Source organism: Aythya marila (genome assembly GCF_965140915.1).
Source record: "Aythya marila genome assembly, chromosome: 2".
In the NCBI taxonomy this organism is placed as follows: domain Eukaryota; kingdom Metazoa; phylum Chordata; class Aves; order Anseriformes; family Anatidae; genus Aythya; species Aythya marila.
In genome coordinates this window covers 6,960,446-7,018,262 of record NC_139043.1, presented here as the reverse complement: position 1 = coordinate 7,018,262, position 57,817 = coordinate 6,960,446, and the positions used below count along the sequence as shown (strand labels likewise).

General features: G+C 46.0%; 2 protein-coding genes across 3 annotated transcripts; both read left to right on the top strand.

Annotated features, from left to right (window-relative positions):
* The first annotated feature begins 5,825 nt into the window (after positions 1–5,825).
* Positions 5,826–45,263, top strand: RHEB (Ras homolog, mTORC1 binding). Of its 2 annotated transcripts, XM_082753232.1 has the most exons (8): positions 5,832–6,045; positions 24,145–24,216; positions 29,946–30,013; positions 32,833–32,915; positions 37,022–37,078; positions 37,179–37,226; positions 37,739–37,820; positions 44,736–45,263. In XM_082753232.1, exons 1-8 carry the CDS (start codon positions 5,994–5,996, stop codon positions 44,826–44,828), a joined length of 555 nt encoding a protein of 184 aa, XP_082609358.1. In that variant the 5' UTR covers positions 5,832–5,993; the 3' UTR covers positions 44,829–45,263. The 2 variants fall into 2 exon arrangements, with proteins under 2 accessions (XP_082609359.1, XP_082609358.1); XM_082753233.1 differs by lacking the exon at positions 37,022–37,078 and having other exon boundaries at positions 5,826–6,045.
* A 6,104-nt stretch (positions 45,264–51,367) lies between these two features.
* Positions 51,368–57,448, top strand: CRYGN (crystallin gamma N; the record flags this gene model as incomplete). Its single annotated transcript, XM_082754360.1, has 3 exons — positions 51,368–51,676; positions 52,974–53,119; positions 57,263–57,448. Coding segments are annotated over 3 exons (591 nt in total), but the record flags the coding sequence as incomplete, so codon positions are not given.
* Between the last annotated feature and the right edge of the window lie 369 nt (positions 57,449–57,817).

Genomic DNA, 57,817 nt, shown 5'->3' with positions numbered 1-57,817 from the left:
TTTCTTCAGAACTTCTCGCTTCCTACAAGAAATTAAATTTTGAAACTGGACGTGTGAAGATTTTTTTCCTACTGGCTTTTTTTACGTGTACAAAAATGTTCTTGTAGTACCCGATGGAAAACCATTCTTTTAAATTTTGTCTTCAGTGAGTCAGAAGTGGAGAACATTGTCTTCCACATCACCTTTTCCAGCTGGGTAAATACCAGCTGTGCTCCCCGTATTTGAGTTGAAATAACTCTTTTTGGCCTTTTGGGGTCTGGTGCTGGTTGCTGCCCCGCAGACGGCCCCAGCCCAGCTCTGATTACCTGTGCTGGGGACACGGAGTGACAGGAGGCAGGAACAGCAGCTCCTGCTCTTTGTGGGGTATGTGTAGGGGAAAACTTGTGGTAGATTGGAACTTCAGGCTGAGGATACGTGGTCAGTACTACCTGCAAATGCCACCTGAGCTGCACAGATGCTGTTCCACTGCCTGAATTGCAAATTGCAGCCTTCTCTACAAGATGCTTGTAAGGGAGTTGCCCAAATGCATCACTCCATCTCGCTCCACCTAGTGCCAGGCTGTGAGCATTTTCTTCAGTCCCACATTTAAGATACTTTTAAAAATGCAGGGTTGAGCCACTGATAAATGCTTTTTTTTTTTTTTTTCGTGTACTTATTTTTTTAGCACAAAGTCTTTTGGCCCTGTTCCATCCAGACAGCTCCGGGCTCGTCTGCATAAATCAGCACGCAGGAAGCCAGAATGAATTTGCAGTTTTCAAACAGCCACGCACAGGCTCCTTATTTTAACATTATTATAAGTGTTGTTCGCGTGTTGTGGATGCAGGGCTAGCAAAATCACAGAAAGCAGTCTCCTCGGTGATGCAGAACTGTATTTAGAGAATTTCCGCCCTCTCCTCAGTGATAAAAAAAAAAAACTGTACTTAGAGATTTTTTATTTTTCCTTTCTAAAATACAGTTCTGAATTAGAATTTTTTAGTAGAATTGCAGTGTAACTGTAAGTATGAAAGAGTACCAGCAAAAAGGGACTTTACCATAGCTTTCCTTGTCCTGGCACAAGTACCTCTGCTGGTGCATAAACAAAAGCAAACCATGTCTTTTTAACACAGATCAGTTTACTACAGAGCTCAAAAAAAAAAAATGCTTGTGGCAGCTTCAGGAAGGGAAAGGAGTAAGTAACTGAGGGTAGAAAAGGGAGGGATGACTCAGCAGCATGCACCACGCTCAAATGACCGAGCAGCTAAAGCTTTGATGTCAGGCTCGTCCCTTTCACGTGGCTCACAAGAGCTCTCAGCCAGGGAAAAGAATGAATAAAATGTCACGAAGCGCAAGTTCTTGCAGAATTTTCATTTTCTGGGCAGACGCAGTCGGTGCTATAGAGCTGAGACGCCAGCAGTGATTCCTTCTGCTCCTATTCTTTACAAGGTGGTGATGCTGCAGACGGAGGTTGCAGTGAGTTTCTCCCACAGCTCTGCTGAAAGACTGTTAGGGAGCGTCGATTTTCAGTCCCGGGGATGTGAGGTGCTGCAGAAACGGATCCTGTTTTAGCCAACAGGATGGTAAAACACAGATGATTGATTTCTGTGTTTTCCTGTGCATTTCCTTGCCAGCAAGAGATGTCTGCAAGAGATAATTATTCTCAAGTACTTCGCGGTCTTGGGAGGGAGCAAAGGGCAGACTGGTTTTGACCTATTCTGGATACATTTAGGTGTTAGAAATTGTCTTAGGAGAATGATTCAGTTGAGCGTGGGTAAGTTGGAGTCTCAGTTTTGGTCCAAGCAGAAGTGAAACCACACGTGCTTAATCCTCGCGTACAGCAGGCTGCTCGTACTGAGCTCTCCAGCCAGTGCGAGGAGTAGCTGGCTTGCTTCAGGAGTTTCTGTGAACTTTCATACCTTGTACTGCCACATTAAACATTTACCAGGGGTAATTTGCAGGGGAAAATGTCATTCTGGGTAATGTAATACTACCCTCGCATCCACATCACGTGCGTTACGCAAAAAGAGTGTTCTGCAGACACTGCGATCTGCTCCTAACTTCAGGTCTTAATTTCAGAGCAGCTTTGAAAGCCTCTTTCTTAGTCATAAATTGTTTTATGACAATTTTATTGATTCCCACTGAAGTGAACAGCACCAGGGGACACGCGCTCGCACCTCGTGCTGATTTCTGGAGCGTGTCCCTGCTCCCTGGGGACCAAGAGCTGAGGGCAGGAGCCCGTGATGTCAGGAGCCCCAGTGGCTGGAGTTGCAGGTATCACTTAATGGTGAATTAGTCCCTTAATTTATTTCTCTATCATTTTGCCTGTTTCTAACTGAATAATGGAAAATGTGATCGCTGTCAAAATTCAGGAGGGAGCAGGAACAAGGGTAAGACTGAACTAGATGTACTTTCTAACCTCTGTGGGCAGTAAAGTGTGTGCTGTGCATGTGGAAGCCTGCCCAGTGCTAACACTGGGCGCACTTCAAAAATTCCTCAGGAACGTCCTGATTTGCCAGGGGATTGAGCAGGTAATTAAACTGGTAATTGCTGCTACAGGAACTGAATGTACAAGTCGGAGCTGTTCTGCGTTTGGAATATGAGCAGCACCGTGTTCGTGGGCTTGGATGCTCTGTATTGTCAGAACCCAGCAGTTCAGTATTTTTCTGTTTCCTAAATGAAATTCATCACAGTTTTTCCTCCATCGCAGCAAAGCAGACACAGGCAACAAGAGACAGACGTTCCCTTTTCTCAGCCACATCTGGTCCTGATCTCACCACATATACATGTTCTACTTGTGCCTGCACTTCTCCCTTTTGATATACGCATTTTTAAAACACAAACCATACCTGGTGTGTTGTGTTCACTGAGCACGCCTGTTGATGACTCATTTACAATAAAATTAATGCAACCTGTCAACTAAACCAGTGCCGAGAGTACGTTTGATTTGGAGGAGTATCTGGCGAAGTGAGGTACGAAACTAGCTCAGAATACACCCAGAGCATGAGCGCGTGGCATACCTGGCACATCGCAGTGCTCTCTGAACTCCCTTGCCATTTGCAGGACAACTGGCACGTGCTCTAGGAATGACGAAGCTGGAACAGTGCGAGGGAGGGCACGGGGAAAGCCCTGCTGCTGCTGCTGCTGCTGCTGCTGCTGCTTCAGCACGTTGCGGCGATTGCACCTGGAGTTGTTCAGGGAAGAGAATTTCAGGGCAGGGCTGTTTAGTGAGCAAGTGAAGCTGCTCAGCCCAAAATGTACAAGCAGCACCAGCCCAAATACAGCACAGTGCTCTAATCAGACGTGGTGACATATGCTTCACAGCTAAAGCTGTGCTCTCCCGCTGCAACAGAGCATTCCAGGAAGTGTTTCCGTTTATCCCAACTAGAAATACAACAACAGCTGTCTCACGGAGCAGATCAGCTCCTTTCTGCTTCTGTGGCACCATCCCAGAGCACTCTCAAAGGCCACGCAGTGACAGCACCAAGTCCTCGCATATGGGGAAAGAACGGAGCTGGTCTCAGAGCTCCTCGTTTGCCTGTTTCAAGTGCCCCTGTCAAGACAAAATGAAACGCTTGAGATCCTCATGGCATGAGGATTAGTCACTTCCTGCCAAAGAACCAGTGGATGCTGGAGGTTTTTCCCAAATTTAAAAGATGCCACAAAGGGTGAGTTCTGGGTTCCTGCCCCACCTCAGCCTGAGCAAGCCTGGGTGCTCTCCTGAGGTGGAACAACTGCATTGCAGCTAGAGGCAGTAAAGGGGAAGGTGGAGGGGGAACCTGTGGTAGTCAGTTCTTCTAAATAAAAACCAGAGCGAGCCAGTGAAAGTTAACAGAATTGAGACAAAAAGATGACAGCCCAAAGGTGAGGGAGATAAGAAAAAAAGAATAAGGGAAAAGATCTAATCAACAAAAGAGAGGTGTCAAGAAGCAAGCTAAAAACCCTGAGAAATGGAAGAAAAAAAAAAAAAAAAGCTGGTGTTTACCACTCCTTGCTCTGGGCATGTGGAAGGATCTGGATATCGTGTCTGAAAATGCAGATGAGGTTCAGAGTGATAAGCACAGTGCCTACATCCTGCAGGCGAATCATATGAAGTGTAAGGGTAGGGAGGTTGAAAGCACAACTCCCACAGACTTCACACGTTTCCAAATCCATTAATATTGTTGCAAGGTAACTCCTCCCTCAGTTCTTCCAGTCCTTGGCTTGGGAAATGGCCCAAACTTTGGACAATGTCATGATTTTGGAAGGAAGAGGTGCAAAGATGACAGCACAGCGGCAGAGAGATTCAATGGCAGTGAGTGTCAGTGGTGCCCCCTCCAGAGAGCTTTCAACAATGTGACTGCTCACAGAGATGGAGTTTCTTTCTACATTTTATTCATCTTCCCCAGCCTGATTAAACTTATCTGTGTGACAGGATTGCACCAATCCTTACGGTGTAGTACTCCAGAGTGATGAAACGGGGGGGATCTGTGCAGTTATATCTGGCAAGGAGAGAGGTTGTACATGGAGGAGCTCACACAACATCCAGCACAGCTGTCAGCATCACCACCAAGAACACAAGCCCGTCTTTTGTCACGAGATCTTGAGGTCTCTTCCAACCTAGAAATTCTGTGATTCTGTGATATAAGTCTTTTCACCATGCACCTACTGACTGAAGGCCACGCTATCTGGTGATTCACAGGTTACCAGGACTTAGCCCTGAAGATCCTATAATCCAGAGGATGAGGGCTATAATCAGGCTGCCCTCCACAGTGCAGGTACCTCCGTAAAGCTCATCTCAGCTTCAGGAGCAAATCGCTTTTGCATACAAGTAGTTGTTGTTTTTTTTTTTTTGTTTGTTTGTTTGTTTTTTTCTGTACTTCCCTGCCCTCTTACCAGGTCAGAGGAACGCCAGCACATGAGAACGAGTGGCTGAGATCAGGGACAAGACCATTTTCCCCTAATATCATCTGACCGTTAGGTTAGTTTAGTACATAATGCATAATGTAGTATAATAATAATAGAGCAATAATTTAGTGCAGTTGTACATAGTGTGTGGAATTGCACAGCAGATATATGGATGCACCTCCCCAAAAGAAAATATGCACGTGGAAAACCAGTTTTTTTACTCGAGTGTTTATTTTTCAAGAAAATGTGAAATGTGTGTAAAAAAAAAGTAACAGCAGAGGGGCAAAGCTGCTTCACGAAACCCTTCTTTAGCTCTGTATTCAATGAGCGCTGGACCTGCTCTCTGAGGTACGAAACTTGCTGCTGCTTGGAGTTTCACCTGATTAAAAGGTTAATAAACGAAAAAAGGGGCATGCTTCTCCTCGCTGTGGAGTCACTGTGTGTGGGGGTGTTCAAGGAGAGGCTGGACGTGGTGCTTGGGGACATTGTTTAGTTGTGACATTGGTGGTAGGGGGATGGTTGGACCAGATGACGACCTCGGAGCGCTTTTCCATCCTTAATTACTGTATGACAAGCAGCAAAGAGCTATTGGAATAAAAGGAAGATGCCTTTAAACACTTTAAAAGGCGGCGGCGGGGGGGGGGTGCTCCTGAAGCCACCTCCCCTCAGGCAGCCGCCCAACGCCTCAGCGACCGTTGCGCGCCGCCGGCCGTTCCCGCCCCGCTCACGCGCACGCGCGCTCCCCCCTACCCTCCCCTCCCCTCCCCTCCCCACACGAGGGGGGCGTGGCCTGGCGGCACGATGACGCAGCAACCTTCCCCCCCCCTCCCCTCCCTATTCCCCTTTACGGGGCGGCGGGGCCGTGACGCGCGGTCACGTGGTGCGGCCGCCGCCGTTGCCGCCGTTGCCGGTGCCGTGCGCGCGCTCGCCTCACCCCCCCCTCTCCCCCCCCCTCCTCCCGCGCCCGTTGCGTTCTCCCCCTCCCCTCAGCGCCCCCCCCCTCAGCCCCTCACAGCCTCCCCTTCGCAGCCTCCCGCTTCTTCTTCTTCTTCTTCTTCCTCCCTCCTCCTCCTCCTCCTCCTCCGCCGCAGCCGCCGCCCTTAGATGTGGTGCGGGGCCGGCCGGGGGACAAGATGCCGCCGTCCAAGTCCCGCAAGATCGCGATCCTGGGCTACCGGAGCGTGGGTGAGAGCCGGGAGCCGCTGTGAGGGGATGGGGGGGGGGGGACACACACAACGGAGGCCGTGTGGGGATTTGTTGGGGGCCACGCCGCCCCCAAGCCCTCTGCGGTGGTGGGGCCGCCCTATAACGGCTCTACCGGCCCCGGGGGGGGGGGGGCTGCAGGCCCTGAGGAGGCCCCACGGAGGGAGGCCGGGGGCTGCTGAGGCCCCGCGGAGGGAGGCCGGAGGCCGGCAGGGCGCCATGGCGGCGCCGCAGAGCGCTGCGGGCCCCCGGGGCCGGCGGAGGAAGCCTGGCGCTGCCTGGCGGAGGATGGCTCTCGGGGTGGGTTTTGAGGTGATTTTGGGGTGGTTTAGGGATAAGGAGCGCTCTGGAGGGGTGGGAGGCTGCAGGGAGAGGGGTGGTCGTGGTCCTGCAGGCTGCCAGCACCGCTCCTCCAGGACCCCAGCCTCCTGCGCTCCCATCTCCTCCCCACAAGTCGCCTTCCCTTCGCTTTATTTCACTCCAATCCCTGTGTTTGTTTTTATTTTTTCTTTTTTTTTTTTTTATCATTATTTCCTCCCTCCGTAGAGACGCATCGCACCGGTGGAGACGGTGCCGCCGGTTGTGCTCGTACAGCCCCGTGGTGCCATGGCCCTGCTGAGCCCCTGGCTCCGAGGGGAAGAGCTGCCTGGAAGCGTCCAGCACGAGGCCGCAGCAGCCCAGAGCTTCTCTGGGGCTGCCCGCACCTGTAACGCCCTCTCCTGCACTCGTGGGCTGCGATGGAAAGCAGGCGTTTTGGCATTTGGGTCCTTTTTCCTCATCGATCAGACCTAAAAGCTCAGATCGATGGCGAGGATAATGCGTGTCTGGAAAATACAAAGATCCTGTAGAGAGATACTTTCCTGTAGAAACCCTCTTATGGCAGCAGCTGAATTAGTGTGATTTCTGTGGTCGTGCACAGCAGAAAGAAGCTGGAAAACAGAGCTTTTTTTCCAGATGAAAAAAAGCTTTGTAAGCAGGGGAGTTTTAGGTGTTCTGTGCGTAACTGCAGCCTGCCCTCGAGATGGGGTGAGAGCAAAAAGAGGCTGATTTTGTATCATCCTTGCAAGGACCAGCTAGCAGTAGGTTGATTGTTTTGCGTAGCGTATTTGACATGAGTTACACAGTCAGTTTTGTTGTCCTCTTTTTTTTTTTTTTCTTGGATAAAAACAAGCAATGGGCAGTGTAAGTGGGAAGGAAACATTCTTGAAATTCTGTTCTTTAGAAGCGTGTGTAGGGGCCTGGGCGCTCTGCTGAGCGTTGGTCCGTCGTCTGTTGATGCTGAAAAGCAGCAGTCAAAAAAAAAAAAAAATGGCACAAATAGCATGGGGTTGTTAATCCAGTGCTGTGGCCTACAACATTTTTGAGCAGTAGTGCTTATATAGAAGAAAGCATTCTCAAAAGGTATGGGCAGAAAGTTACCTAATGCCCATAAAGACTTACTGCTGAACTCCTTCAGCTCCAGTTTTCTGAGACTAGGGCATTTTTAGGCTTTATGGGACACGGTGAGTTTTATTAGGACAACTACAAGTCATAGGAACACAGGAGAAGAAGGAAAAAAGTAGTTTTCCCCTCATTACCCTTGACAGCTCTCTGTTGCCTTGTTGCTCCTAGGTAGAAATCTTGCCTGTTAAAACCACAGAGCTGCTCCTCTTAAATACGGGAGCATCGCGTTTCTAGGAAAATGCTTATGTAACAGCTCAGGCAGCAGAAACAGGTCATTGGGGTCTTGCTTCCATCTTGCAGGGCTGTTAGAAAAAAATGGGACTTAAACCACGAGATTTGGGTTGGATCCTTTTGTTTACCCAAAAAAGTTTTAAAGTCTAGGAGAATAAGCACGTAGTTTGGCTTCAGAGAAGCTTTAAAGTAAGTCTTGTTTTGTGTCACAATGGCGGGATTACTGATCCAGTTCTAGGAAAAGGATCTAAGCTCTTCCTAGGACAAGATTTTGGACAATAATTCCTTGGGAGAATGAAGAACGTTACTTTTGAGGAAAATGCAGCATTTGAACAGAGCTAATTTTCATTAGGATGGGGAATAATTCCAACATCCAAAGGACAGCTGAAGGTTTGCAGGTTTCCTTTATAAACAGGGAGCTGTCCTTACCCTGAATTCTGACCCTGGAGTGAGGGAGGCCATCTCCAACAAGGTGTAAGATGCTTCCAGTTGTATAGGTTTGGGTAAATGCTTGGGTTGTGTGAGCTTGTGGCGTTCACATATGCAGCGTGGTGCTTGAGATGAGCCTAATCAGCAAATAGCAACCTTTTTTTCCCATCTCTCTCTCAGCTCTGACCCCAAATAGCCAGGTTTTGGTGACACACATCAAGCAGCGAGCTGTTCCTGCAATTGATGACTGCAGCTCTCTCAGGCTGCGAGCGTGCAGGGTGATGGACAGGCACGGCCTCCAAAGGGTTTGTGAAACGGGAGTCTCAATCCCTCACTGGCTTCATGCTGCGCCCTTGTTTTTACTTGTACTGCATTTTACCCTTTTCCCGGTGTTGTCAAATGCAGCCGGGCTTGGGAGTGGTGTTTTGATGGAGTAGCTGTTGGTATAGAAAGTTCAGGAGCCTGCTTGTTTGAATCCACTCCCTCCGTCTTTCAACACCGCCAGCAACCCTTCGTAGGTGAAACTACCGCGCTTTGCTGATGGGAGAGATCAGCGGCAGCCTCGCCAATTCCCGTGCAGCCCTGCTGCTTGGGGAGGGAGATGCGGGCAGGGAATGTGCCAGGAACTTCAGGACTTGTTTTTTGGTGGAGAAGGCCAATTACACGTGGGTATAGCCTGCAGGTTGTGGCATGACGCTAGACAGAAAGCTCACAAGAACGTCGTCTTTGGGTTTTGCTTGGGCTGAAAGCGGTCTAAAAAGAAAGTTTAGTTCCATTACGTAAATGTGGTTGTCTCGGTGAGGTCCTGATGACAGAAGTCAGGTGCATTTCATCCTAAAATCTGATCGTTTTGCAATGGGAGGAACTTCTCTTTGGCTTCTGATGTCAGTTAAGTGACCGGAGTGGAACAGCTACTTGAGGTTTGATTCCAGAGCAAATCTGTCTGACGTGTGAGGAAGCGTGAGATTTCATGAAGTTAGAAGGCCTCTGCTGAAAAGACTCATCCTACATTACCCTTGTTGTGTTTTTGCCATAATTCATTATTTCCAGTTACAGTTGGGCTATATTAGATATGCGTGGAAGCAATTCAACCAAGACTAAGGTTTTGGTGTCTGGATCAACTTGGTGAATTTCTTAACAGTGACATTTACTCTGAAAAGCAGCGTGGAGTTGTCCAAAATGCATTCAGTTTGGTTATTTTCTGTCTGTACGAGAAAAATGTGAATTCAGACTGAATGCTGCTATCAGTGAGGTTTCTAAGATCATTTTGTAAAAACAGTTTATTGCCGGGATTCTCTGAACTGATGGATCTGAGATAAGCAGGAAGGAGCTGCTTGGAGCAGATGCTTCAGTGGTAGGTTGCTATCTCAGCCTCATCTGTCAGCTTTTTTTTGTTTCGCTGATGATTTTGCTGCTGGCATACTGGAAATAATTCCTGACTTTACACATTTGGACTGGTGATCTGAGAACATTCTCTCCTGGTCGGTAGCTTTGAGAGGGGTCAGTCGAGTTGCTGGTGACTCACCTACTTACCTTTTTTTTTTTTTCCTCCAGATAAGTAGCGCTCGGTGACTTTCAGGTTTATACATAACAAACTTTGGTGTGGGTGGAAAGCAGTTTTCAGACAGAAATAGCTGTGATCTGTGAATGTGCCATGCAGACACATAGTGAAAGAACTAGAGTTGAACAAAACTATCGGCCGAGTTCAAATTCATACAGAAGGGCTTCCAGGTGGTTGTGATGAGATAAAAAATGCTTCTTTGCCCTGCCTGAAAGGCAGAAAAAGCGGTGATAGAGACCTGTAAATAGTGAGGATAATCGTTTGGGTGAAACAATTCCTGGTTGTGAGAACACGAGTCACTGGAGCATCAGGAGGCTGGCATCGTAAAATGGAGCTGGAGCTCTGCTTCTCCCTTCTGAAAGATGGCATCTGTTAACGTCTGCAGCCCTTCGGGGCTGGACAGAGGGAAGAGGTGATGGCAGGAGGCAATAAATTACCCGTGTGACTGTCGGGAGAGAAGGAGTGAAGAAATGAGTGCTGGTGCATGATGCAGCCTGATTTCCAGATCCGGTTGCCGCTGCGGCGTTGGGAAGAGAGCGAGCAGGAAAATGGAGTTCCCTGGCTGCTGGGGAAGGTGAATGTTTTGCCAAGCCCCGCACAGCACCGGGATGAGCCCCGATGGCAGCTGCCAGGAGGCTGCGAGCGCCAGCTTCGGGTGCGTTTCAGCTGGGCCGCCGGCACGGCGTGGTGCGGGCTGCTGCAGTGCATCTGCTGGCAGGAGCTGGGAGCAGCGCAGGGGAGGCAGCGTGCTCAGCTGTAATATCAAGCCTGCGGGGTTATGTGAGGACAGGACGAGGCTCTTGCGTTAACTCCTCCGTTGCCTGCTCTGGCTTCCTCTCCTTGCAACGCTCACGGGGTTTGCTTGTTCTGCGGAGTGTTTTGGGGCTTGGGTATGCAACTGAGAGCTAATATTGACAGGGGGAACTAAGTGAAATACAGATCCTGTCATTGATAAGGTGCAAAACATTGAAAGTGTTCCTGTAGAGGCACAGCACGGCTGTGAGCATGGACCTGGGGCACACAGCACCTCTGTGGGCTGTGCTGCTGCGGTGTCACCATGCGCTTGGGATGGGGAGAGCGGCTCCAGCGCGATAAACTAACGCCTGGGTAACTTCCAGGAGCTCTCCTGAAGGTGATGTTCAAGGGCATGAGTTAAAAACTACTCTGCTTCAGTTGTATATTCAGGCCAAGACCTAAACGGCTCCTCTGGGATTTTCACGGTGTGCTCAAGCCCTGCAAGTACTGCGGGAGTCCAGGCTGACCTGTCGGGGTGTCAACCCACGGCGTCCTAAACCAGGAGCTGGAATTGGAGAAACATCAAGCTGCCCTTGGTGCTTCTGAACCTGGCTCCTTAAGGACTCGAGAGGTTTCCTTTTCTTTTCAAAGGCCTCTAATTGAAGCAACCAGCAAATTCGTTGTGAATTCGCTAGCGTGAGAAACGGAGATGTTGTTCCTGAGCTGGGGGTGGGGGAGGAGGAAGGGTGGTTGCTTCGAATTTCTCTCTCCCAGTCCTGCTCAGGAAATTCGCTTTCGTTTGCTGTGCTCGCGCACCAGGGGCAGCTGTCCTGCGTGGGGTGGGGAAGGGAAGACTGCGGAGGAAACCCACATAGGTCTCCGTGGGATTTCAGATTATTGAATTTACCAAAACCACACGAATGTGAACCATTTAAGATTGTGTTCTCCTTTTGAGATGTATGAAGTGCAGCAGATGCTGAATTGTTTGCAGAGCAGGGAGATGCTTCTATTGAACTCATAACAGGGAGGTAAACTGAGGCAGGTGTTGAACAGGGCTGAAATGCTTTCAAACGCGGCTTTTCTCTAGAGCTGTGCCTGCCACTTTCTTTTTCAGTTGCCTGCACCGAAGGCAGATGCAAACGTTCAGCGCAGGGTGGGGCTTTGCCTGGCACAAGCCTCACTCACCCTGCCCTGGTGCTGGAAGCGGCCGGTTCCTGCCCCGAGCTGTGCCAGGCCTGAAGCACGGCCCCCTGCCCAGGGAATTGGTTTCCTTCACAGCTCCAGCAGGCAGCAGAAGTTGTCGCAGGACCTGGAGCAGGAGCGAGCGCTGTTAGGGGAGGGTGGAGCGGCCTCTCTGTGGCAGCGCAGACTTTGATTCGATCTGACCTGTTACGAAACCACATCTGGGAGTATTTTCCTCCGCCGCTCCAGATAAGCGTGAACGCTTTTTTTTTTTTTTTTCAAACTTTCAGCTGCGGGCCTTTTGAACCCGAGTGGTTCCCTTGCCAGGAAAAGATAGCCTTGGAAAGGTGGTGAACCGTGCCTCGAGGAGCCACGAGGAAATCAAGTTTTTCAAGATTCTTGTTTAAATAACCTTCAGAGTCAAAGCTAGTCCTATCGGACAGAATCACGGAAAAATAAGGTGTTTGAAGGTGTTGACCAGTGGTAAATCTAAACCTTGGTGGTAAACCTAAACCTCATTTTCAAGCCTTCAAATTCAAATGATGTTTTAAGTGGTACAATCTTGGAATTTGTGGACGCGCTTGGTGATAAAGATGCTGCAGTGGATCTCAGGTAAAGGTCCAGACAGAATCACTGCCTCTCTACTTAGGGGAAAAAAAAAAAGTGAAAACAAGTCTAAAAGGCTCTGTTACGTTCCAGAGCAATCTTCAGTGCTTGCTCAGCTATCCCCCAGAGTATCTGTTGTATGCAAATACCAGTCGGCTCCTCATTTAGGTGGAGGTAGGTATCCATTCCTGCAGCATGGAGGTGAATCACAAGCACTGAATCTGTTCACATGCACTGGTTCTTTCTCGGCTTGCCATACACACTTTGATCGCTGTGCATGCAAATTTTGAGTGTTGTATGAAGGATGCAGGATGAGAATGATGAGATAACTGGTATAAATGGCTAGCACAAGTTGCTGAAGTGCAGATTTTGGATTATCAAGCATAACGCGCCCGTCGGGATGAGGACAGGATAGGCAAAGAATAGCTTGTGAGCCTTGGGAGTTCCTGCAGGAGGGAAAACTGCTTGGAATTTCTTGTGGGACTTCCTGCGTGAATTGGAACATGAGGAGGAAATTTATAGTTGTTGAATTTGGATGAAGTCCCTAGGAGCTTGTGGATAATGGCCAAAGATTAATCTTTTGGAGGCATAAGACTAAGTAAATGATTTCTGAAGGCCTTTTAAGGACCAAAAGACCCTAATATGGGACATTCAGAAGACCTGTTCAGAAAAACTGCGGTGCTTACATCTTAAGTAGATCAGAACTGAAGAAATCGTTACTCCCTGTCTTGGTTTGGATCATGCTTTAAGCAGCGAGGTTTCCTTTCCGCCGTCTTTTTAATGTAGCAGTAAAGTTTTAATGAACGAGGGGTCAATATTTCTGGAATGGTTATCAGAATCCTTAAATATTTTAAATTACAGCAGGCAGAACAGCGTGCCTGCGAGATCTGAGCTGGTTATTTGTATTCTGCGGAGTGCTGACTTAAATGAATTTTAATTTGGAAAAAGAAGGAATACATAAGTGGTCTTCAGTGTGTGGGTGCCAACATGTGCGAGTGGAAAGCAAAATTATGCTATTAAAGTGTCCCTTGACAGCGTTGTCTCCTGAGTTAGTGGGATACATCTGTCTGGCTTCAACAGCTTGTCAGATTGTATTGCCAAAACTTCCTTCAAGATGTACGACCTCCTTTAAAGGTACTCTTGCTCCACGCAGAAGCGCTGGGATGCATCATGTGTAGGAAAACTCCATTAAATCTGTCCCGCGAGCTGTCAAAACAATCAGGCTCTTGACATTAGTGCAGTAGAGTGTGTTTTGCGTTAGGGCTTGGTCTACCGTTAATAACAAATTGGTGGTGTTCTAAAATCTGTTTCAGAATCACCATTTGGAGTTAGAACTGGAAGTTTCTGCTCTGAAACTTGCACATAAGCAAGCACTCCGTAGTTTGCTGCAGGACTGTCTTCTTGTCGCCTTGCTGTCTTGGGAGGCGTCCGTTTCTAATAAATGTTCTGCTTCACCCACGTGGCTTGGTGCTGGTGAATAAATTCTAACAGGAGGTGTTAATGGGGCTATTTTAACTCCATTCGCATTTGTCAAAATTCTTGACAAATTTCTTGTTGGTTGCTAAACTTAAATCTAACAATTACTTAAATGCAAGATATGTTTGTGGTTGTTTTTTCTGAGTGGGAGCCTTATGATACCTCAACTATTTTTCTGCTTGTCCTCACTCATCTGCAGAAGTGTGGTGGCAGGACAGAGGAAGATTTAAGTGCAAGTGCCAGCGTTCCAGTGCGTAGCTTGTTGAGATGTCTGCTAGGTGAGCATCTGGGATGGTGTTTCATAGCGTTGCGCTGTGCTTTTGTCAATACAAACCACTCAGAACAAGTGCAAGGTAATGGTGCTGCAGATAAATAAGATGATGCCTTCTCTCTTAGGATTTCCAGGCAAGATTGTGATCTTAAAAAGCTGTTCTCATTCATAATTTACAGCTGACAATGGGGCTGTTGGGTATACTTTTATTTGTTCTGAAGGTCATTTGGGCATCCCGTTACTTTGGCATCCAGCTGCTGATGTGGGCACGGGCTGTGTGTGCCAAAGGGTGAAAGGATTTAAAGGTGGAGGCTGGGGAGGAGAAAAAAGCACAGAGTGAGCGGGGTGCCTGCAGCCAAGACTGAAGGGCAGCTCCTTGCGGGGGATGTTGGGCCGTGCCCCTGCACTTCTTACAGCCAGAAATGAAGATGGGGGTCATTTTCCCTAATAATAGAGCTAAGGATGTAAGCCCCTTCTGGAAGGCTTTGCTGTACCAACAGTAAATCTTGGCCCTTCGTCTACTGGTCTTTAGTAGTTTGTGTTTTACCCGTTTCTGCCAAGTAGATGTCATGTAGTTAGCTTCTTAGCTAGTGTTTAAAATAGACTTGAATTTACGATTAACTGGATTAACTTATGATTTAACAGGCTAACAGCTGACTAATAACCACTGCCACACTCGGAGATTTTGATGTCAGTGTGCAGGACTCACCCAGCAGACAAATGCAGCGTGCTGCTCTGATTTTGAAGGTCGGCCTGAAGTTTGGGAGCCTTGAGCTGTAGCCTGATACTCCTCCTCTGCTCCAAGCTGCACGGCTGTGCGAGCCGAGCGCTGGGAGCTGGAAAATCCAGCTCCTGTTGGCAAGAACTTCCTCATGTGCTGGAGCTGGACCGGCTGGGAGACATTTCACTTCTGAAAGGCAGTCTAAATGTAAAAATAGTTTACTGTCGGGGTACAGGTGTCATCATCAGTTACTTCCCTGACGCTTTATTTTTTTAGGTGGTTGCGGGGGATTCATTTTTTTGCTGTTTATTCTGTTGTGTTTTTTTCTCGTTCCTTGCAAAGATCAGAGTTCTGTGCTGTGACCTTTTTGTACTAGATGGTTTAAACACTGAGGATAGATTTAAAAAAAACTGCGTGAGCCAACAGATGGATACGCACTGGTTCAGAAGGTGAGAAAGCCAGCTGGCTGTCATGACAGGCAAAACATTTATAATATGCCATTGAAATCATGGGTTACCTATTCCATCTCCTCTGCCCTATGACAAAATCAACTATGTCATGCCATATTTGACAGGTCCTTGGCTTAACATTACCTTACTGTTTCCCAAGGTTGGTGACTCTTCCATGAGGTTATTCAGTACTCTGCGTGGTGTTATTCTTAATTCTGTGGGCTTTTTTCCTGATGTTTTACCAGGGCCTGTCATGCTGTGATTTCAGCATATCATCACTTTGAATGTTCCTTACCATTAACATTTTTTCTTCTGCTTTCAGAGGCTGCTCAGTTACTTTCTTCTTCCAGACAAAATCCTTTCTCAGTCATTTTTGTTGGTTTTACAGTGTAGAGTGTATAGTATAGGTGCGAAAGAGAACCTAGAAAAGGGGTAAGTGTGTAAGAAGAGAAGGCTTGCAATCAGAATCAGAGAGGAGGTGTCACTGACTAGCTCTGGCTGTATAAAGTGCTCTGAAGGTGGCGTTTAACTGATTGTAGCTGTTTGCAGCCCTGATTACTAAGGAGGGAAGGATCTTGGCACGTAAGCAGAGACAACATGCAAGGTGCACATAAAGTTAGTTCAAAGAGCTGGAATTGAGTTGGACTGGAGACAACAGTAACTTTTTGAAGTTGATATAAAGCCATGGGGGGAAGTTTTTGGAAAGGGAAATACTGTTTCAAGCATAATGGTTTTAGTGTTGCATGGCTTTGCATAGATCACAGCAAGGACTTGTGCAGGTTACTAGTGGTGACATTGTGTCCTTGTAGCAGCTGTTGCGGTGTGCTTGGGCCATGACCTGCTGATTCCCGGGCTAGTGCAGAAGAATTCAAGTGGTCAAGATTCAAATTTATGGTCTCTGAGCACTGTTTGCCTGTGCATCTGCTGACAGAGGTACAGGGGAGCTCACTGTGTCCTGCACTGCTGGTGGGAGAGAGGAGCAGCACTGCTCCTTGTCTGTAGCCCTAAACACCACCATTTCTGTTCTGTGCTAAGAGATCTTCATCTCGTCAGGGTGGGTACCTCAGTTCCTGCTCCGTGCAGCTTTGGGGAGCACCCAGCAGCGCAGGACACAGCAGGGAAACGGTGCTGTGTGCCCATTCTGACCGCAGGTAGCTGCAGCCTTTCCACGAAAGGTGGGTTTTGGCTGCCACGTGCAGCACTAGCAGTTGTTGACATCGGGTTCAGCGGACTTTGGACCATCAGCAACGACAGAAGAGCCAGTTACATCAACCAGCAATTTTAGGGCGATGCAGCCCGTCTGAGGCTGAAGCCGCCTGTTGTTGCAAAGATCCTCTAGTGATCATTGCGCAGTTACACCTCTGAGTACCTTTACGCACACTCAAGGGCCCATTCCCCACCATTTCAGTCGCATTTCCTGCAATTCACTTTGTGTTACGATGTGCTCGGGGTCAATCTCCTAGGCTTTCCTTTTGAAAATAATGCCAGGAAAAATTCGCTGACACTTCCAGAGGCTTTTAGCCTTCTGCTCGGGGGGTGGCTGTGAGCAACAACGAGACGTGGTGGGCACAGCTTTGGGCACAGTAAATGCAGTGGCTCTGGTCCTCGGATCCGTAGGGATCTCACGCACAGACTGAGGTCTTTCATACTGACAAGGGTTCTGTCCTCTCGAGGTTTTCTGTTGGTGGTGTAGATCAGCTGGCTGAAAACGGTGAGATGTACAGCACGAGGAAATGGGGAGGAGTTCATTCTGCTGTCTAACCAAAATGCAAAGTTTGGGTAGAAAGACACGCTCTGCGTTGTTCAATGGCACGCTGCTGCACCAGGCGGCCAGCTGCGTGTAACTCACTGTGCCTGGTGTTAGCTTCAGCCAGTTGTGTAGAAATGGAATAAGGAAAATGTCTGCAAACCTGCTGTGAACCCAGACAGTTGTTTTATCACCTGCAACGTGTGTGTAATGGAGCTCATAACCACTGTGGCTGAATTCAGCAGCATTGCAAGTGCAGTTCCTACCTGTACCATGGATGGAGGGCTAGAGCTGGTGGCTTCAGGAAGGTCTGCCTCTTGAAAAAGTGCTAAAACCTTCTTGTCCTGGTATTTCTAACTTTAAAAAAAAAAAAAAAAAAAAGTAATTTAAGTTGTACACCCCAGCAAGCCCTAGCTTCAGGAAGGAACTGACTGGAAGCTGGGAGTTGCTTTGTGTTGAAACTGAAACTTTGAAGCTGAAGAAGGGGAATGCGTGGAATGCGTTAAAGCAAGAGACGTTTTTATTTCCAGTGGCACAGATTTTTGAAGCTGATTCAATGATGAAACAATGGCAGTTACTGGAAGTATTTTTCAAAGGCATTTCATGTTACACACACCCAGTGATCCAAGGAAAGGTCAGGTTTATTCAGCTCCCTAATTATCTGCCTGAAGTGTGTGCGCAGGGACTTGACTTCTACCCAGCATGGAGTTAAATTTTGCCTCTTGGGGGGGAAAAATAGTGTAAAGTTGAGTCTTTCTCTCTAAGTGTGTTGTAAACTGAAACATTAGGGTCTGATTTTTAGGTTTAACAAGCTTCCTTTTCAGAGTACAGCGTATCAAATTGTACCACCAAGCATTTAGTTTGGCAAGAAACTCCCTAATCAGGGTAGCAGCACGTGCCTGGCAGGTTGAGTTACCTCTGAGTTTCTGCTGTCACCTTAAATCCTTCATCCACAGAGCTGCAGGGATGCGGGGTGTCTGCAGGCAGTCTGAAGAGAATACAGAGGATGGTGTTTATCTGCACAGGTGAATGTCTGAATTTCCTCGGTCGTGGGGAGAGTACAGGATGCAGTTCGCCTGAGCTGTTTAAAGCACCTTTAATGCAGCCAGCTGTGAATACTGTGGCTAGGTGAGATGTACACCAGGCAAGTTTCTGGATTTCTTTTTAAAGCCTTGTAGCAGCTTTTCCATCTTTAACAACTGGTAGTTAGCATGTGAAATTAAAATCCTTTATCAAAAGGGAAATATCAGACAAGCTCTCGCTCTTTATTCTGCTGGCAAGGGTAAGAAGCAGAGGTAACTGCACTGTGCACTGAAATACCTGAAACTTATTTTCTGACAATCACTTGGTGAAGTTGGTGACTTAAATGAGGCGAAATGGACATATGGAAGTGTCAGCTAAGCTGTTGCATCAAAACAACAGAATTTTTTCTCTAAATACTTCCCTCGACACCCAGTGCATTGCAACAACCTGTAAGTGAACATGGAGGGGCAAGCGCTGCTGCTGGATAGAGCAAGGTGGTTGTTCCACATCAGGGATTTTCTGCTTTCCTTACAGAAAATTTTATCTGGAGAGCATTATTAGGACTTCTTGGTTTGTTTTGAGGGCTTGTTGCTGGCAGCCTAGCCAGGGCCTGCACAAATACATGTGAGTTTGCCTGCTTTGAAATGTGAAGGAAATGAGGAAGCCGGCTGCCTTCTGTTCAGAGGGACTCTCAGATTGCTTCTGGCTTGCAGAGGAATACCTCTGATAAACCTCAGAAAGGTTGTGCAAGGCAGGAGGAAGGGAAACGTGTCCTTTTCCTCCTCCAGGCTTGTGCTCTTTATACTATAGACTGTCACATGAGTGTCATCTTCTGCTCTAGGAGTGGTTCTTGCTACAATACCTTGCCTGAGACCTCAAATACCTTGCCTTGTGTCATGATGGGAAAGTAGATCTGGAGAAGGCAGGGAGCAGTGCTAGCAACAGCACAGAGTGCCACAGAAGTTGAAAAAGAGCTTGTGTTGTCCTGAAATACTGTTCCAGTTGTCATTAAGGTCTCTTCTGTTCCTGAGGTCCTTTTATAAGTACAGATCTTGTAGTTTGTCCTCGAGAAAGCTCCGATAGCCCCTTGAGAGGAGTGCCACCAGTCCTGGAGTTGTGAATGGAGCATGAATATCACAAGTGCAGCAATTGAGCTTTAAGGCTGTGTCAGAGATTCTTCTCTAGAAGCGTGAGAGGAACTTTTTTTAAATCCTGTTACCATACTGATGATGTCACAAGGAAATCACTACGACATGGGTAAAACTGCATCTCAAAATATACGTATGTGCCATGATTATACATGATAATTCCTTATAATTCAAAGTAGTATTAATAGAACTAAGTTGTATCTGAATAAAACACAACTCATATTGTCTCTGGAAGTTTAGGAACAGAATTCTCTGTTGACCCAGATATTTCTCTAGCCATCAGAATGATTTATTGAACTGCATAGCAGTGGTCAGCAGAATAGCAACTGCATGTGGTTAGTACCTGAGAGGGAGAAAAATCTTAGTTAACCATAGAGAATTGCTAACGATGAAGCCTCGGATGAATGATGAGTTAATAATGAATTTGAGATCTCCTATCTTGTGAAAAGATTGTTGTCCAAGACCAGTTCTACAATTCCCTTTGCCACCTGGTTGAACCTTCCATCTGCTCCAGAAAACCATTTGGTCTTCTTCAGTGCTCTGAGGACAAGGAGATAATTTGCCCCAGGAAGGTGCTGGGGTCTCCATTTTGCACATCTTGGTTTTCCAAATTTAAAAAAAAGATAAAGGTCCCAACGTTCAAGTTACTTATAACTTTAAGCATTGAATTGTAATCTGTGTGAAACACAGCAAGTTGGGTATCAATGTGCGTGAGATGCTGAAGTTTGGGCATGCAGTAGGGTTATCTAATTTAATACCACTGCCAGCATTTTATTTTGAAATTCCTTGGACTTTGACAAAATTTGAACTGATTTGTTCTGTAGGTAGGAGCAGATCTACTCAGAGACTGACTTCTGTAAGATGCTGGGTTTGTGGTATGGATGGGTTAGATGCTGCCAGCCGTTCAGCGTTTAATAATTAAGCACAGCGCACAAGCAGGCATTTCTGTGAAAAAGATGGATTGAAGAAACCACGGGCACCTAAAATCCGAGTGGAACAGAGAAGGGCAACTCCTCAGGGGCTGTCGCTCCTGACCCCATCATATTTTTTACTGATGGCTCCTGCAGCTCATTTCTAGCACTGAGAAATCCTCCCTGGTCAGATCAAACTGCGCTGCCTGTGGCCGTCATCGTGGTGATGCCACGTTAGAGGGCAGCTGCGGGGCCGAGCTTGCACAATGCTGTGCTTGTGGGGCCGTTGTTCGCCTGCCTGCCTGGCCGCTTGCATCATTTCTGTCTCCTGGGGAGATCATTTGGGGGGGAAGTTGGCAGCAGATGAGACTTTCAGCTGGGTTTTCCCTCTGCCTGTGGATGTGGGGAGAGGTTGGCAGGCAGGTGGCACACCAAAGAGGTGATAGCCTCTTTTGGGAGGCCACCTGCTGAGGAGCACACACGAGCTGGGTTGCTCATGTTTGTAGCGAATTGCCTTGTGTTGTGTAGTCTGAAATGTAAGGGTGGACTAAATACCACAGCTCTTGTCTGAGAAGTAAAAGGACGAGTAAAAAAACTCAGCTGGGTTGCATTGACAGTAGCAATGGCATTTGTAGCTGATGTGGTGTGCTCTGCCTTATTTAGCAGGTGGTCTGTTGGGTGAATAGAAATGTGGCAGCTTATTTTTTGACATGGTTTTCTCTCTGGAAATTGTTCCTTTTCTCTTTCAACAGTAGAAAACTTTTTTTTTTTTTTTCTGTACCACTCCAGCATCAAATTGTAAATGTCCAATACTTCTGGACAACTTCAGCTGAGCTTCCAGCCACCTGGGACTTGGATTCTAGGTACCATCAAATCCATCCCTACAAACTCTTCCTCTCCCATCCCTCCAGGGAGAGGGAGGTGAGGAAATCTGGAGCATTTTGCTTACAACTCCTTCGCTGTAAAATATCCACTGCTTGGAGCTACAGCAGCCAAGTATAGATGGAGGAGTTATCCCGTTGCCCTGCCCCAGTGTTGCCCTTACTTGTTTCATTCGTTTCTTCGTAGGATTTTAAGTTCTCTGATGCTGAACGGAGAATCAGAAGGTTAAACCATCGTCTCCCAGTAAGGTTTTTGTGCTTCTGATCTGGAACTCACAGGTCTGCATCAGTTCGTGGAGCTGCTCCCAGCGGCCATCGCCTTGCTCTTGCTCATGACACTTCTCCTTTTGGTTTCCACGGATGTTTATTTCCCTAAAACCCGAAGGCAGGAAAAGTCCCATTGTGGAGGATAATGCGAGGAAAAGCTTAGCAAACCGAAAAGCACTCGGTGTCTGTTCCCAACGAGGGCACGTGAGAGCTGGGCCTCTCTTGAGGCGTGCACCCTCGAGTAACAGAGCATGGCGTAAGCCCCCTGGCTCTTCGGTCCTCTTGGTTGCTATGTGCAGGCAGTGTGGGTACGGCTGGTTTGTGTCGTTCCCCCTTGCCCTGCTCCCTGCAGTGAGCACAGCTGGGTGCCTTTCCTTGGCCTGTGCCTGGCAGGCTGTGCATTTGTGTTGTAATTCTCCGAAAACCCCGAGCGGAGCTGCCTGATCTTTCTGGGGAAAGAGGAGACAGGAGCTCAGCGGTGACCTGAATTCTCCTCTCTGTCCATGAGCCTGGTTCAAAGGCCTGGAATAAAAACCTGTGGGACAAAGTTCAGGCCGAGCTGTTGTTGACACAGTCCTGCATGCTTCCCGGGCATGGGATGTGGCACGGGGGCTGGTAATGACGTAGGCTCTGAATTTTTGGGAGCCTTGCTTCAGCAGGATGCTGCTGTGTGTGTTTACCCATGGGGTACGTGGCTGACCCTAAGGCTGGGGGGCTGCCCTGTGGCTCGGGGAGAAAAAGCAGGATCATTTGGGATCCCAGCTGTGGCATTGCAGCAGGTTTGTTAGGGAGCTTGAAGGAAATGAGGAGGAGAGTGGTGGAATAGTGCTGCAGTCTTTTATTTTGGTTTGTTTCTTTCCCTTTCACTGCTGGGAGGAAAGCAGTAATTAATGCAGCTGGATGTTACATGCAGCATTTGCTCTTGGCTCAGACTCCTTCCTAGTACTCGGTTTCCAAACTTAGCACAGCCGGTAGCAGCCGTGTCTTGCAGTTTAGGATCCTTCTTAGGGGGAAAGCTGTTCAGCAGCGAGCTGTGCTCAGCTTTTCTGTTCTAGGTAGACAACCTGAAGATATAACAGCTCTGTTTTAGAATAAAGCGTTTAACCTGCTGCTGGTGCTGCCCAGAGAAGCTGTGGATGCCCCGTTCCTGGAGGTTGGATGAGGCCCTGGGCAACCTGACCTCGTGGGTGGCATCCCAGCCCGTGGCATCTTTGGAGCTGGGTTGTCCTTAAGGTCCCTTCCACTGCACTGGGTATCATATCTTTACTTGCACTGTTGTATCAGAAAAAGATACCTAAGAATTTGAATTTTATTTTAAAAAGAGCTTTCAAAAGGTTGCATGCTGGTCTTTGAATAAACCACCAAGATTGATAGGGTAACAGCAAAGGGATAAAAGCATGGCAGAGCTGGGAAGCGATGTTAAATAAGCTAAGCAGTGAGTTGATGAAGGTTATGGCTTTCTTTAATCGCAAGATCCTGAGGTGATGATACTCTGCAACACTTTCTTCCTCAGTGTCTGCAGAAGTCAATCCAGAAAGTGTTGCAGTTAATGAAGGAGCTGACTTCATGTGTAGATACTGAATGGAACTGCCCTTGCACCGCTCTCATCCTTTACCTTATTTGTCTGACTTGTCATTTTTAGCATGCTGTTAGCAAAGCGATTTCCTAAGTATGTTGACATAAAAAGTAAAAAATTTGAATGTGAACGGGTCAAGAGCCTTGTATGAGGAAGCAAGAACCAGGGAAAAAAATGGAAAACTGTTTTTTCATACCTCCTGGAGGAATGCTTAGGAAAGAACTTTTTTCTCCAGCAAAGTGTAAACATAACGTGGTTTAAGCACTGCCAGTGGACAATCTTTATACAAAGCAATTAAGTCAGGAAAATAGTTTTGCTGCAGCCTGGCTCACCCGAAATATCAGTTATTGTTGATGTCATTGAAATGCTTCTACTGAGTAGGATGGTCTTGATGCTAACTTTTAACTCGGGGTCATATTTTGTTTATACTTTCATCAGCAAGAAGCATAAAGGAACACAGTGTGTACTCATCCAGAGGCAGCTAGCACACTTGGCAATCTTTATAAGAGTATATTTGTCCAGTAAACATGATGTAATAGGATCTAGTGGATTCCCAAATGTAGATGATGTGCTGTAATGGAAATTCTGTTAAGACTTTGGTAATGCTTTAAAATATCTTTTTTTTTCAGAGCTTTAAAGTTACTTATGGTCAATGTATGCGACTCATTTTTCATTTATCATCTTGTAAAATCTTTCAAGACAGCTTAGTTTCCTTTTTTTAAATTTGCTACTAAGTACAACATGCAAACTGGGAATGTTGAGTCATCTGCAAAAGTTGCTGCTAAATTGCTTTAAAAAATAAAAATCCAATGATGCTGCCTCAATCATTATGCTTAAAACACTGCATCCACTGCTCTGTTGTTGTGGGACATTAATAGGATGAGTAGAAGAAGAGAGTATGTTGATCTCAAGAGTTTTGAGGTCATCCTTTTGTCAAGGGAAAGGTATCCAGCCTTCTAGTCAACCCAAATTTAGTTAATGCTATCCAAGTGACTAGTTGTCCATGAGATGACTAAAAATTATTTCTGGTTTTCTTGCTTCTGGATGGAAAAACCTTCCAGATATAACAGTTTGTTAAATTTAGTTTTCTGAGGGTTAGACTTTGCAACTTTCAACTGGAAGAGACATTGAAATAATGCTATAGGATCTGTGTTAAAACAAAAGCACAACGCGTGCTGAGTAGCTTCTGCAGTGTTTTTGGTGTAAGCTCAGGAGACTCGGTGCCTAGGAATAGGCACTTAATTTAAAAATAGGTCAGTTGTTGTGTATGGATAGTTTACGTGTACCATACAAAGCTCATATCAGCTCTTGTTAAAAAAAAAAAAAAAAAAAGAATAAAAATTACTCTGTCTACTACCAAATGTGAAGTGGTAACAGCCTGCAGACTTGTTCCAATACCAACGATCTTTTTCCTTGCTTTACAGGAAAATCTTCACTGACGATTCAGTTTGTGGAAGGGCAGTTCGTTGATTCATACGATCCAACCATAGAGAACAGTAAGTAAACTGATAAGCTGCTCTTCTGTAGCTAGTTTTGTTAAAAGTCATAGTTATATAAGTGCCTATGTAAATAATCTGTATTTTAACATTGCAGCTTGTTACTTTAATGTTTAAGTTCAAGTTGAATTAACACAGTAGGATGTTGAGTCTGTGTGTTAGTCTGGAATTTGGAATGAAGTAGTCAGCACAAGATTACTTCTTGACTAACACAATAATTAGGAGTCAGTGGCCATCAGCACATTTTATTCAGGATTATTTTACTGTTTGGAACTAAAAAATCAAACACTGGGAGCTAAAATTCAAACACTGCTTTCTGAAGAACCTCTTGTTTTGCTTTAGCAAATCAAGCTGGATAATTTGCCTTTTGACGTGAGTGATCTGTCAGTCCTTCTAGGGCTCTCTTAAGCAGTTTCCATCATCCTGTTTTACTTTGTTAGAGTTAAAACATGGTTTGCTTTGAATTAAAACCATTAACAAATGAGATTGTGCCTTAGATTTCAGTACTTTAGATCTTGGCAGTAATTGGGACAGGTAGTTTTTCACTGTCTGCACTATAAAAATGTGAAATATTTAAAGTAATCTTGTAGTTTTCTGCATGTATGTGGAAGTGATATGAGATGCAAAGAGTCAAAGTCTGTCTCCAAAGTGTGGGGGAGTGTCTGTATATCTTGTTTTAGCATTTTGACACCTTGACACAAGATGGGCTTGTTTTACCCTTTCCGAACTCCTGTACACAGGAATCTATTGTCCGTAACTCCTGTGCTCTCTAGTTGCATGTCTATCACTGGTAGCATTTAACTATATGAAAAAACTCATTTAAAACATCACACTCAGAGTTACTCTATGCCTGGATTTGGTTAGAATCTCTGTTGGCTACTAAGCTTGATTACATACGTGTGGATAATTGAGCTGTGCATCAATTCTGCAATTATTTGGTACTTCTGGTTGGCAGCACTCACTCTCTCGGGGTGCAGAACATTAAGTATGTCATGGCCATGAAAACTTTGGGCATGGGGACATCTTGAAAAAGCTCAACAGTTCGCATGATTTCGTGCTTGTTCAGAAAACAAACAGCATTATTCTTTTGGCGCAAGTCTTGTGATCTGCAGGATCGCTGGAGGAATTTGCTCTCTGAAAGGTAGAGAATTGAAGGTCCCTTCTGGCTTCAGAATGTGTCGCTGGGAAGTAGGGGTTGAAAACCTACAAGATGTGCACCGAGGTTCAAAACAGTAGGAAGTCTGTCCTAGTATAAAATGCTTCTTTTGAATTAAGTTCTTAATCTTTCACACGCTTTTTCTAATTATAATTTCTTAATCAGTCAAGTCTTTTGACACCTCTAGCTGTATGCTTCTGATTCTGTCTGAGGTCATAAGGCATGATACGTGTAATCAACTCTCTATGCTTTCCCTGCATTTAATTTTGAATCCAATTAACAATACTGGGAAAGGGGGGTTCAGAAATCCAAGTTCACGTAGAAGGGATGATGATGAAGGCTGTTGCATTTCTTCAGTGCTTTAAAGCAGGCTGTAAAACCTTTTAACTTTCATATAGTGATTGGGGGGAAAAAATACAGGCTGAAGAGTGGTCTGGCCTATGTGATTTCTGTTTTGTCTCCAAAAATTGTTATTGATAATGATCAAAATATTTTAACAGCACTGATGAGAGGGTAGGAAACTGCAGTACTGCTGGTAGCTTGGTCTTTACAATTTTTGTCCTCAAATAATATACCTTGCATGAGAAATCGAGTCTAAAATTAAACTGCACTGAAAGCAAGCTATAGTTAAGCTCTCCCAGGAACAAGATGCATAGAGTGTAAGCCTTGAACTATAAGAACATGACCTAATATTCCAGCAGTTTCCTTTTCCAATGTAAAAATCTTTACCTTCTTTGGAAGTGGTGCAGGGAAAATAAGCTGCATCGGGTTTCACTTAATGTTCATTAAAGTCAGCACTTCTCTGCTGCATTTTGCTTTGTTTATATCACATTAGAACCAGAAAAGTTAGTTTATCTAAGTTAATAAGCGTGTTGAATTCAGTTGCTTCTCGTAAACTTGTGCATCGGGAAGAGTAACTTGTGCCATTTTGTGGCAGCAGTGGAGGTGAGTTAATTGCTTAGCAAAATAGGATTTCCTCTTCCTAATGTCCCAACGAGAGTGACGCTGTGATGGGTGGCTGTCCTGGAGACAACCAGGTTGAGAAACCAGTGGAACAATTACGTGAGGAAATCGTGGAAAGAGAAGCAAAACCACTGCAGAGCAGGAGTGCGTGGAAGGAGTCCGTGTGGACGCGGAGCTGGCTGGAGGCAGATGAGCTCAGGCGTTCTATAGTGTGCTTCCCCAAAGACCAGAAGAATTTTAAACTCTTAAATTTTTATTGGACTAACACCAAAAATCTTAATTTGGAGCTCAAAGCAAATAGGTCAGAAGGAATTGAAAATGAAGACGACGTGCCCACAGCTCCCCCTGCCCCCGTCTTTGCAGGGATCTCTTCGGTTATCATTAATTCAGTGACTTTGTGTTGCAGGAAAACTGCATCTTGCCTGCATCTCAGCAATATTTTCTCCAGCAAACCAGGCTTAGTAACTCCCTGGGGGAAGCAGTCTTCCCCTAGGGTCTTTCTACCTCCCCTCCCTCTATTTTTTTTTTTTTTTTTTTAAATACAATGGTGATTAAAAGTGTATTAGAAAGGGGAGGGGGTGGAAGCACCTGGTAGCTGTGGAGGTTTGGATGGGCTGCTGGAAGCACCCTTAAGGCTCAGCTTCTCCCAGGTGTGTCAAGCCAGCTGTGCTGGAAGGTGACAGTCTGCTGCTTCCCAGAAGCTGCTGCTGAGTGGCCTTCTTGGGTGTAAATGAGGCTTCTGAGAAAAACCCAAAATAGCTCTGTTGTATTACACATCTCGGTATTATAAAAGATGTCCTGAGGGATTCGTGATAGGCACTGACCTTGGATTAAAGATAATTAGGAAGGTTTGCAAAAGGTAGGAAGTGATGAACCCTAATAAGCTGGATGCATTTACCAGCCAAGAGCTCTGGGAATCGTTTCACACCACTCCCCTACCTCTTACTCAGTGGAGGTGTTGGTCTGAAAGCACATTCATAAGCCTGGTACGCGTTTCTTACCATAATGGCTTGCTCTCGCAGCAGCTGGCACTTGAGTTGCATGTGCAAACCACTTCATTCGTGTCAGTGGAACTGAATGGCCTTGGGCGTGGGGAGCAGTGGCCAGAGGTGATGGAGTTGCTGTGGGAGTTACGCTGCTTCTGAGGCACGGCAGCAGTCGGGGCTGTGCTGTGCAGAGCTGTCCCTGAGACCAATGTGGCTTTAGTTCCCTTTGCAATACCCCTTAGTTGCATAAATACATCTGTTTGGAGGCGTGCTGGTCACTGTATCACCCAATTCTGAGTTGCACCAGAGCTGAACCAACCGAAGGTGGGATGGGATGGCAGTTCCTTCACATAACGCCACTTAAGCTGTGTGTTGCAAGCTGTGAGCATCTCCTGTTCTGAGATCCGTGTGCTTCATCGAGCTAAAACAGGCTTCAGCCATGCTTCAGCTGATGAGCAACGTTTCACAGATGGCCGTGTTATGACGCGGACTGCGGAGACTCGTTCTGGTCTGCAGAAATCTCTTCTTGCCATCGCAGGAGGAGCCGTACTGTGCCATGGTGGTGTTACTGGTTGCATTCATCTTGCTTGTAGGCACAGGAGCAAGCAACACGTCCCAGAATGGCTCATGGGTCACTGACCCTCACTAAATACAGCTGCAGGTTTTTCCTGGGATGTAATTCTTACCAGGAGTGTTCTTAAAAAGCTTCAGCAAAGACCAGGGAGTTGTTAATTCCGACAGCATCAGAAGAGGTTTGTGCTGCCCAAGTAAGCTGTTGCTGGTGCTGGAAGTTTCCGTGCTGAGCTAACAGTTCTCATCACGCAGCCTGCGGTGACTCCTCCACCGTTTCCCTTCCCCAGCTCTGTCACAGTTTGCTTTTGGTACTGATGATGATGATGTCTCTGCTGCTCGGTCTATTCTAGGCTTCCAGAATAGGCTGAAAAAGCTGCCATCTGTCTCCGTCCCTTTTTAAATATTAACTTCATGGGGCTCTTGAAACTAGTTTGGTTACAGAGCACTTCGATGTGTGTGTGAGGTGTCAAGAGACCGGAGAGAGGCTGTTACTGTTCGGGTACCTGTTAACGCAGGACATCCCTCCAGATGAGGCTGTTTTCCCTCACACTTGAAGCAGCGACGCCGTTTATGGCAACCCTGCACCTTAACATCTGTTCCAGCAAGCAGTGGCTTCTGTCCCTGCCACAGCAAAAAGCTTTTGGGGATTTCTGCTTCCTAACCTCTGGGGATAGGCGGGATCTGGTAGGAGCTTTTCTTGAGGCTTCATTCAAATTGCACTTGTATCATGATGGAAACTGCACGCACGCTCCATGCTGTGTGTGTGGACATCCTGCAGTAGTTTGGCTTCGCTTTGTTTGGGTTGTCCATTTTTAAAAAGGACGCTTGGATTTACTAGGGCCGAAACTGAGAGTTTCGGATATTTCGGCGTGGAGTCAGGCCATTTACTCGAGATAATGCGTGCGTTGTGGGGGCTTGGCAGGGCAGCAAGTGCTGGCGGGGAGGAGGAAAGCTGGCGAACTTCAGCTTTTAGGGGAGCCTGTACGAGACACAGAAGGCGTGGGCAGGATTGCACAGTTGGATTGAGAACAGGGAGCTTCGGATGGCCAGTTCAGGGCACGATCAGCGTGTCGCTGCAGAGTTGGCTATTTCCCCGGTCATCGTTGCAAGGAAAGTTGAAGCTTCTCATGACTTAATACCTGGGAAAATTCCCTTATCCAGGAGACAACACAAACCTTATTCGGTATATTTGTACTGTCCCGTTTCTGTGTGTTACAGTCCGACACTAAGGGCAAAACAAAGCTCTGGAGCTGGCTCTGTGCTCTGCTTGCTCCGTGTAGTGCTCGGTAGCACATCATGCCACAAGAGCTCTGACACGCTTTGCTTTTGCAGTTGCATAATACAAACACTGAGTAAGGTTCCTCAGCTCGCAGTGCGTTGGCATCTCATAAATCCCGGGAAGAGAAGCAATTCTCATCTCTCAGGAACTGAATGTACTTCCTGACTGAGGACTAAACAGACTGGTAGCTACGGCAAATGTGCAAGCACGGTGGTGAGCTGCTAGCTACATTCCCATTATTTAGCTTTAGCATATTCATAAGCTAGGCTGTGTGTGTCTTAGCCTCCAAAGAGTTTTTTTTTTAATGCAGATCATTTACCTCGTGGTATTTACATTTAGGAAATTGATCTTGCTAAACTGCTTGGAAACTGGGGAGAATACCCTATATTAAGTTCAAAGTTGGCTTTGATGCTAATTGTATGGAAGTGTCTCATGTTACCACAAATTACAGTTGCCTAGAAGTCTCTTTGAAATGCATGTAAAAAGCTTTTTTTGCTCTTCATTTTTAAGTAACTCTGAAGGAAGAACTGCTGCGTGCAGCATAAGAATCTTTTTGAAGAATCTTTTGAAATTTGAAATTTTAAAGTAATTTTCTGAGGTTCAATACCAAAAATGTGCTAGTTGAAATTACAGCAATCTGATCTAGCTACTTTAAAGTCTCTAACGAAAGCTTTTTCTTAACCTTTCAGCTGACAACGGCACAGATAAGTGACTTCTGATCCCTTCCTTGTTCATAATTCTGAAATGTGTGTGTGTTTCTTGTTTCCTCCAGCTTTTACAAAATTGATCACAGTAAATGGCCAAGAATATCATCTTCAGCTGGTTGACACTGCTGGCCAAGTAAGTAATCTTTCTTCCTTTGAATCTCATCAGAGATAAGGCAATGGCTGTTCATACTCCTGACGAGCGAAGTTGGTTGCGACCACGCGTTCAAAGCTGAAGTTCAGCTTCTAACTTAATCCCCAGGGAGCTGCGTGGTATTTATATAAGGGTTTTTTTTTCCTGTCTATTGAAATTGAAACAGTAGCTAGTGGTTAAAGTACATATGCCTAAAAAAGTGAAGAACAACCTGCTTTAACTCTGATGTACCAGAAGGGCTAAAATCTGGACTAAGCTGGTCCATAACCCAGTTTGATAACCCAGAGGGAAGCTTTTCACGACTTTCTCCCATTTGTGGTCTCCAGCTACAACACACCACGACCGTGTCCATGAAATAGTCGCACGGAGTAGGCAGCAATGCGTGTAGGTAGTGCTTACTGGGCTGCCCATAAACCACTGCAGTTTGTTTACATTTTTGAGTAAGTGATGGTTCCTTGCATGCTTCTGAGCTTGGTGTAATGGCAGGGAGTGCAGGAGGAGACAATAAACAACCATCCTGTGGCATGGTCAGTAGCTTCATGAAATAAAGGTGGTCATTACGTAGTGTTGCTTGGCAGCAATTGCAGGTGAGAGTGCACGTTCCACACATAGCAGTGCTCCATCTTTTGAGAAACTGTGTATTTAAAAAAAGAAAAGGGACCGATAGATCCTTGTATTGCTACCCTAAACTTTTTGTTGGTTACGTGTGCTTAGCTTCTGTGAGTTCCGGGCTTGTGCTTTTTGATTTTTGCAAGCTGACCGGTGTTAAACAGTCTTAAGTGCTATCAGCACATTTCACCAAGACTTGAAAGCTGCAGGACACTTGCTTAGAGCTGGGAGAGTCTTCAGAAGGGCTGTGACCTTCTAGGTATGTTTGATCACCTTCTTTGAAGAGAACTACATGATTTAAGAATAACCACACCTTATTTTTATATGCTGTTAATTTGTGGTGTTAATCAGCAATGTTGTAATCTGTCAGAGGGATTAGAAACAATATTGACCACGCGTGCTGGGGCAAGTGGTGTTCGATGGGAATGTTCTGCAGAGGAGAGTGAGGTTGAGGGATGGGTGGGCTGTGAGCAGCAGAGCAAGCCCTGTAGGCTTCACTTCGTGTGCGTCTCAAACTGTAGCATGGTAATGAAGGTAAAAATTTCTCTTTGAAAAAGAGAAGGCCTTCTCAGAAGGCAACGTGACTTCACCAGTGACATGTCTCTGTTGCTGAGGTTTATTTTCAGGGTTGTTTCAATGTAAATTGAAATTGTGAAACTAACATTATACCTAGAGTTATACCTAGGTTTGTTTTGTTGCTTGGCAAAGTTTTTAATTTGACCTACAAATCCCAAGAGGCTCAGCAGGTTTTTTAACTAACAAGCTAAAAATTAGTTTTCTTGGTTACCTTTTTTGTTTTTTTTTTTGTCTTGTGCATCTTTACCTTTCGTGGTACCGTATTCAGATTTATGTAGTTCATTTAAACAGAAGTCTTGGTGTGGGGTCGCAAAACAGGAGTATAAATCAAATTCAAACTGTAGCAATCCAGAGTAATTCCAGATAAAGGCAAATGGCTACAGAATTGCACTTTCACTTGTTTTGCATGCAGGCCAGCTCAGACCCCTTCTGTATTGACTTTTGGATTACACAGCCAGCAGAAGTGGCAGTTTGGCATTTAAGTAAGGATGGGGGAAGGTCAACCTCAGTGTGTAGCATTAAAGGCAAAGGGCAGCGCCTTTTGCAGGTGTCATTCTCCAAAACTTTTTTTGGCTGAATCTGTGAAGTTAATTTATGAAAGGCTTTCCTTCCATTCGCTAGTTAAGGAAGTTTGATTCCTTTTAGCTGTCTAGATTTCAGCTGCGTAACTGCACTGCTCCATCTGTTCAGTCGTGACAACATACAGTGAGGTCATGATCTTAAGCTAAAATTAACATCGTTAGAAACACAGGTTAAAAAATTTGAGAACCCATACAGTAAGATGTATAGCTCGTGTCAAAATGTAAATGTTACCTGGGAACTGCTACTGCAGTCTTTCAATCTAGATATTTAACATGGGATTCATTTTACTTGTGTTGTGTTTTTCTGCAGTATATCAGTTTCATTTACCTAGTTGGTCATTTCCTTTTCTACAGGGGTAGTAAGTTTAGAAATTAAGTGTCTGAGGTTGTGTTTTTGTTATATTGTTGTTGTTTTTCTATGAAACATTTGCTGTATAAAGGAAACTTCCATTTGGCATGAAGCAACTAATAATTGTAGTTGGTCCATCTACGGTTGATAAGCGTGCGTTAGTTGGTAAGCCACAGCTCCTTACTTCCTAACGGACCCCTTGGGTAATTTAGATGTGGTCATTGCCACTTGGCAGTTTTGAAGTGCCAGATCCTGTCTTCAGCCGTTGAAATGTAGAATTTGATTGAAATGTATCACTAGCAAGATAAGAGGCATAATTGGTAATTAGCGGTAGGACAGAGTGGATGTTTTGTACTAGTGTAAACTGATAATTAAGTGGGGTAAGAGGATTGGGAATAGCTTTGGCTGATCCATAGTCTTAGAGGGAATAAAGCAAAAAAGCTGTAGAGTATACGGACTAACAGGCTAACTAAGCTTGTGTCCCAGGCTTGCCTTCCTTTCTCTTAATTTGGTAACGAAGCCACATCTGGCATCATGATGAAAAAAATGTCGTGAAAGCACTACATGTGCAAAAAGGTCCTGTTCCTCATGTCTTACAAATATGAATGAAAACTGCTCTTGATCTACTAGCATCAAGCTCTCAACTGTGGCAGTAAGCAATTATAAATGCTCTATTCTTTCTACAGGATGAATACTCCATATTTCCTCAGACGTACTCCATAGACATCAATGGCTACATTCTTGTTTATTCAGTCACATCAATAAAAAGGTAATAAAATCTGTTGTGTTCTAATAGTTCGGATATTAACCAGATACACGCAGAGAAAATATAGCACAGGCAGGAGCTGAATGCAGTATGTAATTCATTTAATCTCTCTTTCCCTTAGAAGTATAATGGAAATAAAAATGTTTTTGCAGAAGTTTCCCCTCAGATCCAAATATCACAGATACTTTGCAGACAGATACAAAAGGTACTGTGTAAGAAGCGAGGCAGTGCTGAACTGTGTAGATTGAAGTGTAAGTAAAAGTACATGGACTAGTACCAGGAATAAACAGTTCATTGCTGGAGCATATGTTACAAAGATGGAGTTGAACACAATCTAAGAGGGCACTGTACATTAGTGTGAAGAGCCCAGCTAGTTGTTAGGTCTTGTCCTAGCAGCTTGTTACAGTACTGAGATTTCTTTGGCTTCCTGTCTTGGCTTGTTCTGGTTAACCATCAAAAACTTTGGTATAAATAGCAGTTATGAGATGTTTGGCCTGTAGACTCGCTCAAATGCCTTATTTGACAAATTTCCCGGGGCATCTGGTTTGTCCTCACTGCTGCCTGTAGTCAGCTCTCACATGAGGACAGACCGTCATAGCTGGAGTCATTTACTTGTACCAAGTTTTTCAACCTTCTTAAGGTTTTGTCTTCTGCTGTTATTTTGTGCCTTCCCTTTGTTGTTCTTGATTTCAGTACTGGTCATTCTTGAATTAGCCTTAATTTTCTAACACAGTACAGCATCTTCATTATGGCATTATTTTTGTTTGTTAACAATTACTTTAAGACCTGAAGCCTTTTGCTTGCTTCAGGTAGAAGAAAAGGTAATGCTTCCCTTCTACTTCTAAGCTAATAGATTTTTTTCAAGTGCTGAAGCATTCCAAATCTTTTCCTTTAAAGCAGACAGAACAGGTCATCTCTTTGGTAAGACCATCATAAATTGCAGGCAAAACAGCTTGCTTATTGGCTCTTCTGTGCTTCTTGAAGAAGTGACACGGTCTGGTTATAAACTTCAGTTGCTTTTAAGGTCTTTAATGCTGAACAGATTTTCAGTACTTCATTCTTAGTTTTCATCTTTAGTTCTGAAGAAGTGAACAGGAAGCATGTGTGATCTGGAGGAAATGCAACAGATGTTGGGCTTTCATGTGTATCTAGATACACTGCTTTTTCTTTTTTCTTCCCTTAATTGGAGGTTCATTGTTGGTGCTGAGTAACCTGTATAAAATAGGACTTAGCATTTTCAGCCTGAAGTAGAAAACCTTCCACTTCTAAACCAAAGAGGAAAATGTTCGTTGGTGTGTGGTATTCTTGGGACAAAAGTGTCTTTAACCAAAGTCACCCAGTTAAAGGAACGGGAGTCTGCTTTCTGTGGTAGCATTCAAACAAAATAGAAATCAAATTATGGTGAAAAGACTAATACAGATTAAGATATGTAGCTATATTATCTACTTTAGGTAGATAGTATATTCCTTAGTATTTTATTCTTGATCCAACTTAATCCAAGTTTTTTTTTTTTCCCTTTGAATTACAAAGTATTGATGATCCCTTATTGTTCAGATCCTTGTCTTCAGTATCAAGACAGTGTTTAGGCAGAATAGATTTTCCAGGGTACACTGGTAGCTTTGACTTTCCCAGGCAATCAGATTACAGTTGCCATCTCTCTTGATTTCCGCCAAAGTGTATATATTGATCTGAGTATTGATTGAGCTGGGTGTGAGCTTTGACAGCAAACTTAATAGAAATGTCCTTTTAAAGTGATTGTCTTCCCTACTGATCTCCACTGGGAAGTTTAAAATGGGACTTGAGTAAAAACTAATGACCTACATTTTTAATGTTCCAAGACTCTCAGCTGCAAGGTTACTGGAGGGCTTTTGCTCTAGTTTAAATTCCAATTTTGTATCTTGCCACTGTTCCACGATTTTGTATAGAACATCTCTCTGACAGCCAGTAATTTTTTTTGTTGTATTTCACACATTGAGCTGTTTCCCGTAACCCTGTTTGCTTGGCAGAACTGGAAAGGACCTCTTATGCTCTCTGGACCTCTTGCTATTTCAAGGCTTGATGTGATGCTGTTCTTTTTTGGATTGGTCAATGTCTGTCTTAAACTGTACCCTTTGTTCCTTTTAGCCTTATTAATTTAGAAAGCTTTCTAGAACAATAAATCGATCTGGTCCAGCTAGTTTTATTCCAGGTAGTTCTTAGCAGCTTGTATCTCTGTGTCAGAATCATGTTCAGGCTTAAATAGCACTTCTTTCAGTTTTCACCTTGATCTATTAATAAAGATCAGCTGTTTATCCTTAGTCTTTTTTTAAACTAAAAACGGAGCTCTTGAACTAGACTAGATAAGCAGAAGGACAGAATTGGGAAATGAAGAGCTGAGGGTGGGTTGGTCTGTAGGGTATTCAGTAGAATCATGCACTGGAACCACAGGTGAGGTCTTATCGCTGAGCTGTGCAGTGGCATGGCATTTTCCTAGCTATACTGACAGCAACATGCATAATAGTGGAAGGAAAAAAGTGATTGTATTAGATTTGTGACTCAGTTATCTTGTGGCTAGCATGCTAGATCTTTCCTGTTGCTTCAGATGAACTGAGAAACAGTCTTGTAGTCTGTATCAGATTTTTTTTTGTTCTTTCAGTTTGCAGGGTCATCTAATTTCATATGTAGTGATGCATCTGAACTGAACTTTCTCACAACCAAACTGTTTAAATCTTTCTTTTGAAGTAGTTAGAACATGAAAGCTCAAGACCAAAATTTCATTTCATTCCCTTTCAGCATAAGTTCTTTATAACCCTGAAGACCTTCCATTGATTCCACTTCTTTAATGTAGTCTGTACTATTTGAGTTACTAACAGCAAGTTGAACGAGTTGTGCCATGCTAAGTCACTATTTTTCTTTGCAAAGTGCTCATTTTCTCCATAGGATATACTAGAACTAATACCTAAACATAGAGGGTGAGTAGAACTCAACACTTCAAGAATTATTTCTGAAGTACCCCAAACTGAATCTTACTTGACATAAAATTCTTCTTAACTATGGTCGTGTTTATTGCTCCAGAAGTGGGAAGTTCTAGTGATTCAAATAGCTTGAATAGTGTCTTCAGGCACCAGTTCTTTTAGAACTTGGAGTTGGAAGTATGTTTGAGGGCTGCTCTGCTCTTAAGAGTTTCAGTTCTAATTAAAATGCAGCACAAGTCAAGGCATTGCTTGTAGCTAACAAGCTTGGAAGTTGGAGAAGTTTCAGTCGCTTTTTTTGTTGTGTAGCTGTGTGTCTGGCCTGTGAACCTGTGCCTCTCTCTTAAATCTGAATTGTGCACTTCATGTACCAGCATTTTTTCCATAATGTAATTAGAGGAGCGCAACATCTGCTCTTTAACCCTGTTTATAGCTTGTTCTCAAAAGTGCTAAATGTCAAATGCAGGGGATTTTCTTAGTGGGATTTTAGGCTTCTCAGCATTTCACAGTACTGTTCCTTATCTCCAGCCATGCAGACTTCATCTGTACGGTAGGGGAACTGACAAGTATCTGAATAACCACAGTTTCAATACCATCTTGCTGATCAGTTTACTTCCTTTCTGTAGAAGATTGGAATTCAGGCTTCTCTTGGCTTTCACGTAAATAAAACCAAAGAATTCTGTAGGAGCTAACTTCCTGTATGAACTAAAATGCTGTATTTTTTCATGGTGAATTACACTTAACCAAATAACTCTTCTTGTTGTTAACTTTTTCTTTGAAACTCTGCTTTAATTTGGCATGCTCATCCAGGCTTGTTGGACGCGAGTAGTTAAACTTCTTACTGCAGATACAAACCAGTTGGGGATATGGGGCTTTTAGCACTCGTATGTTAGACACATCAGGCCTGGGTAATGTGGTTTATTTCTGCACGTATCATAACTGGGGAGGCTGTAATGACAGGCATAGCCTAGTCTTTGTTGCTGCCTCTAGAACCATTTGGTCTGTTGTACACAAATCAGTGACACTTTTTCAGCATCTTTGTAGTTCTGCCACTATACACAGAGTAAGCATATCTACATATGCATTTAATTGCTTGTGTATTGGGTATTAAGGATAAACATTGGAGTGCATGTGTGACTTCATCCCTTTATTTTGCAGTTTTGAAGTGATAAAAGTTATCCATGGCAAGTTATTGGATATGGTGGGAAAAGTCCAGTAAGTAGTGACACTTTCATCTCATTTCACTGCAGGCATGTTACTAGTACTTTGTTCAGTATACTATAACTGTGCTGAAGTTCTGAACTTTCTTTCACAGAATACCCATTATGCTGGTTGGAAATAAAAAAGACCTGCATATGGAACGGTATGTGAACTCCAGTATGTGTGAAATGCAAGCCAGCAGCCGGCATTCCTGTGGTTGCAATAGGCTGGTTTTGTTCTTGGCTTTCCAGAACTAAAGTCAAAATGTAGGTTAAAACAAGGTACTGGCAAAGGATTCGTGTCCAGAATGTGAACTAGGAGCCAGGAGCTTTTGTTGTAATGTTGACTCTTGCTGTAAGGTTTCAAAGACAGTGGCTTTACCCTTCTATCAAAACAAGTAACAGAAGTGTGTTTTCCAACCATACAAGATCAGATGATGCTACAGATTAGGGAACAACTCAGGGCTTTGGGACAGCTGCTTTTCTCAGTCCCACAGTTCTACCTGGCCCAGTTGTGTGTTTGACAGCAGCCGGTATCAAGTGCTCAGAATCAGACTTCACAAAACATTCCTGTTATATCTGTATTTATGTGCTTCAGTACTGTTAAGGCTTTCCTGCAGTTTCAAATTCCAATTCTGCTGTGGATTATAAAAAGATATTTTTTCTCTTCTATCAGGGTGATCAGCTATGAAGAAGGGAAAGCTTTAGCAGAATCCTGGAATGCAGCTTTCTTGGAATCTTCTGCTAAAGAAAATCAGGTAACAGATTTAAGATCTATTTTGAATAGCAGCTTAATGGGATGTCTCCGAGTTTCACTTAATGCAGGAAGCTGAAGTATTTGCATGTATTGTACAGATACTTGTGTAGATTGTTGGAAACAAAATGGATGTCTGCATTCAGGTTTGGGTATACGATTCGTTTGGTGCATGAGGGTGAAATGAAGAACTGAAAGTTAAGCTTCACTGAACATAGCAGAACAGTTAGTGGCATACTAAGCCTTGCGTATCTGTGCGGTGGGTGGGTGGGACGTGCTGCAGTTACCTTAAATTAGGAACTCATTGCTATTGTGGAGGAATAAGTTGGTATAAGGGGATGAACCTCATGTTTTCAGGTCTAGGCAAGACTCAGTCCCTCTAATAAGGGTAATAATGGTTTCACAGGCCCATGTCTAACACTTTGATTTGTCTACAGCAGAGGCTGTCAGAATGATAGAATAGCAGTGAAGTTGCACAATCTGTCCAATGGAACCAGCATACGTTTATTCCTGCTGGTTTCCTATCACAAAAGTTTAATTATGTGTTAAATAACATCTTATTTTTTGTGCTGTAACTTACTTTAAAATGCCTTCCGAATCTCTTCGGGTTTTTGAATTTGTTCCTGTGGCTGTTAATAACACTTTGTCATTGATTTGACACCCTACATATTCAAGCTACAAGAACCTGCTGGTTTGGGCTTGAAGTAATGAAAAACTTCATTTTCATTTCAAGAGGGTTTTGTCTCTTTTTCATTTTTGTCTCAACAGCATTAAAATTTCTGCTTTTTGCAACTATGAACATACAATAGGGTCAAAAGGACGCTGTCAGGCTAGTTCTAAACAAATGAGTCCTTATGCAGAAGAAATGCTTACGTTGTCTCATTTTTAACTTAGCGTATCACATCCTTGGCCTCCTTGATAACATCAGCAGAATCAAAAGGGCAATCCTACAGCTAGAACAGCACCTGTTTAAGCAGCCTTTCTTTCCTTCTCTGTGTTCCCAGAAGCAAAACAAACAGCTCTTGTCTGATAATTTGTAGAACTACTGACAACAGACGCTTGTGTAAAATTGGATTTTCCCTGAAAGAAAGTCCAGATTTTTTTTCTCCAGATACAGAATATTTGGAATTAGGAACTTTTGTTTCTGGCTAAGATTTGCACTAACCTTGTCAAATCTGGGTATGATGAAAGCATGGAATTTCTCAATATCCTCTCTACTGCTGGAGAGCTTCAAACGCATACCCACAGAAACTACAGAAGAAGAATAAATCAGTTAAAAGAATTCCTTTTTTTAAAAAAAAAACTTTATATCTGGAGTAGGCAAAACTATTCTCTGTACTTTTCTTTTTTGGCATATGTTCACAATCTGTAACAGTGCAGTAGTGTATATTTTACAGAATGTCTTTTCAATAACTTTCTGCAGTTTGTGTTGTCTTGGTTTAAAAAAATTGTCTTGGTTTAAAAAAAAAAACAAAGCTGGGTATATTTATGCAAAGAAGCTACGAGCTTTATATGATGCTTGGCATGCCTTGCATATTAAACTGCTGCACTAACAAAGTCCCATTGACTGCCGTGTATTTGTGACTGTCTTAGTCCAAGAGTCCTGCCCCGAGTTATGCAGCTCGCTGAAATTCGTATAGCAAACTCGTAGGCTTCAGGGAAATCAGAGTGGCAATTGTCAGATACTCAAACTTGTTCCGTACAAATCCCAAGGAGAGTCAGAAGTTTTGTTATTTCTAGATGTCAAAATCGTTCTTACCAGGTTGTTCTGTCAGCGTGATCCATCAGGGCACAGATCACTGGGTAGTGCAGGTCATTAAAATTGCAGCTGCTGTCCCTTTTGGAGTTCAAAAGCAGGTTTTCGGGAACAGGTGCTTGAATACAATTCCTCCTTGCTGTGGAAAAGGAAACACGGTGGTAAGGTCGTGCCTCTTGTGCAGTACACCTGGTAAATTGGGCTGACTTCAGAAGTTAGGGAGATAATTTGTCACTTTTTGTGCCCACAACGTGTGGCTGATTTTAGGCTATCTCATTTGCTTCCTTTGGGGGTTTGGGATGTACAGAAGACTGAAGCAGCCCAGAACTGGGGCAGCTGTCCTGGTCTTCCTGCAAACAGCTGCTGAGGAATGCTTGTTGCTGATTGTGCTTTGAAAGCAAAGTATAAAGTCTACAGTGGTGAGGTTCTGGGGGAAAAGGAGACACCAGGCAGGTAGCAAAATGGGACACTGTCTTCTCCTATGAATTATACCACAGACACTTCTGAACTCATGTGTTTTCCCCCCCAAAATCCTAATTTAGCAAGATCAAACCATCTCGTACGTGGGCTTCTATCAAGGGAGAATGTCTCTTCCTACTCTGAATCCATCTCTGGTTTGGGGCGAGGCAGGGGAGGCAAAAGGCTTATTTTGAATGTAGTAACAAGGTTTATTGTCGTGCTTTAGTGCTGAATGTTCACCTTAAGTCAACATCACTTGGCAGCAACTTGTTCTTGGAGGTTCATCCAGATCTTTTTGTGTCCTGCCTTGGTACAGCAAACATAACTTGCCTGTGAAGATGAAGTCTAAACTCCTTCCAAAACTGCGTCAGATTGTTTTTACTTTCCAGAAAGCTAATTTGATGCGTAAAGGGATGAACTGGACTTCAGAACTTCAGCAAGAGAGCTCAGGGACCCTGTTAATTCTCTCTGAAATCTATCCACGTATATTTGGTGGATGTGAGCAGAGTGACAACCTCTATCTGCTGTGCTGGCTGCAGTTGGTTTGGTACGTGGTGTCCTTTACAGCAGTGAGGAGAGCAGGCCTCCTTGCTGCAGAGAGACCGGAGGCTGCTTCAGGTTTGGCCAACACGGTCTGTCCTTTACAACAGCTCTGTTTGGAAGGAACTGCTGAAACCAGAGAAGGTGTTCCACATTGCAAGTTCTGATAGCAGAGGCTCTTCGCCCCCTAAAGGGGGGTGGGAGAGCATTGACTCATCTCTCTTCCTCTGCGTTCACCCATAAAATCCTGTCTGGAGCATCTGTGGGAGTTCTAGGAGCGTATCCATACTGTGTTAGGCAATTAAAATAGTTGTGCAGATGAACAGAATCCAACTGTACCTGTTCTGCCAGGAGTTGCCAAAAGATACCGCATCCATGAAACAGTGTGGCTTTGAATAAATGGAAAGCAGAGACAAAGATCTGAGCTGGTGTGAAAATAAATGGTGGTGGTTGGTGAGAGTTCCCCAGGTCAAATCTATTTTAGGCTCTGTATCACCTCCTTGAGACTCTAGTGGCCTGGTAAGGCTTTCAGAGGAGTCTGTGTGTATCAGCAACACTTCAGTCATCTGGGGAAATCCCTAGCCTTTGAGAAGGCAATTCTGGGACTCGATGGAAAAGATGACTTTCAAATTACTGCTACTGGCTAGAAAATATTAACCAGATTAAGTAAATGCTTCCTACAAAGCAGGAATTTTGGATTTTTTTAGTGCAAGCACACTATAAAACAACACACCTCCAAGGGTTTGAGGGCATCAGCTATCGTTTAAGGAACATGAGGCTTGTGGATCGTGTCTTCTTGGGCTGTGGGCTGGAAGCCAGCATCAGGTATTAAATCTCTTTTCTGGCCCCTAAATGTGCTTGTTGCATTTTCTCAAGCTGCTCAGTAAGCACTGGGTATGTTGAACTGCGTTGTATCTGCTGGGCTAACTTAGGAGCTTCGACCCTAAAAAGTGGAATTCCCTACTTCGTTCCTCCTAAGTCATAGTGTAGTACTTCTTAATCCCAGTACAATAAATGGCAATGCTCTGAAATACAACCAGAATCCAAATTGGTCCTTAAACCCAGCTGAAGCTGGAAGCCAACTTTTACTGGAAGAACTTAGGGAGTAACAAGCATCCAAGTGTGTCCATCCAGTTGCCTAAAATTCATTAGGTGGACTTACTTGAGAAAGGGGAAAGAAGTAGCAAAAATTAAGAGCAAAAGCTCTCTTAAAAATGAACTGCTTGGACACTACTCTTCAAAAAGAAGTAATTTTATCTTCACCAAGCTCAGAAGCTGCAGTGCTGGGTGTATGCTTCAGAGAGATGTGGGATCGCAGCCTCCCCACGCCCCTCGGGGATCTGGAACGCTCACTTGGGAGGGTGTTTGGGCTGGCAAAGGACTCAGGAGGAAAACAAATCTTCCTCACCTGACTATTGTTCCAGTTCCTTTGCCCAGTTCTGTGCCAAGAACAACTAGGAGCACGAGCAGTGGAGAATTTCCTCTTTAAAATAATAGAACGGGTGCGTATCTGAAAAACACAGCCCAACAAAGGCCGAGCTGACGGTGGCAGCTGTGGGCTGGGTTTTGGTGCTTGGACCTTCCTGCGCTGGCTCCTGGCAGCACGTTCCTGACTTGGGCAGCAAGAATTCACCTCCTGGGCTGTCCGCTCCTTCCATACCACGGGACACACCTGCAGAAGCGGTTGAGCAGTGAGCAAGTGTCTCTTGCACAGGCCAAGGTGCTAAGCTCCCTAGGCAGCGTGCGTTGCCCAGGCTGACACCGCTCTGCTTCCTCCAGGGAGGAAGCCAGATGGCTTTCTGTAGGCTGGATGTGCCCCGCGCTCTGTAATTGGACCATATGGAGGCAGATGCATATGAAGCCTGGCTGCATTCTTCATTCCTTGTTACAAAACAGTTTCCTGCATTGTTTGAAAAGCTCCTTCTAAAATCCTGCAGTGTGTTTGGGCTGAATTGCAAGGCGCTGTGGGTTAACTGGAGGACGGTGATTAAACCTGCTCAGTGAATGTGCATTTTCTGGGAAATGAATTAACAAACCCAGTGAACTCCTACATCTCAGTGCCTCCAACAGCACGGCTTCGACAAAGAATGTGCAGGGATATAAAGAACTTGTGCATTAAAATGAAAGCATTGAAAATGTCAGCTGTAAGTAACGACATCAGTACGGTGTATTTGTAAATCAGTACAGCACCTATTGTGGACTAAGGGAATCTGTTCAGTACTGGAACCAGTTTGATAGCAACTGGAGTCCTGTCCTTGGCTTTCCTAGAGTCTGATTTGCCCAGGAAATGCGTTGTGCTGGGGTGGACTAATGAGCCACTTGTGCTAGGTTCTGTTTGGATTGCAGAGAAACCTCATTATAGGGAGGAATAATCTATCTCCAGCTGATCAGGTATTTTAAATAGTTCCAGAGATGATACTGTGCACAACTGGTATTAATCTGGGAAACTGTAAAATTCGGTCTAATCTCATTAAGAATGCTTCAAGATTGTTTGGAGCCAGTTTAGTCAATGGGTTTAATTTGGAAATGATCCAGTTAAGAATTATATCCTGTGGAGGCAGAAAAACATCTGTCAGGCCAAAACACATGGTCGTAAATCACAGGGTGCTCTTCTGCATGCTGATTAAAAACAAACAAACACGCTTGAAACTTCAAGTGGCATGTATGGGATGGTCAGGAACCAATTCCAAACTGGAGATGTGTGCTGAAGTCCTGATCATACAGTGAATCTTCAGCTTGGAAATACCATAGTGAAGGAAAGGACTTCAGCAGCATGTTTGACTGCTGCATGGATTTCTTCTTAAAACTACTTACAGGCAGTCTCAGGGGGGTGTTGGCTGTTGTAGTTTTAGTTCCTGTTTTTTCTGCCAGAGGCTTACATACAGTTTTGAAAGCCTTAAAACCGAGTGCATCCCGGAAAGACCAGATTTATGGTGTGAGGTATTTATTGCAGTGCTTGTGATGTTGTCCCAGGCACCTTTCTATACCCATCTTTCAGTATTTTTTGTTTATTTGTTTTGCTTTAAAGATACCTATACTTACGCAAATTCTTCCATAGAACCTCCTGAATCACTCAGGCACTCTGGCATCCTTTCTTAGTCTCTCTGACTCCATTAAACATATTTTCATTCTGGCTTTCCATGCAAAGATTTTTAACTGGTACTCTCTAGCATCCGTGTGACAGGGGAGGTGTTGCCCTTCGGAGCCCATGCACACAGTTTCATTACCTGAGAAGAGCAGAGCCTTTTTCACCAGCCTGTGTGCTAAATGTGGATGGAGGAGACTCAGCACAGGCCAGACCAAGGGGAGTTGTTAACAGAAGGTGACTCCTACTCCAAGAGTATTTGCTGTCTTCCCTCTGAAGGGGAGCGGAGGGATGGATGGTGCCTGTGTGCTTCAGAGTCTGCGGAGAGACTGCATAGTCCTTTGTTCCATATGGTGTAAACTGGGGTGTTTGTGTGAGCCCGATCGTGTTAGCAATACTTATCTTATAGTCCCAGCTCTTTAAAATATAAAAACCCCTTTTGTACTAAGAAAGACTTCCTTGAAGAACAGTGGTTAATATTAAACAGTGGCTAGTTTGGCTTGCGTTTCCCTTTGTGGCCTTGCACCATGTCAAATACCATTGTTAACTATAGATGAGAGCATCACGGGGATGTGGAGGGACTTGGCTCTTCTCACAGATGAAGAATATTAAAGTAACCCTCACACTGGGGTGTGCAAAGTCAGTGCATTGAGCTGAAAAATCTGCCTTGTTCTGTAGTTACTCAGAATCTTAAAGTTTACGTGGGGGAAATGAATTGGTTTGTTCTCTGGAGAAGCAAAGCATCAAAATCTTCAATGCTGTTGGTCATTCAGAGCAAATTTATTATATAAATACTTAACTTTAAGTCTGCTCTATGTCTTATTAGCTTGCCGTTGAGTATGGCTCAGTTTAAGCTTTTTCTCTCTGCAGTGATAGAGAAAATAGTTGAGGATTGTTGTGGAGAAGGGTTTTACATTGTTCTTCCAAAAGTGCATGTTCAAAATTGAAATGACCCTGTTTTCCCTCTGATTTGGGAATGTGCATTTATCTGTTGGTATAGCCAGTGAAACCACCAAGATTTTTGTTTCAGTGTCTGGTAGTTTCCTCTTACCTACTAATCTTGTTCTCTCTCTTTGCAGACTGCCGTTGATGTTTTTAAGAGGATAATTTTGGAGGCAGAAAAAATCGATGGGGCAGCTTCACAAGGGAAGTCTTCATGCTCAGTAATGTAATTCCACTGCAAAATCTGAAAACACTGGGAATACATTCTACCTGAAGAAGCAAAACTGCCCATTATCTTTAAGGATAAACTATGCTTCTTTTTTTTTTTTTTTTTAATTTTATTTTTATTTTTTTTCTTCTGTTAACCTGAAAGATAAACAGTTGGTTTGGAGCCTTTCCCTTCAGATTATGTTAAACTCTGACTCCTGTGCAAATGGCTTCACTTCCATTTTCAAATTTTAAGCAATCATATTTTCAATTTATATATTGTATTTCTTAATATTATGACCAAGAATTTTACTGGCATTAATTTTTCAGTGTAGTTTGTTGGTTAGAATAATCATCAAAATTGATGCATATTGTTACACTACTATTAACTAGGCTTGGATATCAGTGTTTCTTTGTGTTAAATGTATACTTGTAAATAAAATAGCTGCAAACCTTAATGTTCTGTTCATAATTTTTTGTTAGTTGCCCCATGTCAGCTTGCTTTTATGAGAAATGTTCACCTACTGGCCTTAAGAGGAAGTGTGGGATCCTTGGAACCAATGGATTGACTCTTGCTTAGGCAATCCCAACCATTTTTTTTTGCTACTAGAACTCCAGGGTGGCCAAATAGCTCAGCTGTATTTTGTGCCCGTTGATGGAAAGGAGATGCAAGGGGACACCTTGGTCTGATGTGGAAGGGAAGACTTGGATTTATGGCAGCCAGCCCACGCTGTTTTTTTTTTCCTTTGTGTAACTGTAAGAGCTGTGGAGGAAAGGGCACGCAGCTTCCCAAGGAACAGGCCAGTACACACCTGCACTGCAGACTGCTCCCGTCGCCTTGTAACTAGGAGCACTTTCAGGATGGAGTGGATTTATCCAGGTTACCCGTGTAGACTTGCTAAGGAAACAAAAATGTCACTTAAAATAAATTGCACGTCTTGAACAAATTGATGTGAGTTGTTTATCGTGCATTTCTCTACTTGTGCATCCAGAGAGGTGGGTGGTCTCCTGGCACCTGGCCTTTCACTCTGCCAGTCCCACTGCAGCTCTGGACTGCTTCGCCTAACCACTTGTGAGCTTTTGCTGGGCTTTTGGACTCGGGGCTTGACAAGCCTTAAAACCTTAAGTCTGGAAACAAACGAATTCAACTATGTATTTAAAAAATGTGCAGTTGACCTACTTTGTATAGAAGAAGATGCTGATTTAAGGGAATGTTTTATTAAAGGAAGTGTTTTCTCATGCATTTGTGTCCATTGAAAACTTTTGATTCCTGGCAGGAATAAAATGGAAGGGAAACTTGCAAGGTTTTTGCAACCCGAAGTAGCTTTTGCATTTCGTTCTGTTTTAAATGATGCAAATGGAGAAAGTCTCATCTCTTTCTTGTACAGTGGTTACCTATTGAGTAAATTGTCTGAACTCCACGTATGAGATTAACTGGCTTCCTGGACAAAAAGGTTTCTGAAAGCTCATTTCTGTTACCTAAGTTCTCATACCCTTACAGAAGTTGAACTTGTACTGTACATGGTAGACCACAGCAGTTCAGCACCATCAGTGTGCTCATTCGGGGACAACAACACATGCTTTCATTTCAGAACCAGGCTGATATGGGGCTGTGCAGCAGGTTTCCTTCACAAGAAGCCAAAACCAAGGTAGTTTGGCTGGTAATGAAGTTGTAGAGCATTCAGAAAATGGTTTTCAGTGGAGCTCAGGGTCAACATGCGTCTGTTTCCTATCATCCTTCATTGCCTGATCCTGAAACGATTTCTTGCCCAGCCAGTGTCTTTGGCATTGCATTCAGGACACGGTATCAGGGGAGTTACAAATTCCCTTGATTATTGATATGTGGCTTGAAATAGGCAATTTTGGTAACTGACTTGCCCCATATGTTGGCATCAAAAGGTGGAAGTTGGAGTACCAGACACCTCAAGCATTCCGTATACTAATTAAAAAATAATAATAATAATGCCTACGTGCGCTCATAATCTCTGAAGCCTGAAAAGTTGCTGCATTAAAGCCTTAGCAGCCAGCACGCTTAAAGCCTTGCAGGGTGTGGATGAGGAAATGTGCAACTTGATGGTCTTGAGATAACAAAGGCCCTACTTTCAGTGGTGAAGCTTTTCAGGGGAGACCAAATGCAGAGGCAGGTTCTCTGGATTATTTGCAAAGAGAACTTCCAAGAAGTCATTTTACCTAAGAGCTGAAAAAAAATGCATCTAACATAGATTGTTTTCTTTGTCCTATGGCTGGCTCATGCGGTAAGCCACCTGCTGAGGACTGTCATAAATGGTGCACGGGTTAAAAGGTAAATCACGAAGGCAATGACAAGTTCTCTGGCCTGGGCTAGAAGAAGATTGGTGCACACTTAATGGGGCCCAGCCTTATTCTTCTGGGATGGTCACTGGCAAGGGTGGATGTGCAAAGATCCTTTTCCTGGGGAGGAAATGAGAAAATTTTAACTTCCATAAGTCAAGTGCTGAATAAAAACTGGAAGTGGAAAGGGTGGTCTTATGCCATCACCCTACTGCGTGCTTTCACCTTTTTTAAAAGAAATGTGCTGCCTTAGACCTTTGTTGGTACAGAAGTTGTGCTGCTGCCCCGTGCCGGTGTTACGGGCACTGATCCACCCAGGCTTGCTGGGCTTAGGTCGCTAATTAGCGCCGCTGTGCTGCGGCCTCCTGAGAAGGGGAAATCAACAGGATCTAATTAGTCCTTATGTAATCAGTACGGCTCATCTTCGGAGCATGCTGCTAAGGCTGGCTAATCTTCACAACCTCGTCTAATAAGGTCAAAATGACTCCCCCTTGGCAGCTGGGGGCCCTGCGGCAGATGTCCTTCACGCACTGGCACGGAGGAGCCGTGGCTGAGCTGGGCCTGGTGCTCGGTGTCCTCGGAGGCCCAGCTGCTTCTGCTGTGTCCTGTTCCCTTGTGAAACAAAATGGAAACTGAAGGGATTTCACCAAAAACCTGGGACTTTCTGATATCTTCCAAAATGAGATCTAAGGCCCAGCTTGGTCCACTCGGTTTTGTGGCCCTGCTTGCTGAGATGTGCGGTGAGCTGAACTAATACTGATCCCTGGGCAGACTTTTACTTACAATAAGTCCTTGCTTATTTTTTCAATATCCATCTCTAAAATACAGCTAAAAAATACGTGGCTTAATCCGACCAGCAGGTGCCCACTGTGAGGCACGGGGCTGTTTTTCACAGTGGGATGCTGGCCAGGTCTGAGCCATGATCCTGCTGCAGAGTTTGCGCAGGCATTAGGAGGTTTTTTGGAGCCTGTACTTCTATGTGGTGACACGGGGTGTGGCATGGACACGTAGTAGGTCACCAGGAGCAACCTGGGCTGGTGGGAAGTGTCCTTGCCCATGGCAGGGGGGTGGAACGAGATGGTCTTTAAGGTCTCTTCCAACCCAAACCATTCCGTGAGTCTGTGTCATGGGAGAGGCACCCTTGTGGAGATGTTGCTGAGGTTACATCTTGGTGCATCTGCAATGAAAAACGCATGTAGGTGGCTGTGTAGCGGGTGAAGCCCTATCTAATCAGCTAGAAGTACCTCTTATTGAGGTACGTGGTGACATCTGTGAGTTGTTAAGCTTTTGAAAGCAGTCAGATGCAGAAATGTACAGGGCCTGGTCTTACACTGCTTTGCAGATACCCAAAGCTCTTCCAGAAGCCGGAGCGGGGCCCTGTCAGAGGGTGCGAGGCAGCTTCTTGGCTGTTGCTCACCTAATTGCTGTCTGCGTGGAGTCACACTGCCCGTATGAGGTGCCTCTGAGCACGGCCTAACGCTAATCCTGTGCCCATAAACATTCCTGTTGGCGTTTGCTGGGTCACCCCTAAAGTTTTGCCTGCAGGAGTCACACCCCGCTCTCTTGAGGACATTTCTTTGTCAGGGGAGGAGCCAGGTTGGCTTCTCCCCCCTTTACCTCAGGTATTCCAGCAGGATCTTCTCAGCGCCACGTAACGCAGCAGATCTTCGTGGGCCCGTCGCTGTCTGCTGAGCAGCAGGGAAAAATCCCCACAAAAAGCCCATAAAACACCCTGTCAGAGCAATGTGGTGTGTCATGGCTGTGTTTGGGGCACTGCCCGGCCTGGGCTCGTTTCTGCCGTGCTCACGGCCTGGTCCTGAGGTGGGACATGGGGATGAGAGAGGGACTGCCGGAGAGATGGTCCTGGGTGGTTGTGTGGGGGCTGGTAGCACGGCCATGTCTACTTCTGTGGTAAAACAACGCTCCTTGGGCAAAATTTCTGCTCAGGCCCCAGCCAGGTGGGGTCAGAGAAGATGTCCGTCAGCCTGGTGTCCTGTCATGCCAACGGCATTGGCCTGGAGGGGACAATGAGAAGACAATGTCCCCAAGTCCACAGCCAGCCACCAGTCAAAGGGGCTTCAGCATCAGGGAAGGGGCTCTGTGATAGCCACGGGCTCTGTGATAGCCACAAGGGATTTTTCTTTGAGTTTCTTGGTGAGCTTTTGTGAGTAGCTGGCACCAGCAGTGTCCCATGGCACCAAGCCCTTCCCTCCCGTGTCCCCAGCAGAGCCATGGGGGCTCCTGGGACACTTGGGGACAGGCTGGCTGGGCACTGTTTTACCACAGAAGTATTCTTTTTTCCCCATTTTTTTCATATATATATATATATATATTTATAGCTCCTTATTTTTTCATATCTTTAATGTGCTTTCTCGAAGAAATAGGAAAAAAAGCAGTCGCGCCCTCTTTCCGTCTCCTTAAATAGCTTCCCAACCTGCTGGGCAGCTTCTAACAAACTTAACAGCTGGGCTGGAGCCTCGGGACATCCAGTCCCTGCAGATTTAATTACAGCTCGCACCTTAGGAGACACGGGGAAAATCCCACCATGAGGCAGGGCCAGGGGAAACCCAGCTTCACGGTTAGTTTGCTTTCGTGGTTATTTTGGGGGCCGGTCAGCAGTCAGCATTTTAGGTCTTCCTCTCCACTCACCGGAGAGCTGATGGAAACAGCTGCAACCATTTTGATAAGGGCACAGTTTGGTGGGGTTTGTTTCTTTGTTAATTAGCCATTTCTTCATTATTTCTTGGGCATGGAAATGTGAGCAGCTTTCCTGCCCCCTTTCCTGTGGCAGCGAGGCAGGTTTGCTTGGGCTGGCCGAAGGATGCATGTGGAGGGGTGGGAGCAACCCGCCAGGAAGGGAGTTTTGGGGACAGATTCGAAGCATCCACCCCGTGGGGTTTGTGGGCTGGGGCTTTCCCTGGCTTTTTGTCCTCAGAAGTCAGTTAATGGATGTTTTTGTCCCTCGGGCCCAGCCCCTGCCCCAGCAGGGCCACCCAGAGCAGGGTGCCCAGGCCCACGGCCAGGCGGCTTTTGGAGCTCTCCAAGGAGGAGACCCCACAGCCTCTGGGCTGCCTGGGCCAGGGCTCTGAGGTGGTGTTTGAGGTGCCAGATGTAGAACACCTATGGTGACAAAGCCATAATTGCAGTTCTTTGGGAAATATTAATTTATGGTCAATGGTATTGCTTAAAAATCCCTCTAATCCTGCCTTATATATGCCTTTTGAAAGGTGAAACACTCATAAAAACAATGATCGTGAGGAACACGAGTGAGCTTGTGAGCCCAGCTGCTGTATTTCGGAGGAGACGAGGTCCATGGTGTTCAGAGATGCCATTTAACGGGGCTGGAAGGTCGACCAAGAAACCATTTCTCTGACGGATGGAGCACAACGTGCTGCTGGCGAGGAGTCTTCCAAGGACATCTGCCACACATCAGTAGTGGGGGAATGCTCTGGGAAAAAGCAGCAGCCGTCTGGTAAAGAAACAGCCATGCTTCGAGTGGCTTCACTCTCCTTATTTTCTTGTTGTCTGCTCTGTATAAGAATAAAATAAAAAAGAAAGAAATCCTTCAAAAAGGAGCAGTAAATGCACACCGCTAATTGACCGAAGCCCTGCCAAGCAAATCTTTTGTTAAATTGTCTGCCCAAAATCAAAACCCCGCGCTCAGCAGGCCCCGGTACCTCCAGTTCTGCCTACTAAGCACGGCCGCGCAAAGCCCCGGCTCCTGCCGCTTTGTCCCAAAGCCCTCGCGACAGCAGCCCTGGCTGCCCCCGCTGCTATATAGCGGGGTGGCCGACGGCTCCGTGGTTTTGGTTTTTGGCTTCCCCTTTTTATGGTCTTGGAGAGCAGCCAGCAGAAAATGTCTCAGTACTCAGGAAAAGTGAGTAAAACCCAACCGCTCGGCCCTCGCCCGGGTTTCTGTGGGGTGAAGGTAGGGACTGGGATGACGTCCCCCATGGCACGGGTTTGGTAGAAGGGATGGGGAGGGTGCAGGGAAAGGAGCCGCGTTTGAGAGCGGAGCTTCCTGTTTAAACATTCCTGCTGGAAATATGTGGGGGAGCGAGAAGTGCCGTGCACGCGGGATGCGCTGCCTTCCCAGAAAAACAAACACAGCTTGTATTAAAAAAAAAAAAAAAAAAAAAAAAAAAAAAAAAAAAAAGCCGGGGATGGTTGCGTGCATGCTCCTCTTGGGAAGTGGATAAAAAACAAACCGACCCCGAAATGATGCGTCTGTGAGAGGCTCCTGTCGGCTTGACATCGGGGCCTGGCTGTGCCCTGCTCCTCACCACCGTGCCCTTCTCCTTCCCCACCCCAGATCACTTTCTACGAAGGGAAATGCTTCACGGGCAGGAGGCTGGACGTCTGCGGGACCTGCTGCAGCTTCCAGGACCGAGGGTTCCTCAACCGGGTCAACTCCATCTGCGTCCAGAGCGGGGCTTGGGTCTGCTTCGCCCACCCCAACCTCCGCGGGCAGCAGTACGTGCTGGAGCACGGCGAGTACCCCCACTTCCATCACTGGAACAGCCGCGGCGACCGCCTGGGCTCCTGCCGGCCCGTGGGGATGGTGAGTGGCCACCCACGGCTTGGCCGAGAGCTTACGTGGCGTGGATGAAGCCTTGGAGGGGATGGAGATGCCACAGGGCACCAAATGCAGTGGCCTCAATAGGAATGGAGATACTCCTGAGGTTTGCAGATGAGGTGGGGACGTCCTGATGGCACCGTGCGCCTTCTTCACCTGGGTTGCTGCGGGATGCTCAAGGTGGGGGCTCAGTAATGGGGCAAACGGGGGCCCAGAAGCTCAGCCCCAGGGGTTTCCCAAGCTGGACCCATGGGGCAGCTGCTCCAGGTGGATTTTATCTGAATTCTCTGCTATTGAAAAAAAAAAAATCTCAATAATTCCAGGCTACCACCGATTTTTTCCCCCAAAGAGAGAGCCCTCCCCTCAGGAAGCTTTTAAAAGCACCACCTGGAGGAAGGCATAATTGGAAAGATAGAAAAGCAGCCAAGAGAAGTGAAGCTGGGTTCCTTCTCCCTTTCTGATTCTCCCAGCCCTCGGGACCCCCAGGGCAACCACCCAGCCCACCTGGGCCTGGAGGGGTTTCTTGTGGGCCACTTTATGGGCACCTCCTTCCCAAAGCACCCCAGGGCATGGCTCGCCGCTCCTGCTGCTGGTCCCTACACGAAGGGATCCTTCCCGGGGCCCAGAGCCAGAGCAGGGGGTGCTCCTCCCCTCCTGGCCCCCTCTTTTCCCCCGCTGGATGTCCGTGAGCGCTTTCAGCAGCGCGGATTCCCGGAGGAATGTTTGCTCGGGCGCCGTATCCGCTCGCCTGCTGTGGGGTTTGGCACCGCAGCCCGGCCATTCCGTGCCTCGGCGTGGTTTATAGGAAGCACACGTTTAGGTATTCCCTGAATTCGGCTTCAGAAAGCCCTTTCAGCTCGCTCTGCCCCCCCTGAACCTAGGCAGCGAGCTCTCCCCGGAGGATTTCACCTCATTTCACCCCCACAGGCTCACGTAGCGATGCCGCTGTGAAGGTTTCCCTTCCTGTTCCCTGTTTCACTTCTCTTCTTCAAGAAAGGCACAGCGGAACCACAGATTCCTAATTAATTAGCTGGGGGAAACATTATGACATTTTTTTTTTTTGGGGGGGGGGTATTCACAGGGAAGAGGTGGGCTGCGGCTGCAGCTCGATGTGGCCAGGAGGTGGCACGAGGTTATGGCACGAGTTTTTTTTTCCCCCTGTTTCCACCCCAAAACACCCTCCCCTCTTTATCTCGCAGGAGCTGGGGGAACAACAAACCGTGGGCTGATTGGGTTTGGGTTTGGTTTGTTTTTTGGCTGACTCCACTCCCTCTGCCCCCAGCACGGCGAGCACTACAGAATGGAAATATTCGAGGGGAGCCGGTTCAGCGGCCGCAGCCTGGAGCTGACTGAGGACTGCGCCTCGCTGCAGGGGCAGGGCTGGGACAAGCCCTTCGTCAACGCCATCAAGGTGTACGGCGACGGCGCGTGAGTACCCACGGGGTCCCTTCCCACGTGCCCTACAGGGCCAGCATCAGGGCGAGGGATGCGGCTGCAAAGGAGCCAGCGGGGGAAAACCTGTTGGTGCTGGAGGAGTGTGGGGGAGCCTGAAAGTGCCAGTCAAGGTTTAAAGATGAAATTTGGCGACTCTAATAGTGATTTTGGCGACTCCAATATTGAGTGTGGAATGCGAGCTGCTGCAAAGGGCATGATTTTTGCAGGGTGAAAGGCTACAAGAGCTCTGGGATACCTTGAAGGTGCATGAAACTTCAAACTCGATCTTTTCTTTTCTTTTCTTTTCTTTTCTTTTCTTTTCTTTTCTTTTCTTTTCTTTTCTTTTCTTTTCTTTTCTTTTCTTTTCTTTTCTTTTCTTTTCTTTTCTTTTCTTTTCTTTTCTTCTTCTCTTCTCTTCTCTTCTCTTCTCTTCTCTTCTCTTCTCTTCTCTTCTCTTCTCTTCTCTTCTCTTCTCTTCTCTTCTCTTCTCTTCTCTTCTCTTCTCTTCTCTTCTCTTCTCTTCTCTTCTCTTCTCTTCTCTTCTCTTCTCTTCTCTTCTCTTCTCTTTTCTCTTTTCTTTTTCTCTTTTCCCTTCCCTTCCCTTCCCTTCCCTTCCCTTCCCTTCCCTTCCCTTCCCTTCCCTTCCCTTCCCTTCCCTTCCCTTCCCTTCCCTTCCCTTCCCTTCCCTTCCCTTCCCTTCCCTTCCCTTCCCTTCCCTTCCCTTTTTCTTTCTCTCTCTCTTTATCTCTCTTTCTCTCTTTCTATCTCTATCTCTCTTTCTCCCTCCCTCCCTCCCTCCCTTATTTCTTGAGCTCACTGGGAACTCTGTTAGCCCTGAGCATTTGAAGAAAAAGTCATTTGAGCAGTGGGGGAGAACCAGCACCATAAAGCCAAGAGAGAGCCCACGAGTGTGCTAAGTGTTGTAGGACCACTCATTTACCACGTCTCTTTCGGATGGACCACATAAACCCAGATGTCCCCAGACGTGCTGCAGCTCTGCCTGGTGCTGGCAAAGTCCTGCTTTGGCCATTTGGAGAGCAGAGGAGATGCAGTCACGGGAAACGAGGCGAATTTCAGCTGCAGGTTCTTTCCAGCTCATCCCCAGACCACAAGCAGGTCTGTATCACCCTGCGCATCCAGGAACAACATAAAGCAGGGCTCCTCTGAGCTCCCAGCAGTGCCCAAACCTCACTCCAATGTTTTTTCCCTCCTCGTTGCATGACGTTGGTTGGATGCAGAAATATTTTCTTCCCCTCCAAAGCCCGTGGATGGTGCCACGTGCCATGAAAATGCTGCTTGCTGCTCTCACGGGGGTGGCCATGCCTGTGGGAAGTGATGATGGAGAGGATGGAGAGGCAGGAACGGAGAAGCACCCGCCTTCAGCATTGTGTGGGACTGAGGGTGCTGGCACCTTCCCTGCTTTCCCTTTGGGGCTGGGGACACGGGAACAGAAACGGTGCTGGTGCAGCTTTTGGGGTGATGCTGGGAACGAGAGATCTTCTCTGGGGCACTCGGAGATGTTGCTGCCTCCGTGGGAGCTTGGCAGTTTGATGGCAAGCGGCCTCGCGCTTCCCACCTGCAGGGGATGGCTTGGAAATCACAGCTTTAAAAAGCTGAATTTGTTTTACGGTCTGGGAGAGAACGCCTAAAAAAAAGGGCTTTTCTGAACGCTAGCGACATAACCTGGAGAAACCAAACCAAACTTTTATTCTGCCCGAATCCCACACGGGGAAGGATGGAGCCTCACTACTCAATCAGAGCTGAACCTGCGGCACCCACCGGGCTCTGACACCCAACCCATCGGCCGGCCTCAGAGCAAGCAAAGGAAGAGATTTCAGGAAGAGCTGGGTCAGCAAACCGCAGGTTTTTGGTTTCCTCCTGAGGCCGAGAGGCTGAAATTCCCAGGTTTGTGGTCTATGTGTGGGTACAGCGAGCGAGAAACAGCCCTTCCGAGCAGGCAACCCCAAGCCATGGGCTGCAGTGTAAACACCTCGTGGACTTCATCGCAGCTGAGTGTTCCTGGTGCTAATTACCGAGGCCCTTCAGACAGGACAGGGTGATTTTTAGTAGCCACGATGATTTTGGGGTGAAGCAGTGAGTTTCCACCAACGCCTGTGTCTTTTCCTCTGCCCCCATCACCCCTGCTCTTCTCGGTGTCCCTCCCCGGCCACGAGCAGCCAGGTCTCCTGCAGCCAAGGCCCTGCTGGATTTTCAGCACGAGCAGCTGGGTTTGGCTGATGGGGATCCACATGAGGTTCATTCCAGCGTCCTCTGGGTTTATGTCCTAATGAAACACAGCACGGAGATGCTGGGGGTTGTGTGCTCTGTGCCTGGATCCGCTCGGCCCTGCTGGGCTCCAGGACGGGATCGTCTCCTTTCTGGGCTGACCGACTCCATTGCTTTGGTTGCTGATGTTCTGGGAGAACGTAAATTTTAGGGAATAGAGGAAGAGCTAAGTACAAGTCCTCACTCATCACCTTGCACTGCCAATACGCTTCAATCCCATCCTTCTGTTTCGCTGCCTTTCCCTAAGCAGGGGGCTCCCCAAACCGCTGGGCTCTCACCAGAGCAGGTCGTGCTCTCCGCTTCCATCTGCCCCAGGGCCTGCTCAGCTGCTCCACTGACCCCGTGGACACGTGAACCATGGGCCTGGAGAGAAACACGGAGGTTCTGGGGCTACGATGGGCTGCTCTAGCCCTACGTTGTTCCCTGGGGTCCCTCCGTTGCTGAATGGGATGGGGTAGAAGAGGAAGAAAGCCAGGCGTGCCTTATGAATAAGGCAGGGGTGTGTTCAGAGGAGAACGAGGATGGTGTGAATTGTTCTTAATTAAGCTGAAGAGCTGAACACCTTCTCTGAAGGGTCAGATACTGAGGGTGCACGTGGCCTCAGGGCACCCTGCCAGTATGCAAGCAGTGGGCAGCCTTCAAGGAAAGCCTGAGGACGACTTCGCAGTTCTGCTTCAGATAGAAACTGGCCTCAAAAAGTGCCAAAAAATGAACTTGGTTGTTTGTAGGGAACGCTCAGGAGCCAGCTGTCTCGGCTGGGCACATTTTGGTGATGCAGGACCACCGGGACCGCATGGGTGGGTGCCCTCCAGAAGTGCAAAATAAATCCAGACGTGTCCTGGAGTCTGTGGGGTGGCTCAACCAAATGCTCTAAGCTTTTCCTTTTTTTTTTTTTTTTTTTTTTTTTTGATTATGCTCATGGATGGCTGGTTTTATAAACAACATTTTTTTTCCTAAGGGCTGCAGCTTTCAGCTCTGGGTCAGACTGATCCGAGCTCAGCAGCTGTTGTCTGACCCTGGAGGCTCAGCAGTCACTGGCCCGTGCAGGACTTAAAGGAGTTTTCTCCCTGGAAATCCCACATGCAGTAGGTCCTAACCAAGATGTCACAGCTGAATGTCTGGCAAGAGATCGACCACAAAAACCAAATGATTTGGAAGATTAACCTGCTCCCTGTTAGGAAACGTCAGAGAGAATTCCTAGGAAAAAGAGAAATGATTGAGCGTGGCTAGAGACATGGTTCCCATCACAGCTAGAGAGGCAGCTCAAGGAGGTAGGATTTATTTCCAGTGCAGCAGGAAGGATATTTCTCCTTACAGTCCCAAATTTGTTTACCCAGGGGTTGAGGGGCCTTTTGGGGTGCACCCCAGGAATTTTTTCTTGTCCTGCTTTTAGGAATTCTTCAGACTTGCCTTGCTTCTGGTCCCTGAAGTTTGGTTTTATGATTTAAAATTTTAATTTATTAGATTTTGGGGGGGACTGGTGTCCTTCTTTAGCGCTGAATGCTGTGAATTTGTTTCTGTCGTGTCTGGTGAAGATCAGATTTGTCACATCTCACTCTGCTCCTGCAAAAACATGCAATTCCTACAGCAATGAGATGGGGGAAGGCTCTGCCTCCAGGCTTTGTTGCTGCTGTAACCCAAACCAACTTCTGCCCAAGCTGGCCACGGGGTGACTGCCAGGCTGTGCTGGAAACTCTTCTGGGGGCTTTCTGTGTGCTGAATGGGGCTGGGGCTGCGGGGCCTGGTGGTTTGCAGCACGGAAGCCCCTAAATGCAGCTGCTCAACGCGTGGCCAAGCCCAGCTTGCACAGTGGGGTTGTAGGGCCGCAGGTAACCGTCCCGTTCTGCTCAGGTGGGTGCTGTACGAGGAGCCCAACTATCGAGGCCGCATGTACGTGGTGGAGCGGGGCGAGTTCAGCAGCTTCAGAGTGTGGCAGGCGTGCAGCTCAAGCGTCCAGTCCGTCAGGAGAGTCGTCAACTACGTCTAGCTGAGCTCTCACCCCGCCACTGAGACCGGGCATCGCCCCCTTCCTGCCATCTGGGCCGAGGAATAAATCGTTCAACATCAGCTTTTGGCTCTAAGCACATTTTTTTTCCATCAATTGTATGAGTTCAGGAGGGAATGGGCTTGCAACCTTTCTAAGCTTGAGTTACGCACTGGGATTTCATTCTCCATGGTGCAGAGATCTATAGGGAGGACACGGGGTGATGGCACAGATCTCCTTCCAGAAGTGGTGGTGGCAAGGAGACCTGGAGAAACCTCAAAACACACTCCCAGTGTGGTTCTGCTCTGAGCTGTGCTTGTTCTGTCCCATCCAGGGCCACCACGCGCTGGACCCAGCCGGCTCCTGATGCCTGGAGGGGGTCAGGGTGCTGCACACACGCGCTGTGATCCGTCAGAGGGGTG

Excerpts from the sequence above, each read along its gene's own strand:
- RHEB (XM_082753232.1), top strand. The coding sequence starts at position 5,994 with ATGCCGCCGTCCAAGTCCCGCAAGATCGCGATCCTGGGCTACCGGAGC. Across the intron at positions 6,046-24,144 it reads CCTGGGCTACCGGAGCGTGG|GAAAATCTTCACTGACGATT; the intron begins GTGAGAGCCGGG and ends CTTGCTTTACAG. Across the intron at positions 30,014-32,832 it reads TGGTTGACACTGCTGGCCAA|GATGAATACTCCATATTTCC; the intron begins GTAAGTAATCTT and ends TTCTTTCTACAG.